The 55008-nt window shown below is 31.6% G+C and overlaps 3 protein-coding genes across 3 annotated transcripts; all 3 read right to left on the bottom strand.

The window, feature by feature from the left end:
- Positions 1–3193: 3193 nt before the first annotated feature.
- On the bottom strand, positions 3194–8822 carry LOC132749138 (ETS-related transcription factor Elf-3-like). The gene is made up of 4 exons (XM_060738833.1): positions 8552–8822; positions 7523–7982; positions 5057–5170; positions 3194–4702 (listed from the first exon to the last, which is right to left on the bottom strand). Exons 1-4 carry the CDS (start codon positions 8552–8554, stop codon positions 4245–4247), a joined length of 1035 nt encoding a protein of 344 aa, XP_060594816.1. The 5' UTR covers positions 8555–8822; the 3' UTR covers positions 3194–4244.
- A 9480-nt stretch (positions 8823–18302) lies between these two features.
- On the bottom strand, positions 18303–37016 carry LOC132749140 (uncharacterized). Its single transcript, XM_060738836.1, has 5 exons — positions 37000–37016; positions 21904–22005; positions 21002–21208; positions 19731–19955; positions 18303–18386 (listed from the first exon to the last, which is right to left on the bottom strand). Exons 2-4 carry the CDS (start codon positions 21962–21964, stop codon positions 19735–19737), a joined length of 489 nt encoding a protein of 162 aa, XP_060594819.1. The 5' UTR covers positions 21965–22005; positions 37000–37016; the 3' UTR covers positions 18303–18386; positions 19731–19734.
- LOC132749139 (uncharacterized) lies at positions 31674–35975 on the bottom strand. Its single transcript, XM_060738835.1, has 4 exons — positions 35740–35975; positions 33680–33886; positions 32827–33051; positions 31674–31759 (listed from the first exon to the last, which is right to left on the bottom strand). The coding sequence occupies exons 1-3, from the start codon at positions 35798–35800 to the stop codon at positions 32834–32836; spliced, it is 486 nt and encodes a 161-aa protein (XP_060594818.1). The 5' UTR covers positions 35801–35975; the 3' UTR covers positions 31674–31759; positions 32827–32833.
- Positions 37017–55008: the final 17992 nt, after the last annotated feature.

A 55008-nucleotide genomic window follows, 5' to 3' on the forward strand; every position in this document is an offset into this window, starting at 1 on the left:
GTCCATGAACAGGCTTAATCAAACCGAGCCTGTGACATTTTCAATTTTGCCGCTTTGGACTTTCTTTAAGGATTCTTATTTCGTCTATTTCTACATATAATATAAGACATTTAAGAAACATTGTACGATCACCTACTTCAGTGTAGTACCTTTGTTACGTGATTCACAAAGTATTTGGCTTTGACATGTTTACGTTTTTTGTTATTTCTCCTGAATCTGAACGAATAAATTTGCATCACCTTCTCCTTTACAGAACATTTGTTTCTATTACTGTTCAGACTGTTTTGTATAGTATTGATATTTCAATAAAGCGGAAAAAGAAGTTAAACTTTCGCTGGAGAAAGGGAGATAAATATGAAGTATTTCAACAGTTTATATGAATCACGAGTTATATCCTTTTGTTTCTTTGCTTAAGACACAAGTGTGTCCACTGGGTGTACCTCGATTACAGAACTGATTTAGTGACGCTAACACCAAAGCTGCAGTCTTCGTGTTGAAAATCATCACTAATGACACTTGTTTCTTTATCTCGTTATTTACATTGTATTCCATAAATTTTTATGAATATGTAACGAGAAATTTGCAATTGAATTCTTCTTTTTTAAGAACTACCATTAAACAGATTAACATCGCATTTTAAGACATTTTTACAGTTTAAGTATAATTTGGTTCTTTGATAGGATTTTCTAATTTTTTATCATGAAGGGTGAAATTTAATGGTGAATTCAAAAATTAGAATACATGTTGACGTGATGATTTTTTTAAAATAAAATGTAAGTTCCTATGGTAACTGTATATCTCAAAACTGTCAAAATAGCCACACTTTCTATTAAAAAATAACTTTAAATCTTTTGATGCTGTATGAAACAAACAATAATCTTAACATTTTGTCTTTTCACAGTTTCTTCACTCGATAAAAACTGAGAAAAATAAACATGAATACTGTAATAAAAAGGTATTGAAAAAGTTTTTTCATAGAATTTTCTATATATTTTTTATAAAGAACAATTCTATGGTGAATTCAAAATTAAAAAAGATACGTTTACGTGTTAGGTTTTTGTAAATGGGTTGTTTCCAAGGCTATGTGGAAATGACAACGCTTTCTTTAGAAATAGCAGTGTTGTACCAAATGCATTGTGATATATTCAATACAAACAAAAAGAACAAAATGCATTGATATATTCAATACAAACAAAGTCAAATATTAATCCGACATAAATACTATTGAACATATTTTTAAATAGTTCTCCCATCGAGAAAGAACGAGGACAAAAAAAAAGGAAGTACAGCATTTCACAAATAAATGTAGATTGGAACTTTTTGCTAATATATTGAGATGTTTTTTTATATTCAAAAGTCTTTAAAATATATCATAAAAAACTTCTTTGTCTGTTTGTCTACCATAACAATCATGTGGCGGCGCACTTTCTTCGCTGCCACTAGTGGGTGGGGTAACGCTGGCGGAATTGTCATCAATGTTTTTATAATTATGCTGAGATTAATCTTATGTCAGATGTAGAAGATATGGTCAAACAACTCTGATTCATCAGACCCGTTCTCCGTTTTACTTTGACAAAACATTTATTCTGTATTTTTACTCATTATTTGGTTTGTACCTGAAATTTGAAGCAATTATCCGAGTACCATTAAACTACCTCCTTTCCTTCTTTGGAAGCGCATTACGATTCGCACAACTTACTAACGAAAACGTCTTTGATCGTAAAATATAAATTTGCTATTTTAAAGTATCTGTAGACTAGTCAATAAACAGATCTCATTAGTATTGTTCTGAAATAACAATTTATTTACGTTTCAATGATACGCAAATGTCAGATCAAAATGTTTTCTAAAGGTGCTAGTCGTCTAGTTTTCTAGTATCTAAACTATTATAATGTTTTTTTTTCCATATGGTGCAGCCAACGTTTTTTTTTTGTGAAATATATACGTATATTGTAATCTTCCCATGACAAGCGTAGAACTTGAGCACAGAGAGCTTGGTAAATATAGTTTGTATATCAAAAATAGAATGACTTCCGAATGTCTTTTCATTTTGAGATTTTTTTTATGATCATTTGTTACTCAGATACTATTTATATTTTACTAAATTGCATTGTCGATCTTATCTTGTATTTAGTTAGATATTAATGTGTCACTTGCTTTTAATGTTGCTATCGCGTAATCTTATGTTCAAAATTCAAAAGTTTACCAATTCATTTTTTTTCGTTGCATTCTGCTTAAGCCGGTGCTAGGGGACCTGGACGTAACTTGCACTTTCTAGCCCAGTCAATGAACAGGATCAATCAAACTGGACCTGCAACATTTTCAACTTTGTCGTTTTGGGCGTTATTTAGTGATTTCGTTTCATCGATTTTAGCGAGAGGGAGTTCTTACGTTTGTTGATTTTCGTGTCTGCGTGTATTTTCTTTGTGTTTGTTGTTTTTTAAGAAACATTTAAATGTCATGATGTATGGTTGTGACAGCTTTTCTTTTTCTTAATATCGATTCATTATCTGCCTATCCCTCTACATAAATTCATGTATCTTCATTAAGCAATAGTATAAAACTTTGATTCAGCCTCACAAATCTGGAAATTTGTACATATCTAAATGCATCCTCAGTAAATGTCTCATAAGTGCAGCATGCAAATTATTATACAGCTTTGCTGTATCTGTCTCTTGTAACAATAGTTTTATTACAGTGATAAACTTTTCAAATACACAAGAAAATAACAATCTAATATTTTACTTCGTAAAGTACAAATCGCAGCTGTGGATGAGCATTGCATGTCAGCTTTAATTAACACAAAACCTCAGACGTATATAAGATATTTATAAAGATGAATTTAGGATGAACGTTACGTAAATTTGTCTGAGGTTTATGCAACAGAAATTATTAAAATACACTGTAATAATTATATAATGACCAAATATTTTTCTGACAAGACAGCGGGATATCTTATAATGACACTGCCATGTTCGTGGAAATAATACCAATGCTTTACCAGGACCAATGCTGTTCGCTTACCAACTCTATTACAAGTGGAGAAACTGATAGCGAACAACATGGATCCTGATCAGACTGCGCGGATGCGCAGGCTGGTCTATCCATGCTGGTCGAAAACCCATTATATTGGTTTTGTCGTGATGTGGCTCATATCTCACAAAACCAAAGAGTAAACTTATCTATAATTAAATAAACAATAAAACAAAGCGGGCATATTTAGTTTACTCCCGTGCACAGACGCTTTTTAATTTCCTAACATGTGATTGGACAAAAACAATATTGAAACATAACTTTCTGATGCTTTCGTGGATTGAATTATTTCTCACCAAAAACTCCGCCATGAAAGAAAGGTTGATATTTATCTTTTCTAAAGTAGACTTGTTTGGAGGATATTTATTACAATTTGTATAATATACAGCATCAAATATTTTATGTCTACTTTATAGCATTTATTATATATTGTTATTTTTTTCCCTTCAATTTCCGAAAAAAATATATATTCAAAATAATGATTATGCACACAAAGTTTAACTTTAGAACCAAATTCTGTTTTACCGTCTTAGGGATTCTTATTTCCCCCATTTCATTGGTAGACATAAAATGCTACATTGAATGTTCCGTGATAAACACAGTTGACACATATGCCAATGTTTACTCCATCATCATATATGAAATACAAATTTTGTTTTCTTGTGCCTGTTCTAGGCGCGGTTTGGTGGTTTTTTGTATTGAATATTGTCTTCCGTCAATAAGCTTAAGCAAACTGAGCCCGCAGCATTTAAAATTTTGCCGTGTTAGGATGATCTTCAACGTTTTAAATTCAATTACTTTACGTGGTAAAACATTTTATCATAAGTTGGTGATTAGTTAATAGCATATACATGTATGATCGTGCTTGTCCAATTGTACCAGAAGAATACATCTTTGAACGCCCATTCCATGTTTGGTATTATCACGATACAGTCACCGTAAGAGTAAAGATAATAAGTTTTATTTCCTGAAAGTACAATCACTACAAACAATCAAACATAGATAATTGAAATGATAATTATATTGATCGACATTCATGTAAGAGAGATGTCATTTTCTGATTGTCATTAGTTATATCAATATCATAATTGACGTCAAATTACGTCAAATTGTCGAGTTAATGTTCCGGTATTCAAATCTTGCTAAATCGTAGGATAATATCCTTCGTTTAACTGAGAAAGAAGAGAATTCCTATAATTATCAACATTTAATTACATTTGCATTGCGTAAAACTGATTTTCTTTCTGACATTTGTATTGAACGTGTGATGAATTCCCTTGTGGTTGGATAGCTTTATCGTCTGCTTTATCGAAAGATGCCGTGCCCGTTTTTAATAAGAAGTCGGTGTTGATTCTGCAAGTATATCCTGGGGTTGACTCAAGATTTTGGTGTAAAGCTTGCGCAAGTCCTGTAAAATCGAATTTGTATGCATACCTTTTACCATGTACCTTCGTCATAATGTTTTTATCATAGTAATATCTTAAAGCTCTACTAAGCTTGTCATAATTCATGTTCGGTTTGCTCTTTCGCTGCCCCCATTTCCTTGCTACCTCATCAGGATCTAAGAGTTTGAACTCGCCGTCTCGACCTTCCCATATTATAGCTGAACAGTTTGATGCGTCGGACAACAACTCTAGTAGAAATTGCCATAGCTGTATCTGACCAGAGCCTAGAACATACAATTATAAACTGATCAATTTGTTTTGATATGCAGGCATTGCAATTTCATGTGATGTTTATAACTTACATGTGTAAAATAATGTTGATTATTTAAATGTGTGCTTTAAGTGTAAAAAGGAAAAATCTACGAAACAATTAGACTACTTGATTTAAATGATTTTACTTTCTTGTGGCAAAAAATGTCTCTTTACTGTTTCTTTTATGGTTTTTTCTTTACTATTGGTTTCTTAAATATTATCCTTTAATCCAAATCAAATATATATTAGCCCCCAAAACATATTTCTTTGCGATAATATGTCAGAATGATCTGGAAACAAGCATACTGAAACATTTCCTTAGTTACCTTGATTAGATTTTGCCATCTCTAAATGGTCGCCTATCATTCTGTAAGGCCACATTGGATGCATGTATGGGAAGCCAACCGTTGGTTCTATACGTGTTTTCCTTTCGACAGGATCTGAAAAAATAAAAATTTAATTGTTTGTTTACTTGCATACAAATACACTTTAATCATTTTACATAAAATATAACGTTGTATTTTCTATGGAAGTGTATATCTATTTTCATAACACTGCATGTTTGTAACGTTGCTTTTCAGTGGATATGCATGACGTTTATATATACAAGATCTATATATGAAGTTATTTTTTTCTGTCTTATCAAGAAAATTTGATACATTATTAATTCATTGAAAAAAATCTTGACAGGTTGAATTGCCGCAAATAAAAGGTCATTTGCACTATATATGCTAAAACGTCTTTCATATAGTACCTTCAACCTGCCAAAATCTTTGTAAATAACAAAAGACAATATTTTTACTTATTTACTCCTTTAGAATATTACTTTATACCCATATTCTTAAAGTGACATTCTTCTGCTCATTTTAATGGTCAAGTTGGGTTGAAATGACTTTATATTTGAAAAGAGTGACCGTTTTAGTGGTGATTTGAAAATGTTAAGGTGAAATATAAATCGGCCTCAAAAATAAAAAGACTGTCCATTCTTTTTATAAACTGAACGTTACTGGTATGTCCATATGAACATGTACAGAAATTACCTTCCGTCACTTGAGTTATTAATTTTATAATGAATATTAAAGAAGTATATAGCAAAATATAAACTTATTTTGACTGTTCACTCACAAAATACCATTGGGTGGACATAATGTCACTTTAAGTTATGGTTTAAGGAATAAAACATAATTATTCAATTTGAAAATGAAGGAACATTATTAGTGGTGTAAAGTCGTAAAAAGTTGTAATATAGTTAATTGTCGTGTAATTTATAAATAATTTCCAGATACACATGGAAGTGGTAGATTTTTTGGACAGAAGTATGTAAAAGAATGTGGAGAAATATATACTTGTATTGTCCATTTTAAAGTGAAATGGTTCATAGTGTAATATTTGTTAAACCTTACATAGTTGTAATGATAAAATTGAATATAATACTTTGAAACAAACCATGGACGAGTTTATATGGATGTTGTTGGAAAGTGTGAGATCAGATATTACATATCTTGTATAGCAGATAATCAATTGTTCTTGAACAAAATATTATTACTCATTATATAATATGTATACACTTAATATGCTATATATGAATATCAAAATGATACATTTGTACCGTTTTTTTAAGTATTTACAATACTTATGAAAAGTATGTCTATTGTATACCAATTCAACTCTAAATCCATTTAATAGGTATTGCAAATCAAAATCTATAATTATATTTGCTTAAAAGCTTAATAATAAAAATGTACGGTATACTAGTAGCAATAAGTTGGGGTCTTTTGATTATAATCTCTATAATTTTGATATATGAAAAGTTATAAATGATGTGTTTGTTATGCGTTCCGCCTACATCTTGTTAAAATAAACAAATATGTTGTTTTTACTACAATAACACGAATAATTGAAATATTGAACTAATTGAAATGTTTAACAAAACAAGTTGTTTTTTCCGAACCATCAACGTGTTTTTGAATAGTTTTTGGACTTTATTTAATTTACCGAATTTAAATTATTGTAACAAATATATTTACAAATGTAATTGTAATAACGTCATATATGATGTATTGAAATAAAGGGAATGTAAAATATTTAATTTGTGACGTCAAATGACTTGTAACTAATGAAGAGAAAAATTGTAACATGTTTCCTAATTATTCAAAACTTAAAAAAGTACAACGAATGCACATGTAAAACGAGAAGAAATAGAATCCATATTGAAAGCACAGAACGGCAAAAGTGAAAATATTGCAGGATTAATTGAGCCTATTCATGGATTGTACTGGAAAATGCAAACTACTGCCGATGCCCCATGGCACCGGCTTAAGAAAATTTATCATGTAAACATATAAAACTTATATCGAACAGCTTTCGCTGCATGATTTATCATATCAATTAAAATGCTAATCATAGCGGTATTTTGTTATAAATGTTTATATTGATTCTCCTGAAGTTTTTAAGAATATTCTATTTAAGAAGTGATTTAGATTTCAACGCCAAATTTATATGAATTAATTATCATGAAAACCATTATTAAATGGTAGATTTTGAGTTTAAAATGCAGGTTCTGCAATACATACGAAAACAGTTTTTTTTCATTTATTTTTACAAAATTTAATATAATTCTTATCATAAATCATTCTTTTTAACAATATTTCTTTTTTAGAAAAAAGTTCAAAATACAAATGCAGTTGTGTTTTCAGTCTTTATCAATTTTGTTAACAATATTATGTATGATATTAGAAGAACACTATAGAATGTTATATATTTATAAAGGGTGATAAAAGTATGTATTTTACCTATATGTCTTCCAGTATAACTTTCAAATCTTTCAGTTCGCGTATCGTCTGCTCTTTGAATTACATGTGACTCCGTAAAGATGTCTTGATGGTTTCCGGTATCTCGAGCGTAACTATTCAGTAATCCACAATATGGCATTTTATAACAATAGCAGTCTTCAAGAGTGCCCTTCTTTTGTAACCGTTTTCCCCTTCCCTTCGTCATTAGTTCTTGATCATATTGATCAGATTTATCCCGACTGCCACTTCCAAAATGTTCGGCAAATTTGTTCCTTGCATCTGAACTATCAAATTGGTAACCCGTGAATTGCTCGTTCTGAACAGTATGGGTGTTTCCGATATCGTATACATGTTTGATGCTTTGGTCTGGCCATGGTGGAACTGCCGGCTGCTGATGGTCAAAATAAGGTCTAAAGCCGGTATGTCGGGGTCCCTGGACACTGTAGAAGTTAGGCAGTGACTGAAAAAGATCATATATAATTATGTATCATTATATTTTAAACACAAATCTGGTATTTGTATGTTATGTCTACGAACTTTAAAGTTATGCTTAATTCTAAATCAGCTTTGGCATTCATGGCCGTCAAAAATGTTTTTGTTTTTCTTTTTTCATAAAAGAAGATAAAACATTTTGTTGTTGACAATGTTCATCCTATAAATACATATATACACACATATATTTAATCATGTTTTATGTTTTACTTTGTCCATTTTATTTCACTTATTGTTATGAGCAAAACATTAACAATTTATGTCTACAAGTAAAAACAATTTTCTCCAGTTTATAACATACACTAATCAACAGTTCATGGTAAAGCATAATTAAATAAACTATTTCCCAGAATTAAATAGAAAAATTCAATGTAAAATAAACCAACGAAAATCAAATTTAAATTAACTAGTCATCATAAAATATCTATCCTGTTCAAAACCTTTGCAACATTTAACTATAATTCACAGGAAAGAAAAAACAATGTATCGTGATTCATTTATACAGTGAATTTGTAATTTCCTTTCGGAAACATTTACCATGATATCAGTTCTAATTCCCGTCTCCTGATAACTACATCATCCGGTTTCCGGAACACCTTTGGCCAGAAAAAAGTGCAGCCATCTCTTATAGGCAGGAATCGAGCGATAAAAAAATAAATTGATTTGTAAATATTGCCGATTTTATTGAGCTATTATGGCTATTTTATGTGTGCCTCAATTAATACTCAATGCATAATTGATGAAGCTGAGGCACTAAGTTTTCTTCGTTGACAGTCGAAATGTCTGTAACACGAGAAGTCCGTGCTACTTGTAGAAATGTCTATAACTTGAGGGGGTGATAGTCGATATGTTCTCCATCATAATCCGTATTGTCATCTCTATAAAGAAACGGCAACGGTATTGTTTCCTTTTACCCATAATGACTCTGTTTACGAAGTACGTCAATGAGACCAATTTACGTTGAAGAATTATTTTTATTAATTTTTGGAACGTCTGGATAGAGAACAAAAGTGAACAAAAGCTGTTGCATCAATTTTAAAGGTTTCAAAAAGCCCTTTCGCTAAATATATGCATGTTCATAGGTTTAAAGGTCAGGCTTCCATTTTCATGTTTATTCCTCCTATACTTCGGAATATGTACAGATTTAAATAATATATGTACAGCATAAATAATATATGTACAAACATAAATAATATATGTACAATCATAAATAATATATATGTACAAACATAAATAATATATGTACAATCATAAATTATATATGTTCAAACATAAATAATATTTTTACAAACATAAATAATATATGTACAATCATAAATAATATATATGTACACACATAAATAATATATGTACAATTATAAATAATATGTATGTACAAACATAAATAATATATGTACAAACATAAATAATATATGTACTAACATAAATAATATATGTACAAACATAAATGATATAAGTACAAACACAAATAATAGATGTACAAACACAAATAATAGATGTACAAACATAAATGATATATGTACAAACAAGTAAATGAGAGGTCTTTTGTTTGGGAGAGTTTTTTGTCAGAAACTCATCTTAACACCTTTAAGAAGTTTTTAGGGAGTAAAATCTATGTTTAACTGTGAAACTGTCATTTGTATGGGGGAGGATTTCACAAACAATATTTAATAGTTGATGTTCATTAATTAATGTTATAAAGGGACAAGCTCTATGCAACAGTCTGAAAGGGTTGATATATGCTAATATTTGACAACTCTAGTTAAATACTTTATCAAATTTAACACAATTAAGAGGTGTTTCTTTAATTGCTAGACTATCTTATGAAATATGCAGAGATATTGTTGAAAATGCAATCATTAATTGTGCTATCAATTATTCATTTAGTACAGATTTCATTTCCTGAACTCTTTAATAAAATGTCTTCTATCTTGGAATCGTTAATTGGCAGCAAGTTTTTTCTCAAGAAAACCACCTGCTCATATCACTTTAATTATATCACTGAATGTCTAGTGAATAAAACACAAAACCGATCAAAGTTATACAAAGAGATGTTCATCAGACTGTTGGTCAATTAACGTTTTTCATGATATGACACAAATGCACCTTCCTCAAATAGATATCTGTTTTAATAAACAACATGTTATTAAATTTATATTATGAGATTTATATGCGATACAAATAAAACCTTTGTGGTTAAGTCTCAAGCAGGGAGGCGTTCACTAGGTATTACAAACTATTTATCAATAATATCTCAATATGTGATTTTCAAGGTTAGAAAAATTACAAATAGCTGCCGATTTCTCTTTGCCACGCCAAGCATTTGGTAAACTTAATTAAAATGAATTGAAGGAAAATATTAAAACAATAAAACACCTTAAATTGTTATATTATAAGAACGGTTTCAATTTTAAAGTGTATGATTTTTTCTTTATTTATTTATCTATTTATTTATAATTGTAAAAATAAATGTAAAAAAAACATTTCCCATAGAAAATTTGAATTTTGGTATTTTGCCATGGCTTGATCGCTGTTTGTAGTGTATAATTTTGAGTTTTATTAAGCATATCAAATCTGCTTTTGAAAAAAAAGACAGACAGTACATATTTTCAAATATGATATTTTCAAAACGGAAGTGTGTGCGTGTGCGTTTTTTTAGCAGCAGCAGCAGCAGTAGTTATTATTATTTTTTTTTTTAAATTATTATTATAATTTTTATTATTATTATTTATGTAAACTTAATGTTATGGTTGTATTTCTCACGTATTATAAATCGTTGCCATATTTTGATATATTTTAGATTTGATTTGTTAAAAACTTACAAACATTAAATGTAAAATGTCCTTTATGACATCATTTTCTGTTAATACAGACTAATTTGTGAATTTTATTAATACATTGATCTATTTATTTATATATTTATTTTCTTGTCATTCTTTCATACGGAATTTAATGCAATTATAGAACAAATTATTACAATATTTCAATTTACATGTATGTAACATCTCAATTCATCACGGGGCTTATTAACCTTGTCTTATAAATGTAATAAATTTATATTTAATGTAAGAATTCTGAGAAATTACAAATGCAATTTTAAAATCTTAATCCGAATGGATTGTTCTAAAACTTAGTCACAGCCAATGGAATTTTAAAATTATTAATTTGTACTGGATTGTCCTAAACACTTGCTATTTATTCCTCAAAAGTTCTTTACTTCAAAACTCGTACAATCTGATCCATCAACACTAGATTCGGGAACTTGAAAAATCTTGGAAGTCTTTTTGCAATGATGTGTCAGAAACAGAGATTTAGCATTTTCTATAATCCATTTCATTGATATGTTTGTTCTGTATAAACTGTTATTCTAAACTTCATTTTTATTAACAAGTTTGTTTTTTTCGATTGATTTCGTCACGATTAATCATGGCTAAGAGCATATCATGTATGCAATTCAGTCATTTGATTCAAGTTCGATAAATTACAGAATATTTCAAATCATCTTAATGAAATAAAACACTTCCTAAAGAAAATCACAAAAAAAGTTAATCGATTCTGGTTGTTTCATTTTAAAAAATGGTTCATCAACGGTGATCGCTCTTCATGTTGGATTTCATTAAATGACAATCACGAATAATTCTGGATCAATTTGCTATTGAATGGCAAGTTATTAAATTATATTTCTTTTATTTTCTTTCTAATTTTCAAGAACAGTGAAACCTGGAGGTTGAATAATACATATATTTAACTGGCTCAATGAGTATAGCGATTGCTATTTTTTGTTTCTTATTATTTTGTTGTGTTATTGTTTTTTAAAATATATTTTTTCGCTTTTATAGTAATATCTTTTTTTTCACTGGATGAATATGCATACTAGAACTTTCTGGACATTTTGTGATTGAATCTTTCTGTAAGAATTTATGTAAATCATGTCATTTTTGAAACGGATTTTTCTTGATATTTTTCTGAACTGCTGATTTCATTACAAAAAAAACCCTGAAAATTCAGACATTTCCGTCAAAATTATTTATCATGGCATATAATTTTCTCCTGGAAAAGTGTCATCCATTTAGGGTAGAATATTATTTACAAACAAGTATCAGATTTTCGGTAATTCTAAATGAAGTAAACACGTTACAAACAATTTAGGAACAAATATAATTATATCTAATTAACGAGAATCTTTATTTGGATGCTTTTACACGGCTTCTGAATCTGTATTTAAAATAAGTGCATCTGTACTTAAGATAACAACCAATTCGGAGTAAGGCTTCATTGCGTTAATTGAACGCCGCCTTTCCTTGTTGATCTTGTTGATCATATTTTCTCAAACTCCCTGGTGTAACTTTGAAGAGACAGAGCGGATTAGCATATGTTTATAAATAGTTTTATCCTGTCAAAATTTTCAAAGAGAAGCACATCAATGTTAATACCTCATGCCAAAGGATGTTTGAAGGAGGTGGCCTGTATGCTTTATGAAAATTAAATAACTAGAACTATCACTAAATGTGATTAATACCCCCACAAGTCTACTTCGGAAATGAGGATGTTACTAGTAACAGAATACCTTGTAATAGAATTGAAACATAGAGTTATGGTTGTGGGCAATTAAAGATAATTGTGGTTCATGAATGTTGCATTTCCTTTCAATGTGGTTGGCCATTGATGAAGTTTAATTCAATTACTCTGTAATAAGTCCAGAAAGACAAAGAAAAAGAACAAAGGACAATAACTCTATAAATACTGAAGATAGAGTTATAGTTCTTGTGCACTGCACTTCCTCTTATTGTGCTTGACCATTGTATGAAGTTGTTTTGAATTCCAACCAGTACGTTTTAAGTTATGCTCCGGACAAGGAAAAGTATCAAAGGGCAGTAACTCTGTATTTTGTCAAAATGGAGTTATGGCTCTTGTGCACTGCACTTCCTTTTAATGTCCTTGACAACTGTATGAAGTTGTACTGAATTCCAAACAGTAGTTTTCAAGTTATGCTCTTGACAAGGAAAAGTAACAAAGGGCAATAACTCTGTAATTAGTCAAGATGGAGTTATGGTTCTTGTGCACTGCACTTCCCCTTATTGTGCTTGACCATTGTATGAAGTTGTTTTGAATTCCAACCAGTAGTTTTAAAGTCATGCTCTGGACAAGGAAAAGAAACAAAGGGCAGTAACTCTGTATTAAGTCAAAATGGAGTTATGGTTCTTGTGCACTGCACTTCCTCTCAATGTGCTGGACCATTGTATGAAGTTATAATGAATTGCAACAATTAGTCTTCAAGTTATGGTCCGGACAAAAGAAAGCAATGGAAAAGTAATAAAGGGCAATAACTCTGTAATAACTTTAGATAGAGTTATGGTTCTTATGCACTGCACTTCCTCTCAATGTGCTTGACCTTTGTATGTAGTTATATTGAATTCCAACCATTAGTCTTCAAGTTATGGTCCGGACAAAAAAAAGGCAATGGAAAAGCAACAAAGGGCAATAACTCTGTAATTACTTTAGATAGAGTTATGGTTCTTGTGCACTGCACTTCCCCTTATTGTGTTTGACAATTGTTTGAAGTTGTTTTGAATTCCAACCAGTAGTTTTCAAGTTATGCCACGGACATGGAAAAGTAACAAAGGGCAATAACTCTGTAATTTGTCAAGATAGAGTTATGTTTCTTACGCACTGCACTTCCTTTCAATGTGCTTGACCATTGTATGTAGTTATATTGAATTCCAACCATTAGTTTTCAAGTTATGCTCCGGACAAGGAAAATGCAACGGACAAAACAAAAGCAATGGAAAAGCAACAAAGGGCAATAACTCTGTAATTACTTTAGATAGAGTTATGGTTCTTGTGCACTGCACTTCCCCTTATTGTGTTTGACAATTGTATGAAGTTGTTTTGAATTCCAACCAGTAGTTTTCAAGTTATGCCCCGGACAAGGAAAAGTAACAAAGGGCAATAACTCTGTAATTAGTCAAGATAGAGTTATGGTTCTTGTGCACTGCACTTCCTCTCAATGTGCTTGACCATTGTATGTAGTTATATTGAATTCCAACCATTAGTTTTCAAGTTAGCTCCGGACAAGGAAAATGCAACGGACGTCTGGACCAACCGACCGACCGACCAACCGACCGACCGACCGACCGACCACCGGGTGACTCCTATATACCCCCCCCCCCCAAACTTCGTTTTTGGGGGTATAACAAACTGAAATTTTAACGTATTGAATACTGGAATGTTAATAGACATGCTTCTCAATGTATTTTCCGCGACAGTATACTTAATCTAAAATAATGTACCATCGTACACAGAAGTTACACAAAAATACACAATCATTCTAATATCATATAGCAATTTTTGTCATAAAAAACACTATTTTGTATTATATTTCTGTAAAATAACTTCAAATTCATTATGTATTTGCTCTGTTTTCGATTTGATAATAGCTCGATATAACCTTGGAGGACTGCTTATTCTATTTCTAACAACTAGCTAAATGGTCCATTATCATAGCATATTTTTATAACAGGAATTATATTTAATGTATTAGCAATGAAGAAGACTTTCAATGAACCAGGAATATTCATGATTTAAAAGAGAAAACAAAATTAGAACGGAAACAACTGTGTTTTCTTATAGTAAAAAACCATCATAATCTCAGTTTTTATGTTTCATTGCCATTTCAATCTTCATACTGTAAAATTTAATGTTTATTTGAAAATTATTTATTATTTAAATGTCCAATTTCTTTTTAAATAAGTTCCCTTACTAATTTTAATGCATTTTCTATCTGACGAAAGACAATTTGATTAGTAATGCATTTCCTTTCTTTTGTCCCTTATTCCTGTTATATAGATTTTTGTCCAATGTCTTGTTTCTCAACATGTTGATAAATTGTTTTGTTTTTTTAATTTCAAATTTTCTTAATTAAACCCTGTTAGGATTTTGATGCGTGAGCTTCTTGAATAGGTTCAGACAATTTTTGTGTTTGTTTTGTTTGTTGTTTTTTTTTTTTTTTTTTTTTTTTTTTTTTTTTTTTTTTTTTTTTTTTTTTGAGAGAGAGAGAAAAAATATTTTAAGTAAGACGTTCAGAATAAAATGACAAACATTCAACTAAATACATTTTGTATTCTATTCCGTATTGTCACATACGAGTAATAAAGTGTGGTCAATCTTCAAAAGGGATCTACATACTTTTAAGTGTTGGTTTGCATTCGTTTGTGACAAACTGAACATCTATTGCTGCAAATTCAGATGATGAAGTTATAGAAAGAGCATCGAAACACGTTGAAACATGTTGAAACTGTCATTTGTATGGGGGGGGGGAGTTGAGAAACAATATTTAATATTTGATCTTCATTAATTAATGTTATAAAAGGACAAGCTCTATGCAACAGTATTAAAGGCGTGATATATGCTAATATTTGACAACTCTTCTGTAAAGTTTGTAAAGTTAAATACTTTATCAAATTTAACACAATTTAGACTGGTTTCTTTATTTGCTAGACTATCTTATGAAATATGCAGAGTAATTGTTCAAAATGCAATCATTAATTGTGCCATCAATTATTCATTAGTACAGATTTCATTTCCTGAACTCTTTAATAAAATGTCTTCTATCTTGGAATTGTTAATTGGCAGCAAGTTGTTTCTCAAGAAAACCACCTGCGCTTACTTTAATATATGACTGAAAGTCTAGTGAATAAAACACAAAACCGATCAAAGTTATACAAATAGATGTTTATCAGACTGTTGGTTGATAAACGTTTTTCATGATATGATACAAACTTCATGTCATAATGCACCTTCCTCAGCGTAAATCAATAAATATTTGTTTTAATAAACAACATGTTATTAATTAATATTTATATGAGATTTATATGAGATACAAATAAAACTTTCGTGGTTTAATCGCAAGCAGGGAGGCGTTCACTAGATATTACAAACTATTTATTAATAATACCTCATGTGATTTTTAAGGTTAGAAATAGTATACGAGTAAATAGCTGCCGCTTTATTTAAGCCACGCCAGCGTTTGGCAAATTTAATGTTAAACGCACTGGAAAAAATTAAATAAAACGCTTTCAAGTGTTATATTATTAAAATGGTTTAAAATTAATTTATTTATTTTTTCATTTATGTATGTATTTATGTATTTATGTATTTATGTATTTATGTATGTATGTATGTATGTATGTATGTATGTATGTATGTATTTATTTATTTATTTATTTATTTATTCATTCATTCATTCATTCATTCATTCTTCATTCATTCATTCATTCATTCATTCATTCATTTATTTATTTATTATGAAAATGTATGTACATTTTGCATTTGCCATGGAGAATTGAATTTTCGGTATTTTGCCATAGCTTGATCGTTTGTTTGTAGTAAATTTCAGTTTAGTTAAACATACCAAAATAAAAGACAGACAGTATTTCAAAATATGATATTTCCAAAAAGAATGTAAAGCATAAATGCAATAGCCTTTTGTGTGTTTGGTGCGTGATAGTAATATAATGTTGTTGTTGTTGTTGTTGTTGTTGTATTAGTAAACTTAATGTTTTGGTTATATTTCCGTGCATTATGTTGTCGCATTTTGATATTTAGTTTTGATTTGTTAAAAACTTACAGACATTAAGGTATTAGCATCCTAATGCATTACCTCCGCTTTGAAGAGTATTCAAATAGGCTAGAACTACTGTTAACTACATTGAAAATGAGGGCCATGGGTTCAATCCCCAGAGGGGTCAACTTTGTTTTTCTTTCTTTTTTTCTTTTAACATTATTTTTGTATCTCTCATGTCCCATTTGGGAAGAAAAAAGTGTTTAATTTTGATTTTTTAATTTATATAGTTATTTATTGGTTAAATTATGCTAAATATAGTAATAAATATGGTACCTGATATTTTCAAAGTTTAATATAATCAAAACTAGACGGTAAAAGTATTTCATATTTTATAAGATCAACCAATATACTTTTTTAAAATACACATATTTCTTTAATTATATGTCTGCCAAATAACTTCAAATCCATTTTGTATTTGCCCTGTTTTCGATTTGATAATAATAGCTCGATATAACCTTGGAAGACTGCTAATTCAACTAGCTAAATGGTCTATTATTATCGCAATTTTTTTACAGCTGGAATTATATTTAATGTATTAGCAATGAAGACAGACTAATAATGTGCTAAAATTTGTTCTTGCTGTCTGTTTTTTGCGAATTTCAATGAACAAGGAATATTCGTGATTTAAAGGAGAAAATATAATTAGAACGGAAAGAACTGTGTTCTCTTATAGTAGAGAAAGCATCATTCTCTCAGTTTTATATTTTATGTAACCTTGTCATTGCAAGTTTTATATTGTAAATGTTTAATATTTGAAGATGACAATTGTATGTTATTGTTTAAATGTCCCGATTACTTTTTATAATCTGTTTATTGACTAATTTTATAATGCATTTTCTATCTAGGGAAAGACAATGTGATTAGTAATTCATTTCCTTTGTTTTGTCCCTGGATCCTATCATGAAGAATTCTGTCCAATGTCCAGGCTCTTCTGTGTTTTCTAATTTCAAATGTACTTTATTACACCTATTATACACGTAAGATTTTATTTCCCAGCAGCTGTTGTTGAGCTTCATAGTGATGTTATTCTATTGATAACCCGCGACAATATAAAATACCTTTTACATAGCTTTTATGTCTGTATATTGATCAAAGCCGCGACAATATAAAATAAATGTTACAAAGCTTTCATGTTTGTATATTGATAAAAGTCGCAACAATCAAGATAGTTTTTTTACTTTTGATTCATTTCATTCAATCAACTCTCATCGAATAAAACAGTTTACATTGTTTAAGAGGCTTTGAAATGTAGGCATTTATCGCCATGCTAGCCTGCACATATGTGCAAATTAGGAAATTTTTAAATTGCATGTTGCAATTTCAAAACTAAATGAAATAGAATGAAACTTTATAACAACCAACTGAATGAGTATTTGCTGCCTATGTAATTAACTTCAGTAAGTAAGCTAACTTATCACCTTCTTTTCTTCTGCACACAGTTCCTTTTAAAATTTCTAAATCCTTATTAAGGTGATTTGTACATTATTGAGACATTCAAGTTTCGTTGTCATATTCAACGTACCAAATAACATAAAAAAGTGACGATGGTAACCCAGGTTGTGATACAGTGTGACTGCAGCCTAATGTTATCATGTTTGTTTTTAAAACTTGATGTACAGTTCTATAAACAAATCATTTTTTAAAAGACAATAAAATCGACAAAACTTTATGTAATTCCGTGCTTTATTCAAAACAGATTTTATTACAAAACACCGACTGAATTTTTTCATGTTAAAGCTGCAACATCATCTGAAATTGTAATGGTTTCATATAAGTGTATAGATTTGTTTTACATTTTATTTGGCGTTTTCCTGTCTTAGTAACTTACTTGGCTACGCTCAAGAATATACTGAAGTTATATGCTCGGAGCAAATGCAAAATAAATCGTAAGGACTCCGATCATCTCGTCACCGTGTAAATTCAGTAACAAAATAATGTGCAAATAACGCCAAATAACACCAATGTAACGCCGAAAATAAGCTAATCTATAGTCACGTAAGTGAGTAGCGTGGAAGTTAAACGGACAAAATATTTGAAATATTTCATCAATAAAAAAATTCAAAGAAATACGCTGTTCTGATATTATACTTTAAAATTCCAGGAATATGTTTACTGTCAAAGATCATTCGTGAAAATGACGATCTGACTGCCATTTAAGGGGCGACTTTTGCCGAAATAAGTAAATACAATAACGTATTAAAAAACCCTTTATTTTTTAATATTCAGTTTACCTTAGACATTTGCCAAACCAGTGCATCACGAATTCGGCGTCACTACGTTAGAATGATCTCAGTAACATTTTAGCCGCGAAATTAAGTGTTATATTACACAAAATCTCAGGCACACTAAATATCAAAAACCAGAATAAAATATAAACGTTATTGTATTTAAAGATACTAGCAAAAACATAAAGTCGCATTCAGTACGCTAGCCCGGCCATTCTCTTGAATGATCTTATAAAAATAAATACTTTTATAGAAATGTTTTTAATGAGGTTTGTGATATAATGTCTCAGCAATCATATTGTACAGTAAAACAAACATTGGTCAATTTACTTTCCATGGTACTTGTTTCGTCTACAGAATTGTACAGTTCTGCGTTACTTTTGCACATTTCTACATAACTGGATAATAATTAATACACGTTGTTCATGTAAGTACATGATTGACTCATATAGATTGTACTTATTCTTTTTATTTACTCAAAGTTTTATATGTAAGTATTTGCTGGATCTAATGCCATTATTCAAAACTTAAATAAATCAAATGTCTTCACTGAAGCAAATGATTACGACAGTTCCGAAATAACTTAGATAATATTACTAAGTTATATGAAATAATTAAGGTGAAATTGCTTAATAATTATATGATCTAAAATTTGAATTAATGTATTAAATGTCTTTTACTGGTTCAAATATTAATTAATTTAGAGTTGATATAAATCAATAAGGTAATATGACTAAATTACGTGAAATGGCTTTGTTTATAAGGCGAAATTACTTTGTTAAGAGAAATAACTTTGTAATGTGAAATTATTTAGTAAGGTAAATTTACTACGTCAAGTGAAATGACTGAGTTTCGTGAAATTACTTACTTAGTTATGTGGAATTAGGTGAAAAGACTTGAATTTCACAAAGATTCAATTTCAGCAGATTTCCCTCTGGTGCCGTTTGGACAATCTTCACATAAGATGCCTTTGTACCAGGAGGTAGATCAATGATTTGAATGTCTAACAAGTCTTGAAAATCGCCAACTTTTGTTCTAAATACATCAGATTCTTCAAGGCCAATGAATACTCTGATATTGTTTCCTTGTCTTTCTGAAAAGTAAGAAGAATATTGTGTCCGTTATTAACTTCATATCACCTCTTTATACACCTAAACTTAAAGTGACATTATGCCCATATGCCAAGGGTATACAGTGAGTGAACAGGTGAAAGTCGAAATAGGTTTTTATATTGCCATTATTCCTTTGAATTTAATAATTTACTTCATATAAACAATAAATAACCCCCGGATAGAAACGGAATTTCTGAAAATATCAATTAGACCTAACCTGAAACGTTTAGTTTATAAAAAGAGTGGGTCAGTCTTTTCATATTCTAGGCAAATTTTAAATTTATCCAAAACATTTTCCAAAATAAACTGTTAGTCAAACACCATTCTAACTGTCAATGTTATGAAATAAAAAGTCAATTCAGCTCTACTTGACTATGAAAATATGAGCATAATGTCACTTTAATATTACACATTTGTAAGAATGTTAAGTTCAAAACTGACAATAAGGAAATCATTGGCACGATTTCAATTAATTTACTCAAAATGAATAAAAGAAAGAAAGCATGAAAAAGTTGGTAACTCTCTTTCCATCAATTAAATCAATTCTAGTTTTGTCATGTTACTTTGTTGACGGGAAAAGATAACGAGGGACTTTCATGATGATAGATATATCACCTTGTTTTACTGACAATTATGAAACATAACTTGGGGAATGACGACAATGTTTACAGCATAGAATAGTGATATCAAGGGACTATACATATGTATTTAAAAAACGTTGAGAAAACACATTGTGATAAATAAAATACTATTATACAAAAACATCAGTCATGTGCGTCTCCCGAAGACACTTTTACTCGGATATAATTTCCATTAACGGTCTTTATCCTTGACATTTCATGGAATCGGTCACACTCACTTAACTACCCAATATTGGGATAAGTATATTTGATAGCACAATGTCTAATGTGGGAAATATGCCTGAAGGTCACGTGGCACTAGTGAGCGATTGAGTAAAAATGAATGTAAAATACATCTTGATGCTAGTACATGTATATTGCAATTAAGTAAGTGTGTGAATGTTTACCTGCAGCGTCAAGGTTGCTATATATTTTTATTTTGACAATTTCATAAGTATCTTCCAAATCCACCCTCCAAAAGTTTTTGGCTGATCTTTTGGTTTGAAAGCATGATCCAGCCTCCGTGTTGCCGTCATTACCATACGTACATGCATAATCACCAACTTGATCAGACATTGTACATGGTTTTTTAAATGCCACATTGGTCCTTGTCTCTAGAAAACAGTTAAAATTCATTTATTTGTGCAATTTCGTTATAATAAGTAAAGCTCAGATAAAAATGTAACAAATCAACGAGCTTGCTCATTTTTTTCCCCGACAGAAAGCAGTAACTAATACTGAACTCCAGGTAATGTAATAAATACTTTACACTTAAAAATAAAATTGAAATAAGGAAGACTCGCTTAAAGAAGTGCTAACCCTTACCAGCTGGATTAGCAATGCTTCGAGTTGTAAACAATCCATTTGAGATTTATGGGATTTCAATTTCTACGTAATAGAAGGAACATCGAAACACGAGGCTATATGATTTGTACGAAGGACGATAGTCCTCAAGTCAAGTGTTTTGATGTTTTTTTATGCCAATAAGTAAATCCCAGAAGAAAAATGAGCCAATAAACGAGCATGTTCTATGTTTTACCCGTCAGACTGTGCAGTAACTGTAGTGCAGGTAACTAATACCTGCACTCCAATTGACGCATTATGCAGGTATGGGTATTCGATTTTACATTGACAGATTTCAATAGAAATGTCTCAAAACTATGAAACAATAACATAGAGCTCCAACAGTATAAAGCCTGGTAAGACTGCACAGACGTTGCCTTTGTCTTGTTGATCTTTATTCGCGTTTAAGTTGCAAAGGCTTATCAATTTCGCTTCCAGCAAATTATTAATAATTAGGAATGCTTACCGCCTGCGTGCACAGTGCAAATACCAGCAATGGATAACAGAACTGCGACAGCTACAAACATTTCCGCTTTTGTTGTTTTTTGTATTTATAAGGGATGTTTTGCTGCAGAAAAGAAAGGAATGACAACATCAATATATATAAACCGCGACATTTTATGTCATGGCACAAACAGAGAATAAATTAGAGAGGAAAATAATCTTAAAGAACGACATCAATGTCACAATAAAAAATGTTACAGGCTCTGTTTGATCAATCATGTTCATGTATTATAGTGGTAAGAACATGTGGTGTCTTTCAACATAGAATCGTTTTAAGCGGAACCAACATTCAAACATGAAATGAATTCAAACATGGAATTTTGTAATTAAAAAAAGGCATTCGTAGATTCATGCTACGGTTATCATGTAAACCATTAATGTTATACTTTCGTACACTGGCGTAGTGGCGTATCGTTCCTAAGTAAAAGAAAGAATGGGACATGAACCGTAGTCGAAACTACAGGAATGAAATTTTAGAAAGTGATCAGAGGATAAGAAGCTAGCGTATACCAATAAAGTTGCCAAAAGAGAAATATAAAAAGAATGCAACATATCCTGAGTGAGGGTGATTATACATTATTCAAATAGAATTACAAACAACCAATGGAAGGAACTAGAAATTCTCAAACGCGACATGAAAGTTGTACTGAATGACTTTAAAGGATGAGAAATTGAGTATTTACAACATCTACATGGCAAATACAACGATATGACAATAAGATAGAAAACAATGACACTCTAAAGAACGCTTAAAAAGGCAAAACTGAAATTTTGATTGAGTCTGTTCAGGGACTGTGTTGAAAACAATTACATGTACGTATCCAAACAATTGTCGTCAAAACAATATGGTGTAACAATTTAGTTGTCAGTATCGTGCAGTTAGGTGATATAACAACATTTTGTAGATGACATTGTTTTTGAATTAAAATCCGGAATGCATAGATACCTGACTTGTCTTTTTCTAATTATCAGATTAGTGGATACAAAGAATTTCACCACAACATATTTGTTAACAGAAGAGCACATGTCAATGCTTTTGGTGAAATCTATTGTTATTTAAATAAAAGGTCAGAGTAGGGATCTATTAATAAGGATATCCTCGAGAACAATGAGAAAAAACCCAATCAATTCAAAATCGCAGCCTTAGCTTAATTGTGTCGGTTTATGACAGATGCTGGAACGTGTAACTTCTCTCGCGGCCCCTAGCATCGCCTTAAGTTGTATTCAATCCCCAACACGTAATGTATGACAATCAATGATCCCGAAGGTCCAGAAAATATAGAAATACTGAGATGAAGCACTTCATCAGGATACAATTAAAAGTATTTTAAGAACAGAACACCAACCTCGCTAGAGGCTCTACGTCAACTTACTGTAGTTATATTTTCAAATTTCAATCTGAAATAAATTATGTAAGAAAAGAATTCGCAATAAAAAATTTTCATATTGTAATAAAGAACAATACAATAATAAATTATTAAACAAACTTACGTTTAGGTGTGGGTAACCCGGTCCAAAGAATAGCATATCCCCGTTTTCGCATGGTTTATATAGTTTAAATGCAAGTAAAAACGCATATTTCTTATTAATCAGGCCAACAAAGGCATAATCTGTTTCTCTGTGTTGACAGCATTGATTGCTACAAGGAATGCGCACATGTTAATACGAGAGGCCCTGAATTTTTCTACGACATGTTTAGTGACAATGCATATAAATTTAGAAATGAATGAAAATATATGTTTTTAGAACAATTTAGAACCAGAAAGAGGTGATGATTCAATGTTAGTTACATGTTACATTGGTTTGTGAATTCATATCCTCATACTGTTAGTAAAATAGTCGCATCGGAACTCTCGGGCACATGGCTACCAGTTTTTAATCTCACAATTCTGCAAATGATAACAAAGAAAAATATTTAGAGTTAAATTGAAAATCGATTTAGCACGATTCTTAGCCTGATTTTAGTTTAAATAATTTTTGAGTCATTTTGCGCAATGAAAATAATTATTGAGGGAATGACCTGAAAAATGTGCGCACAAGCTATTTGTCTAGGCCCTCAACAATTGGTATACTAATCTCCAGGAAAATATTTCCAGTCTCGGCATGACAAAAACCCTCAGTGCAATCCTCTTATATACGAGGGACAGTCGTCTATACTGGATATATAGAAATATTTTGAAGAGTCTATGAACTCAACAGAAAACGAGACAGGACCTCATTAGATTGAGACCACCAACGAATGCAGATACGATACAAACATTATGCAATTGTTTCTGATTTTGAGTTGTAAAGATAAAGTAAGACAAAGCGTTGCTGCACAATCATAACAGCGATTTCTTGGAAACTTCCATAATGAAACTAACAAAACAAGCATATCTACACCGAACTGTGTTTTATAATAAGTTATTATTCAGTAGGTTTATGGCATGAGTGTCGTTACACTCATTGTGGCCTTGAACAAATTTCTGTCTGTCCTTCAGTTTGCAGAAGTGAATAATTTCATTTCACAAAACTCGTTCTTTTATATGAAAATAAAGAAAGGGGAGTAGTGTTCACGAAACGAAGCTCCCTCAAAATCCAAATGCTACGACGCAAAAAAGAGCACCAAAAGTGCAAGTGCAGAAAACCTGACAAAAGGAGGGGCATTTCAATTTTGCCATTACAGTTCGCTATTATACACGTTGTTAAAAAGAGTTGTTTATATAAATACTATAGGGAACTAGAAATAGTGTTGTTTAAACCAAATCCCGATTCTTCAATATTTGTTTATTTTTTGAACATTTTTTACTTTAATCAATAGATGTAAAGGCAGTTGAACACTCATTTTTTATACCTTGCATATATTGTGTGGTTTTCTTTGATGATTTATGTACCACTTCATGTAAACATTGATTTGATTTGTTCTATTATTTGTTGCATCTTCAATTTTTAGCAGTAAGCAAAACAACATTTTTTTTATATTGATCATATCACTGCCGATGCAGATTCTTTTTCTTTCTTTCTTTCTTTCTTTCTTTCTTTCTTTCTTTCTTTCTTTCTTTCTGTCTTTCTTTTATTTTATACAAGATTCTCATTTATTGTAATTGAAGTAATAAGAATAATACCAGTAGTATATTTTTCATTTCACAACAAAACACGCGGATCGATTATTGTGTCTTCCACTCTAGTTTACGCGCACGCATTCTATATTATCTGTACTTAACCTCGGTTGTTTAATGTAGGGTCATATATTTCGATGCAACATTCATATATCAGACTATATACAGACTGTGTACAATGATAAAATTACACTTTTGTTTTATTTTCATTGCCAGTCTTTGTCGGCCACCAGGCAAACTTTTAAATAAGAATGTACGTATAGCAGTGTGTTATCTATCCGGTTATACAGAGTTGATGAATTATCTCTATTCATTTATTTACATCACGTTAATTAAAGCAGTTGCTTTGTAAAGTATTGTTTTGAACATTAGATCTCTAAATCTTTGCAATATAAGTAAACAGCTTGAGTCTACATGACAAAACATAAATGTTCACTAGACGATCTATTTTCCCTTCTGCCAATAGCCTTGAATATATGTCTAGCTTTTTACCAAGAATAAACAAGTTGTAATTTTCGCATATCGATGAACAGTAGAGTTAGATATTAAAAAATCTGTAAATGCTTAATGAATCTATTATTATTTTAGTGTATATTTAGATAAAACATTAGTTACTAAATTTGCTAGTAAGAATGTGACGCTAACATAATATAACTATTATTATGTATGTTACTGTCAAAGAAGTATACGGACTTAAATAAATATATAAAGATTATAATCAAATTACAGTATTCAGTAATTTTAACTGAGTTCGATTGAGGATTCTATTTTGTCCAAGAAATAATTACATGTACTTCCCTCCAGAAATCAACAAAAGTGTTTTGCACAAATTTCCGTATCGGATGGATTTGGTCTGAAAATTTAAGAAAATACAAATAATGTTGAATGGATCGTTATACACTATTGACAAAAAGACATAGTAGCTACACGTATCAAAATGCAAATTTGGTACATTTTCAAATCACAACGACAATGTAACTTAATGTCATTTGTTAAGTTGTATTTTCACTTATGAAGGAATACCTTTCTACATTAGTACAAGCATAAGTGGACCTTCTTTGTCTATACGTGTAGGTTCCTAACACATAAAATTATTCCCTAGCGGAATTCAGAAAAACTAACAGTTAAAGTGGGTGATTTCAAGTCATTGACCTTAATCATTTGTTAAGTGTGACCCATTTGAACGGGATCTTTACAGTTTATATAGTTTTACAAAGTAGATATTGCTACCTTATACGAATTAATATAATATATATAATCAGTTTTATAATCACACAAAATACTGGTGAAAAGCATTCACCAAATATCGCGAAACACAAGAGAAATAATTCAAAAGCTGTTACAATGTAGTAGTTTTCTAACAAAAGATATCCTAGGCATTATACAAATAGAAATATAGAACTAGACTGAAATCTAAACAGAATTTTATCTCAAAATTCCAATACCATATATTTTACTCTTTTTATCACTTTATCACCACCCAAAGCGCCAGGATCTGATATTAGTCTTTAATATCAGATTTTCTTTTTGTGTGTGTGGTGGTGGGGGTACTTTTTGAGGGGAGGGGGTTAAGATTTAAACAAGGTATCACTTTGTGTTTTACCCGCTGATTAACATGGTTATTTCTTGATCATTAAAAATAAATATACTTGTCCAATAAGATTCTAAAAGAAGAGACAGATTTTGTTTTGTAATAAATGTTATAAATGATACAGACATTGTTTTCCTGTTCATTATTTTTCCTGTATTAGAAAACAATGTCCCGCCACATATTCATAGAATTGCAATGAACATGCACTGTCTTAGGAAGGCACCTGCTGTTCAGGACTAGTATTGATTGATAAATTAATATTCAGATAAGAGCGCAATCGGAACACAGCGACGAATATTCATAATCCGAAGATAGACGGAAAGGGCCGACCAATCGGAACAGCGTCGGCCGAAAAGTTGCGATTGATATCAGCGTGGTCGTTTAAGAAATTAAAATAATAAAGAGAAAAAAATAGAACTCTTAATGGGTACATGTGAACTTTTATAGTGGTACTTTTTCGTTTCATTGGGCAACTTTCAATTTCATCAGAAAAAATTGTGATGTAATTTTATGTACAGTGTTTAACTACAACGTATAATAATACTGCACGTTGCAATGGACAATTTTGACGTTTATATTATTAGATTCTTGACAGGTTATATGGCCGTATATAAACGGTAATTTGAAACTATATATTGCAAACAACCGTTTATATACGGTCATATAATCTGTAAGAAACATTTAATACGAATTTATTATACAGCAAGCGTCATTTTTAGAGAAAAGTGGGATTTCTTCATAAATTGACAGCAGCCGTGTATATAAATCTATATAAACTTGACGTGACACACGTGCAGTATTATATAATATTAGTTATATAGATTTTTGACAGGTTATATGTCCCTATATAAACGGTTGTCTGGAAATGTAACTCGAGCCGCTTTTTATATGTGGTGTCCCAATTTGATTATAGGCAGTTCCTAAATAACGCTACGCATGTAAGAAATAAGTAGATCTAAACATTAGTCAGATTGCGTGGTGTCCTTATGGTTTCCAGAAATGTACTCACTGACCAAATACCTGAACCGTTTCTTGCTTCCGTCGCTTTTTCCCCCAATTAGCACGGTTACAGTGATTTAGCATATTATATGAAAGTCAAAACTACTACTTTCCATTTTCAAGGCCATATCTGCAGGTGATAACCATCTAATATAATTCTATAAAAACTCTTGATTGTCCTTTCTAATAATAGAAACATTTATTCGTTTCTAAGGCATTAAGTGCCTTTAAATGACTGGTTATTACATCAATTATATAACGCTTACATAGATGTCAGGTCATATTAGCTTACAATGATGTACTAGACCACATAACCTCTCAAGACAATCTAATCAAACATGTTAATGGGGAATATTAAGATGAAATAGCTAGCTAGACAATTACCTGAACAATTTACAAGGTATAAGATATTAGGTGCTACTGTTACCTCCGACTTCTTTCTATGACAGTTTCCATTGGTAACAATGTATAGTTGAGAGATAGACATATAAATTCTTTTATTTTTACTGTATTTCTCAAATGGTATAAAAATTAGACTTTTATTCCTAACTTGTTTTGGTATTTAGTTATGTTCTCAGACGTTAAGTCAGTTAGATAAAATAACAACACTGAGAATACAGCAAAGTCGAGCAAAGCAAAACATCTTAACAAACTTAAACTAAGATATATTGAAATCAATATTTGGATATACATGTAAAGAGAAATCAATCAAAGTTTGAGACAGGTGCTTTTCTCTGAAAGTAAGTCAGTAATTGCTAATTGACAATTGTGTGATGAGACATTTTATGTAAACGTGCGTAGAAATATTTGATGGAAAAGTCAGTGTATGTCGCGTACATGATTAATTGCGGAAAAAACTGCGCTCCGTCTGTAAAGAGGTACTATTATACAAGAAAGTAGTTCCTGTAGAAATTGTTCCTGGTATACCTGATTGTTGAAATACTGTTCTTTAATATGGTGGTTTTGCAAATTTTGCAAATAAAATGGGTGTATTTTTTTAAATATACGACATCGACATACGTTATTATCTGATATAATGATGGCGTTATACTATAATATTTGCGTTATACTATAGACGTAAGAACGAAAAATGACCATTTTTAACTGCAAACCATTATTATTTTAGTTATGTCATAATGAAATAAATATTGTATTCGTGTAGATTCAATACTAAATTTATTGAACTCGTTGAATAAAACAATATTATACATAGTATGATTTTATTCAACTCGTTCAATAAATTTAGAATTAAATTATCACTCATTCAACATCCCTATTCATTTCATGTCGGTCATATTATTCCAATCCAGTTTGTATTTTTGCTCTGTTTTCGATTTGATAATAATAGCTCGATATAACCTTTGAAGTTCTTCCATCTAGCTGAATGATCCATTATCGTAGCAGTTTTTATAACAGGAATTTTATTTAATTGATTAGAAATGAAGGCAGACTTATGCTAAAATTTGTTCTTGCTGTCTGTTGTTTTTTGTGAAATTCAATGAACCAAGAATATTCGTGATTTTATGGAGAAAACATAATTTAAACAGAAAAAAACTGTGTTCACTTGAAGTAGAAAAAAAAACATTAATTTTTATGTTTCATTGTCATGCAATTTTGAATTTTTATACTGTAAATGTTTATTTCAAAATGACGATTTTATTTTATAATTTTAATGTCGAATTTCTTTTTAATATAAGTTCCCTTACTAATTTTAATGCAATTACATTTTGTACTATCTGACGAAAGACAATTTGATCAGTAATGCATTTCTTTTCTTTTGTCCCTTATTCCTGTCATGGAGAAATCTGTCCAATGTCTAGTTTCTCAACATGATGATCAATTGTGTTGTTTTTTAAATTTCAAATATTCTATATTTCACCTAGTTATACTATTAGGATTTTGATGCATGCGCTTCTTGAAGATGTTCAGACAGTTTTTTTGTTTGTTTGTTTTTTTTTTTTTTTTGTTTTTTTTTTTTTTTTTGGGGGGGGGTGATATTTTGAGAAAAAATATTTTAAGCGAGACGTTCAGAGGTAAATGATGTAGTACAAAATGAAATGTTTAAAAGGAAACATATTCAACTGAATACATTTTGTACTCTATTTCGTATTGTCACATATTAAATTATGGTCATCCTTCAAAAGGGATCTTCATACTTTTATGTGTTGGTTTGCATTCGTTTGTGACATTCCAAACATCTTTTGCTCCAAATTCATATAATTAAGTTATAGAAAGAGCATGGAAACAAGAGGCTATATAATTTGTACGAGGGGGGCATAGCCCCCGGGTATATATCAGATTGTCGGGTGTTTGATGTTCTTCCTCTTTTGTTTGATAGGCAAAAATAAAATCACGTACCCTGTTGTCACAATAATAATGAAACACTGGACAAAAACCAATGAACGAGCATATGAATTTGATGAATTTGACTTATCTTTATCGCTACCTCCTTCTCTGTCGACACAGAAAGTAAACCCAAGAAAACATGAGCCAATCAATGGGCACGCCGTAGAGTGAGAGTAACTTATATCTGCACTCCAGTTAACGCACTGTGAATGTATATGTATACCATTCAACTCAACTCTGACAAATTTTCAGCAGAAAGGTTCCCTAAGTATGATATAACTACATTTGTACACGCGTAATTTTACTTCCCTTGTGTTTCATAGTGATGCTCTTTTATTGATAAAAGTCGCGACAAGATGAAATATTTTTGATGTAGCTTTTATGTTTGTTTATCAATATAAGTCGCAACAGTAAAGACAGTGTTTACTTTTGATTTATTTGATTCCTTCAGCCCTCATCGAATAAAAGTGTTAGCATTGTTTTAGAGGCCTTGAAATATGGGCATTTATCTCTAGGCTAGCCAGCACATGCGTGTAAATTTAATGTAGTAAATCTTTAGATTGTATTTTGAAATTTTAGACCTACAGTTTATGATATATAAAGAAACTTAGCAGCTACTCACAGTATGATTATTTGCTGCACTGGGAGATTTGTGTCTTTGATTTACATCAATATGATAGCAAATTTACGTTATCCTTTTTCTATACATAGTTCTTATTTAATTATTATCTCCCCTGCTTTTCACTGAGATTAGCACATTATGGAAGGCATTTAAATTTTGTTCTCATATTCAAGGTATCATATGAAATAAAAAAGGTAACGATGGTAACCATGTAGGTTGTGATAAAGTCTGGTTCCCTGTCTACATTTACTAAGGAATGTATAAGGTAACACACCACAGTAATGTAAGCCCCAGCTTCGAATGGCCAGGGAGGATTTCTTGGATATAGTGATTTGAACATTCTGGATTTAAATGACTGGTTGTCTTTAAAATGCATTTTCAGCATGAAATTTGTTTTTGTGACATCTAATATGATCACTGGCACATTCGAAAACATGGCCAAAAATCACATGCTGTTGATTATGTATGTCAAGGCCGCCATTTTTTGTAAACATGGCTTTTAAACAGCATGCACGGTAAAAAGAAGTCATTTTACAGGGGGGGTACAAACTTTTAGCAGTAGCAAAAAATCTACAAGGTTGAGGACTTGTTTCTTTGTGATATTTTGCATGTATAGGGAGTTGCTAAAGCAGAGACGGTGTTCCTTTAGCCTGTATATTTGCAGATATTTTTGGCCAGAGGGACGAAATGTGTTGTTTTGGGTCTCGGGCCACTAAAGATTTTGGGCTTCAACGGAATGAATTGCAACTTTTTTGACTGCCTGCCTATTGCAGATGGGATAATTTCTTTGTAGATTTGCAATCTTATGTCATTTATGTTCTCAACAAAATGTGTTTTCTTTTTCCAGGTTGTGTAGTTTGGTATCAGAATTATTAGACGTATTGCTTGTAGGACATTGACGGCAGGAACTTGAAATTAACTGTGGAGTGCTACCTAACGTAGTATAAGGGGGAAGGAACTCCAAACTAGTTGTGATACGGAGTGATTACAGCCTAACGTTATCGTTTTTTTAAAACTTGATATAATGTATGGTGTTTTGAACAAAGCATTTTAAAAAAACATAATAAACTCGACAATACTTTATGTGATTCTGTACTTTATTCAAAACAGTTGAATATGTCAAAAACACGTCTGAATTCTTTCGTTAAAACTGCAGCTTCATCTGAAATTTAAATGTTGTTATATTAGTTTACAGATTCGATTTACAATTTGATATTTTAAAATGGAAGTTAAACGGACCAAATATTTTAGATATTTCATCGTAAAACATTTTGAAGAAATACGGCTGCTCTGATATCATACTTCAACTAGCAGTTAAAAAGTCCAAGAATATGTTTACTTTTAAAGATCATTGGTGAAATTGGCAATCTGACTACTGTTTAGGGAGCAACTTTTGTCGAAATAAATAAATACAATAACTTTATTCATATTCAGTTTACCATAGACATTTGAAAACCAACTAGTGTCTTTTAGTACTAGAAGGGAGAAGCTAAGTTATACTTCAGCTGTATTAAATGAAGTAACCAGGGTTGCTTCAGTGCATCTCGAATTCGGCATTACCTCGTTAGAATGATCTCCGTAACATTTAGCTGCTAAAGTAAGTGTCATATTACACGAAACTCTCAGGTTCAGTCAATACCAAAAACCAGAATGTAATATAAGCGTTAATGTGTTTAAAAATACTGATAAAACATAAAAGGCATTTACTACAATAGCCTGACCATTTTCACGAATAAAAATAAAAACTTTAAATTTTATAAAATGTCTTTGATGAGGTTTGAGATATAAAATCTCAGCAACCGTATTGTTCAGTAAAACAAACATTGGTTCATTTACTTCCCATAGTACTTGTTTCGTCTACAGAATTGTTCACTTTTGCTTTACTTTTGCACATTTCTGCATAACTAGATAATAATACACGTTGTTCGTGTAAGTACATGATTGACTCATATTCTTTTTACGAATTCTTTTTATTTACTCAAACTTTTAGATGTTAATATTTTCTGGATCAAATGCCATTATTCAAAACGTTAATAAATTTAATGTCTTCACTGAAACAAATGATTATGACAGTTCCGGAATAACTTGGGTAATATTACTTAATTATGTGAAATAACCTTGTTTATAAGGTGAAATTTCTTTGTAAAGAGAAATTACTTTGCAATTTGAAATAACTTGGGTGAATTTACTACGTCAAGTAAAATGACTGAGTTTCGTGAAATTACTTACTTAGTTATTAGGAATTAGGTGAAAAGACTTGAATTTCACAAAGATTCAATTTCAGCAGATTTCCCTCTGGTGCCGTTTGGACAATCGTGACATAATTTGCCTTTGTACCAGGAGGTAGATCAATGATTTGAATGTCTAACAAGTCTTGAAAATCGCCAACTTTTGTTCTAAATACATCAGATTCTTCAAGGCCAATGAATACTCTGATATATTTTCCTGATCTTTCTGAAAAGTTAAATGAATATTTCATCCATTACATTAATGTTAAGTTCGATACTGACAATAAGGAAATCATTGGTATGATTTCAATTGCTCAAAATGTATAAAAGAAAGCATGATGAAATAGACGGTAACTGTCTTTATATTTAATAATACTATTTTTTTTCACGTTATTTTGTTGTTGAACAAAGATAATGAGGGACTTTCATAATGATAGATCTATCAGCATGTTTTATTGACAATTATGAAACATAACTTGAGGAATATAGACCATGCTTACAGCATAGCATAGTGATAGCAAGTGACTATAAATATGTATTTAAAAAACGTTGAGAAAACACAGTGATAAATAAAATATTATTATCAGTCACGTGCGTCTCCCGAAGACGCTTTTACTCGGATATATTCTCCATTAACGGTCTTTATCCTTGACATTTCATGGAATCGGTCACACTCACTTAACTGCCCAATATTAGGTTAAGTATATTTGATACAACAATGTCTAATGTGGGAAATATGCGTGACCGTCACGTGTCAGTAAGGAGCGATTGGATACAAATGAATGTAAAAATACACCTTGATGCTAGTACATGTATATTGCGATAATTACTCGGCGTAAGTGGTAAAAGTTTACCTGTAGCGTCAAGGTTGCTATATATTTTAATTTTGGCAATTTCATAAGTATCACCCAAATCCACCCTCCAAAAGTTTTTGTCTGATCTTTTGGTTTGAAAGCATGATCCAGCCTCCGTGTTGCCGTCATTGCCGTACGTACATGGATTATCACCAGCTTGTTCCGACATTTTACATGGTTTTTTAAATGCCACGTTGGTCCTTATCTCTATAATAATTAGTTAAAATTATTTATATTTACAATTTCGTTATAATAAGAAAAGCTCAGGAAAAATTGTAACAAATCAACGAGCATGCTCTTTTTTATCCCCGACAGAAAGCAGTAGCTAATACTGAATTCAAGTTAATGTTCTGTGCATTTATGGGTTTACGATTTAGTTCAACTCTGACAGGGTCTCCAAACTTGGATATAAAATATGATGAACAAGATAAAAAATGAAAGGCGATGTTCAATGAACACAATAACAGAAATAAATGTATGTATGTGCTGAAAGTACAATTATTATATAAATTTTACCCTTAAAAAGGTCTTGTTTATTATAGTGTCACCCCTACTGAAAGGAGCAACCATTTCTGACTTATGAGACACCTATTGCTTGCATACCATGTACCTCCAAACTCCTACCACTATGCCAGGAGCCAGGCGGATAGAAATCGGTAACCAGTCATTTTAACTACCTCGCGGCTCACGAAGCGGCTATTTTAGAATGAATTGCACGAGAAACATTAATTCTGCAATAAACGCTCCCTGTTGGGCTCGAACCTTTGACCTCCCGATCCGAAGGCGGACGCCTTAACCACTAGGCCAACGGTACCCGTATAAAAATATTTATACACACATTCCATGTATTGCGTACGTATTGTAATTTGCAATGCTTTGAGTTGTAAACAAACCATTTGAGATTTATGGGATTTTAATTTCTACGTAATAGAAGGAGCATCGGAACACGGGACTATATGATTTGTACGAAGGAACGTAGCCCTCGAGTTAAATCAGATTGTATTGATGCTGTTTTTTTCTCTTTTGTATCAGAGCCAAAAATAAAAACATTTTCCCTGTTGTCACAATATGAAAATAGAGAAATACAGAATCCCTAAAGAAAGCCCAACGCGACAAAATTGAAAATGTTGCAGACTTGGTTTGATTGAGCATGTTGATGGACGGTACTGGAAAGTACAACTAACCGTCCACGCCCCCCTAGCACCGGCTTAAGCAGAATTCTACATTTAAACACGAAAAATGGTGAAAGTTTGAATTTAGAGACATCCACAGATGTGTTCATACTGCGATTATCATGGAACCTTCAATGTGACACAGTAGTGCCATTCCATGAAAAGCGGCTTATGGTCCCCAACTAGAAAACAATTGGCGGAATTAAAAAAATGGAATTTTGAAAGGGGATCTGAGGTTATGAAGCGTGCGTATCACAGACAAGACGTCAAAAGACAAATTTAAAAAGCAGGCAACATATCCTAAGGAAGATTATACAGTGATCTTGTAGGAAAAATGGAACCACCCAAGTTGAAAAAGGCCAAATAGAAGAAAGTAAAAGTACCACATAACATGTATACACAACAATAATGTCGTGCTGAACGATCTTCAAGGATGGAAAATATAACATCATTGATTTAATGTACGGGGAGTACTTTTTACAGCCGCCACACGGCACAAATAACACGGATGTGACAATAAAATAAAGAAACCCAAGAAAGAAGTAACCAATGTGCAAACATCTGAATATGAATTTTCTATCGTTATTCCTTTCCCTGGCGTCACAATAAGTAAGCCAATCAATGAGCATGCTCTATTCTAATATCCCACAGACAGTGCAGTAACTGGGGTGCGCGTAACAAATACCTGCAATCCATTTAACGCATTGTGCATGTATGGGTATACGATTTTACTTTGACATATTTCAAGGTAAATGTCTCAAAGCTATGAAACAATAACAAAATAGATCTACAGCAGTATAAAGTATGCACATTCATGGCTTTATACCGGTGGAGAAGGCTTTATCAAATTCGCTCCCAGCAAGTTAATAGGTAATAACAAATGCTTACCGCCTGCATATACAGTGCAAGTACCAACAATGGATAACAAAACTGAGACAGCTACAAACATTTCTGCTTTTGTTGTTTCTAGTTGTTTTGTACTTATAAAGGATGTTTTGCTGCAAAAAAAAGAAATGACAACATCATAATATATAAACCGTGTGCGACATTTTACAGCCGTTACACGGCACAAACAAAGCTGATATGACGATAAAATAGTGGAAAAAATATCCCCTAAAGAATGGCATCAATGCCACCATAGAAAATGTTGCAGGGTCAGTTTGATAAATCATGTTCATGGATGATAGTGGTAAGTACATGTGATGACTGTCCACATAGATTAGTTTTAAGCGGGATCAACATTCAAACATGAAATGATGCAATTTTGTAATTTAAAAAAAACATTCGCAGATGTATGCATGCTACGGTTATCATGAAAACCTCCAATGTGACACGTTCGTATTCGCATTCCATAAAACTGGCGTATCGCCCCTAAGTAAAAGAGAGAATGGGCCCTGAACGTAGTGGAAACTACAGACATGAAATTTCAAAAAGTGATCAGAGGATAAGAAGCTAGCGTATCCCACAAAAGTTGTCAAAAGACAAATATAAAAAGAATGCAACATATCCTGAGACAGGGTGATTATACATTATTCAAATAGAATTACAAACAACCAATGGAAGGAACTAGAAACACTCAAACGCGACATGAAAGTTGTGCTGAACGACTTTTAAGAATGAGAAATTGCATTTAATAACCTCAGAATGGCACAAATAACGATGATATGACAATAAAATAGAAAAAAAATGACACTCTAAAGAACGCTTAAAAAGACAAAACTGAAATTCAGGGACTGTGTTGAAAGCAATAACGTATCTAAACAATTGTCGACAAAACATTATGGTGTTACAGCTTGTCAGTATCGTGAAGTGAAGTGATATAACTACATTGCTGACATTGTTTTTAAATAAAAATCCGGAACACACAGATACCGGCCTGTCTTACGTTATGTATGAGAATCAATGATCCCGAAGGTCCAGAAAATATAGAAAGACTGAGATGAAGCACTTCATCAGGGTACAATTAAAAGTATTTAAAGTACAAATCATTAACATCTTCAGAGGCTCCTTCTCAACTAATTGTAATAATATGGATATCACTTATATTTTCAAACTGAAATACAGCCATCCATGTAATAAATAATTTGCAATTTACAAATTTTCATAGTTAAATAACAAATGTAAAAGTAAATTGTTAAACAGACTTACCTTTAGGTGTGGGTAACCTGGTCCAAGCAATAACATATCCCCGTTTTCTCGTGGTTTATATAGTTTAAATGCATGTAAAAACGCATATTTTTTATGGATAAGAGTTCTGCTTCTCTGTGTTGTCAACATCGATTGCCTCAATGAATGAATGCACATATCAAAATGAGAGGCCCTGAATTATTTTCCGACATGTTTAGTGACAATGCATATAAATTTGGAATGGTATGCAAATATAAGGTTTATAACAATTAAGAACAAGAAAGAGGTGATGTTAGATACATGTTACATTAGTTTGAGACTCCATGTCCTAAAAATGTTATAAAGTATAATAGACGCATCGGAACACTTTGGCACAATACTACCATTTTTTTACTTTTTCTATCTCACAATTCTGGAAATATATTTAAACTGAACATCGATTCTTGAATTCTTAGCCTGAATTGAGTTTAAAGCATTTTTGCCTCATTCTGCACAATATTTTTTTTCTGGAGAAACGAGCTGAGTGAAAGGCCTGAAAATTTGTACACAAGTTATTGGTCTATGCCCTCAACAATTGGTATACAAATCTCGGAAATTATTTCCAGTCAACTCCTTCAGCGCAGTCCCTTTAAATACGACGGACAGTCGTCTATACTGGATATTGAGAAATCTTTTTTCGATTTTTTAGTCTATGAATCAAACAGAAAACGAGACAGGGCCTCATATATTTTTCTCATAGAATGAGAACACCAAAGAATACAGATACGAAACAAACATAATGCAATTGTTTATGGTTTTGAGTTGTTAACATAAAATGTTAACATAAAGTAAGACAAAGCGTTGCTTTACAATCATAACAGCGATTACTTGGAAACTTCCATAATAAAACAAGCATATCTTCAACGAACTGCGATTTATAAAAAGATATCATTCAGCAGGTTTGTGACGTGTGTGTCGTTACACTCATTTTAACCTTGAATAGATGTATGTCTGTCATTCAGCCTGCAGAAGTAAATAATGTCAAAACTTTCGTTCTTTAATATGAAAATAAGGAAGACTGATTAGTGTTCACAAAACGAAGCTCCCTCAAAATCCAAATGTTTTGACAACCAAAAGTGGAGGAGCAGAAAATCTAAGTGAAGGAGAGGCAATTCAGTTTTGTTTTGTTATAACAGTTCGCTATTATACACATTTAAGAGAAAATAGGATACATAAGTATTATAGGGAGCTGGAAATCGCGTTGTTTTAACCAAAACCTGATTATTGAATATTAGTTTATTATTTTGTTTGACCTTATTTACTTAAATCAATAGATGCTTTGGCTGCTGTACACTCATTTGTTATACCTTACATATAGTGTGTGGTCGTCTTCTGATAATTTATCTTCATCCCAATTATTCAATGTCAGTTTGTTGTTTTTGTTGTGTTTATTAAGTTAAGTCAATATAGATGTATTAACCTTATGGCAACCTTACACTCCATTTTATAGAAGTACCTATCATATTTGTTTTTCCTATATAGTTAATTTACACTCACGAAAACATGGATTTGATAAGTTCTAGTATTGCATTCATCTTTAATTTTTAGCAGTAAGCGAAGCAATTTTTCTTATATTGATCATTTCACTGCCGGTGCAGATTTTCTTTCGTTCTTACATTTCCTTTTCTTTCTTTTCTTGAATACAAGTTTTTGCTACAAAAATTGAAGTAATAGAAATAAAACCAGTAGAATATATGTTTCATTTCAGAAAAAAAAACGTGCGATTATTGTATCTTCCTCTCCAGTTTATGCATATACATTCTGTATCGTCCTTAACCCCGGTTGTTTAATATAGCGTCATATATTTTGATACAACATTCTGAAAACATATATGTATTGTTATTCCAGTTATATTTACTAGACTATATATAGACTTTATACAATGATAAAATCATACTTTTGTTTTATTTTCATTGTCAGTCATTGTCGTCGGCCGCCAGACGAACCTTTAAATAAGAACGTATGTATAAGCAGCGTGTTATCTATCTGGTTATATAGAGTTGATGAATTATGCTAGCATTATCTGTATCACGTTAAAGCAGACGCTTTGTACAGAATTGTTTTGAACATTAGATTTTTAATTTTTTGTTATACTAAAAACAACTTGAGTCTACATGGCGAAACAGAGATTTTCACTAGACTACCTTATAAATCTATTTTTCCCTACAGCAAAATCCTTAATAAATCGGGGGGGGGGGGGGCTTATTGATAAGGCTTTTAAGACTCTAACATAATATACTACGATTAGGTATGTCTTCTGTCAAAGAAGTATAAGGCCGTAAATAAATACATAAGGATTATAAAATTACATTTCAGTTTTTAGTTATTTTTGAGGACTATATTTTGTTCCAGAATCAATTACATGTACTTACACCCAAGAAACCAACAATAACAGAGTGACATGCATAAATTTCAGAATCGAATGGATTCGGTCTGAAAATTTGAAAAAAATGGATCTTTATACACAATTGCAAAAAGACCACGTATAAAGCAACGTAAAGCTAGATATATCAAAATCAAATTGGTACAGCTTTCAATTACAACGACCATGTAACTTTTGGTCATTTGATAAGTTGTTATTTTTACTTATGGAGGAATACCTTCCTACTTTAGTACAGGCATATGTGGGCCTTCTTTTGCTATACTTGTAGGTTCCTAACATAAAATTATTCCTAGCGGGACTCATAAGAAAGAAACAGTTAAGGTGAGGATTTCAAGTCATTGGTTTAACCATTCGTTAATTGTGTCCCATTTAAACAGAATCTTTACAGTTTATATAATTTGACAAAAAAAATATTGCTACCTTATATTAATTAATATATCAGTTTTATAATCACGCAAAATACTGGTGAAAAGCATTCACCAAATGTCGCGAAACACAAGAGAAATAAATCAAAAGCTGTTAACATGTCGTAGTTTCCAACAATAGATAACTGCAAAATGCATAGATATTATATACATTATACAAGTAGAAATATTGAAACTAGACTGAAATTTAAACATAATGTTTTAATCTAAAAATTCTGATACCATATATTTTGTTTTTTGTTTATGCAGTCACTTTACAACCACCCAAGGTGCCAGGATCTGTTATTAGTTTTTTAATTAAGTTTGTCTTTTTGTGTATGTATTTGGGTTACTTTTTTGGGTGGAGGATGTTAAGATGTAAATATACGAATGTATCGCTTTGAGTTCTACCCGCTGATTCAGTTTCACATGTATTCACTATGTATTTTTTATTAGCAAATATAATTATACTTTTCCAATAAGATTTTAAAAGGAAAAATAGATTTTGTTTTGTAATAAATGTTTAAATGATACAGACATTGTTTTCCTGTTCGTTATTTTTCCTGTTCAAGAAAACAATGTCGTGCTACACATTCATAGAATTGCAATAAACATGCACTGTCTTAAGAAAGCACCTGCTAGGATTTGTATTGATTAATTAACTTCACGGCGCAATCGAAACACCTCAACGATTATTCGTAATCCGAAGATAGACGGAAAGGGCCGACAAGTTGCGATGATATCAGCGTTGGTCGTAAACTTAAGAATTAAAATAATAAAGAGAAGAAAAATTAGAACGTGTACATGTCAATTTGTACTGTTTTCAATTTCATTGTATACGAACGTGTGATTAAGCATTTTGTATGAAAGTCAAAATACTACTTAGTTTACGTTTCCCTACAAACAAAAAATTTCACATTCAGTTCTACTTTATTAAAGTACTGATTACCTTACTTGCTCTAAAACCATTATCTTTTATTTATAAAACTCGTGTTTGTCCTTTCTAAAGATGGAAACACTTATTCGTTCCTGGCTTAAATGGCTTTTTAATATAATACTACTCTTTCCTCGCTTTCTGGTCATATTAGCTTACAATTATGTATACTTGACCATAAAACCGGTCAAAAAACTAAAAACATGTAACATGTAATAGAACACGTTAATGGGAGATATCAAGATAAAATAGCTGGCTAGAAAATTGCCTGAACACTTTACAAGTTAAAATATTTACGAAAGACCATCGGGGACATTTCAACTTCATGAATTCCCGATTTCGTCTTCAAGAATTCCCAATTTCATTTTCACGAATTCGTAAAGTTGAAGTCATGAATTTATTAAGTTGAGGGGTGCGATTCAGTTTTGTTATTACATTTCGCTATTATACACGTTAATGAGAGACAGGGTTTATAAATACTAGAGGGAACAGAAAATGGCTTTGTTTTAACCAAAACCCGATTCTTCAATATGTGTTTAATATTTTGTTTGACATAATTCACTTTAATCAATATATGTTATGGCAGCTGCACACTCGTTCGTTATACCTTACATATATTGTGTGGTCGTATTTTGATCACTAAATGACAACATGGATTGGACTTGTTCTAATACTGGTTGCATTTTTTGAATTTCTAGCAGTAAGCAAAACAGAATTTTTCTTTTATTGATCATTTCACTTCCGATGCAGATTCTTTTTTTTTCTCTTTCTTTTCTTGTATACAAGTTTCTAATTTGTTATATTTGTGGTATATGTAATAAAATAGAGAAATACAGAATCCCTAAAGAAAGCCCAACACGGCAAAATTGTAAAATGTAAAACCATAAATCTTTTTTCATTTCGCAACAAAACACGCAGATCGATGAATGTGTCTTCCACTTCAGTTGATGCATCATCTTTATTTAACCTCGGATGTTAAATATAGCGTCAAATATTTTAAAGTACATAATTGTACTGTTATTTCCGCTATATTTACCAGACTGTATACAGACAGATTGAAAAAAATCATCCTTTTGTTTTATTACATTGCCAGAACTTTTAAATTAGGAGTGTGTTATCTATCTGGTTATATAGTTTTGATGCCATTGTGCTAATAATGCTAGCATTATATGTTTATCACGTTAAATCAGAAACATTGTATAGTATGGATTTTAACATTAGATTTCTAATTCTTTGCAATACGTGTATAAGTAACAGCTTGTGACAACATGGCAAAACAGTAATTTTCACTAGACGGTATTGTAAATCTAGTTTTCCCTTCTGCCAATAGCCTCGAATATATGTCTAGCTTTTTACCAAGCCAAGGAGAAAGTTATTTTCACAATCCGATGAAAAGTAGAGAAATCAGTCAATGGGTAACAAATCTAGGTAGGGGTCTGGATAAGGCTTTGGTAATTTAATCATACATTTCTATGAAAAAATGTATTATTACTTTTAATGTATATTTAGATAAAAGATTAAGTTACTAAATTTTCTAGAAAGAATGTGACGCTAACATAATATACTATATGATTATGTATGTTACTGTCAAATAAGTATACGACCGTGGAAAGATTACGAGAGAAATAATTCAAAAGCTGTAACAATGTCCTAGTTTTCCAACAAAAGATAACTGCAAAATGCATAGATATTATATACATTATACAAGTAGAAATATGGAAACTAGACTGAAATTTAAACATAATGTTTTTATCTAAAAAATCTGATACCATATATTTTGTATTTTGTTTATGCAGTTACTTTACGACCACCCAAGGTGCCAGGATCTGTTATTAGTTGTTTTTGTGTCTTTATTTGGGTTACTTTTTGGGTGGAGAGGGTTAAGATGTAAATATACGAATGAATCGCTTTGTGTTCTACCCGCTGATTTGCATGGCTATTTATTTTTCGTCTAGCGGCTCGGGTTATATTTCCAAACAACCGTTTATATAGGGCCATATAACCTGTCAACAATCTTTTTAACTAATAATACTGCAATTCTAAAATGGTACTGTAACAAAAACTAGATTTTTTATTCCTAACTGATATGGTGGTATTTAGCTATGTTCTCAAACATTTAGTCAGTTAGATAAAAAAAAAAATACACTGAGAATACAGCAAAGTCGAGCAAAGCAAAACATCTTAACAAACTTAGACTAAACACTGCCAAAAAATAAAAACAAATAATATTTCATGCTACTTTCATTTCTTTATAAAACAATCCAATTAGTGAGACAATAACAGTTTTAATAGCACTCGATGTAGTAATTTGTAAATGAAGAGAAATCAATCAAAGTTTGAGACAGGTGTTTTTGTCTGAAAGTAAGCCAGTAATTGCCAAGTAACAATTGTGTGATGAGACATTTTATGTAAACGTGCGTAGAAATATTTGATGGGAAAATCAGTGTCTGTCGCGTACATAATTTATTGCGGAATAAAACTGCGCTCCGTCTGTAAAGAGGCACTATTATACAAGAAAATATAGTTCCGGGAGATAGAAATTGATACTTTGCATGATATCGGATTGTTGAAATACTGTCCTTTAATTGAAGATATTGTAAAAAACTGGATTTGTCCAAATTTGGCCAATTAAATGTGTAGTTTTTTTTGGTTTTTGTTGTGTTTTTTTTTAATATGCCACCCACATACGTTATTAACTGAAATCATAACATTATTTTGTATCAATTTCATACTTTTTATACATGTAGTGAAGACTGAAAATGATTACTCTTCGGGTCGATAAAAAATTAATCAATGCCGATCTAATATGAATTTAACAAAGCGTTTATAACACATGCAATGTTCCCACATATTATATTAAACTAAAATTGGAAAATCAATTAAAAGAGCATTACTCCTTTTAAAAAAAGAACAAGATTTAGTTCATAGAACTACTGTACATGGACGTTTATAAATTTAAGTAGTATTTTTTCTTGCTTCTCTGGATCTGAAAAGAATTTACACCGGTGGTAGAAACCCGTTGATGGATAATTATAATTATATGTAAAATTGATAAACATGTACATTACTAAGAGTCCTCTCTAATACTAGCTAGTATGTTTAAATTTATTGATCTGTTAAATACAAATACATGTAATTTCAATAAATTACGAATATATTGTAATAAATCATTTAGTATCAGAAAGGAAAATATGAATAATGTATATGACTGATAATACCAAATGTTAAATTTGTCTGTTTGTACATGTTTTCACACTCTGTACACTCTGTACGTAATGTATGATGTATAAGTAAGTAAGTAAGTAATTTATTTATTATAGTGACATGTGTAAACATATTTAACAAATTCAAATAATACAACATATTACATACACCCGGCCCAATGGGCCTATAAGTCACCTTCAATAAACATGAGATATTTACATAAAGTCATAAGTAAATATATTAACAAATTCATTTGTAAAAAATCGTAGCTATAACTATAAATTATAAGATTATCTGTAAATGCTTTCACGTCTGTACAAGTATGATTTGACAATGTATTTAGCAAGAGTTCTAGATTTGTTATTTGTGTTCAAGTCAGTATTGAATAATAAAATATGGTCTGTTCTGTTTTAATACAAGTTTACGTGGGTCAACCCCGTTATTAACGGAAGCTTTAAAAATAATACCCTGTTATTTATATAGCGGCGCGCCCTCAAATGACGTACTTATATTTTTTTTAATTTATAACAAACTTTCAAATATTATTATACTTCTCAATCACAAACTTTGAATGGTTTATTAAAAAAATATGTCACAAATTATCCATTTAACATTTTCATTCCCAGATTATTACTTTATTTTATTTAATAATTTGGGGGGGGGGGTGTGGCGGTAGCATGCTGTAAGGGCGATTTGTGGGTAGTACATCACTAATTAAATAATGCGGATTTTTAAACATATTTTTAATTTTTCATCAGCATATTTTTTAAATATGCATCTAAAAACTATGGCGTACTGCTATATATCCATTATTTTGTGTTTCTCATTTAAGTCTACTTTTTACACAGACAAACTGTTGTATTAACAATTTGATGAACCCATTGACAGGATTGTACAGACAGTGTTGACTGTTAATGTTACTAGTAAACTTAATAAAACAGGTTGTTCACTAAGGGTCTTTCAACAGAAAAGTCCTGGTTTAAAGGTCCACTATGCTGCAGATTAGCTTATTTTCCCACGATTTTTTGTTTTCGTTGTCCTGTTATATGTTTCTAGTTTTCAAACAGTAATACCTGAATTATCTTTTGCTTCTTCTTATCAGTACAGGGATAATGATTTAGTGTTATATATGCAAATAAAAAAACTACACCGTTTACATTTTGGTACTTAAATGACAAATAATTTCACATTTGGCGCAACTATCTTCGGGTGATAAGCATGTACAATGCTCTAAAAAAACATTTTCAAAGAAGAAAATTGTTTACTCGGCATAATTTGGCAGGGGTGTCACACACGATAGATGAGTGATACTGGAAAATGATTAACTATTTAGGGACACTTCAGTTATTTGAAAATCTACATTTATTCATAAGTATATAATATAAAAAGGTCTTGGTTATAATAGTGTCACCCGTACTGAAAGGGCCAGCCATTTCCGACTTATTAGACACCTTTTGCTAGCATACCATGTACCTTCGAACTCCTACCACTATGCCAGGCGGATATAAATCGGTAATCATTCATTTTAACTATCTCGCGGCTCACGAAGCGACCATTTCGGAACGATTGCCACGAGAAACATTCATCCTTCAATTAACGCTTCCCGTGGGACTCGAACCTTCGACCTCCCGATCCGAAGGCGGACGAATTAACCACTAGGCCAACTGTACCGGTATAAGTATATTTATACACACATTTCATGTCCATTGCGTACCTATTGAAAGAAACTTGTTTCTATTTTTTTGCAGTTATCTTTATTTGAGAGCGAATGTTAGTCCATTGCTATTGCCGACTCTCTCCTAAAATGATGACCGAGTTGATCACTATCGGTTATCTCGAATCACGTCTATGCACAGCTTCATGTCCGAATCCCGGTAGTAGCGCTGGACTTTGGTGACCGCTCTTGCCGGGGGTAATGCATGGTAAAGTTAGAGAACTTATTCCACCAGTAAAGTTAAATCTATAGTTACAGTATTAACGTGACTTAATTTTCATCCATTTAATGATTTTTGAGAAATTCTCAAATGGTACACAACCTTTCTAACCATGCCGTTTGATATAAACGCCACGTTGTCTCGACCCATTATTTAACCAAGACAAACATTTAAAATATAAGATCCCAGTATCATTATACTGTTAGTATTTTAAAATACAGTTTTATATTAAGTTTTGTTTACTCTTTTAAAATAAGTAAACTTTTGTGGCGCGGTTAAAGAAAGAGAGATCCAGCGATCAATTCTAAATTTTAAGTGTTACAGGCTATAATTGCATTTTGTACAATATTTACCTAAGATATATCTATTGTCCGCCCGTGAAACACTTACAATTCCCCTCTCTTCTAAACTGCCATAAACACGTGGCAATTAAGACACTGGCGAAATTTGTCTTTCATAAAATAATTGCTCTGGCGTTTTAAACTATTGATTTATTGACTGTTAACAAAATTTCATTTTTCAGTCCATTCTTAATAACTTTTAACGACAGTTGTATTAAAATAAACAAGTAAGTACGAAATTCCCATCCATCTTTTATTATTATTTTTGGATTATTTTGTTATATTTGCCTTAAAATTCAAACTAAAATTATTTAAGATTTTTTCATCTAAATGTTTGTTGCAAATATTACTGTTCGGGAGTAGATGGAGAGGTATGTATTGATTTGCAGATTTTTTTAAATACAAATCTGCAATTGTCTTTCGCCGTTGTTTTTGCTTTTATTTCGTTGTTGTTGAACATGGTTTTACATTACCATACTTTATTGTGATCCATATATTTTTCTTTTATTTATTTCAGATATTTTGTCAAATATCGATGTATAATCTTTATGAAGATCTCATATTAATGTCAACTATACAATTGAAGGTGATAATATGTTTTAACTGTCAATGGATAAATAAGAAATAAAGGGTACAATGAACTACCAGCTCAAATCTTTGGAGAGTTTAAAACGTAAGGACTTCAGTGGTGTAAAAGAAATGATACCCGAAGCTGATGAAGACACGGAAAAATCGATAACTGATGATGAAACAGATGGAGAATCAAACAAAGAAGACGACGACGATAATGATGAAGAAGATGATGAAAATATATCTGGTATCAAAGACATAGAAATAGAAGAAGATGTGGAAGATCCTGATACTATAACTGAATTAAGTTACCGTGAATATAACATTGAAACTATTAAAGATAAAAGTGGAACTTTTGAAATACGAGGACTTGCGGCCGCTAGAGCTCCTGGTAATATGTTTGTATGTGATCAAGGAAATAAATGTATAAAGTATATAGACGGAGAATTTAATGTTATTAATAGATACCCAGTAATCCAGGAGCCGTGGGACGTCGCTGTGATAGATGGTACCCAGTTTGTTGTAACTTTTCCGTTTGTGAGAATGATTCAATATTTCAAAATTAAAAACACAACACGAATAATTCCCTGGTTCCCTGTAAAGGCCCAGAATGAGTACTACGGAGTTTGCGCCGACATGGATAATATTATATTGACTTGTAAATACAACGGGGAAACAAACTCAAGTGTTCCAAGTGTACACGTGCTGGACAGACAAGGCACAGTGGTACGCGTGATCGAAAAGAATGGACGAGGCGAACATCTATTTATAGATCCTAACAACATCGCTTTAAACGCTTCAACCCAAGTAATCTATGTTTCAGATCAGGGAAGTAAAGAAATCGTCTGCCTAAGTGTATCTGGAACGATTTTCACGCGATTTTCGGCGGTAAACTTTGATCCAATGGGAATAACCGTTGACGAATCTAATGGCAATGTATTTGTGAGTAACAAAGTATCTGTGATACAGTTTAACCGTAATTTAAAGAGAATGAAGACAATAAAATGTAGAGAAACAACAATGGAAAACGTGATTGCTCTTACTCAGTGCTCAAAGTCGGATAGACTTATTGTTAACAAAGATACATCTCCCTATCTTACAGTGTTCACGGTATGACGCGGGATAAAGCTATTGGTCAGTATTAGATAGGTTTTGCGTGTAAGATGGAAATATATTTCATAGAGGGACCAAAAGATGTAAAATTGACGTCACAGTGTTCTCATTAAACAATAATTTTGTAAGCGTTTACGAAAGAATGTTACACTTTTAAAATAATAATTATGTGTTATTATCCATGTGTTTCTCTTAATCAAGCACTCTTTACTCACGACGGCGTGTATTTTTGACAATATTTGCACTTATTCAAGTTAAATCCGCATTCAGATGTAGTCCGGCTAACTGTGAAAATAGCATTTTATAATTTCAACGTGAAATCGTTATTATGAGGATTAAGTATAACAAGAGCTGTTGGTAGGACGGCAGACTCGCCTATTATTAGTGCTTGATAGTAAAAGAGCCACGATAATGTAAAATTTTCTAAGTTAACAAAAGTGACATCTTTTGTCTTTAAATCCATGTACAGTTATAGGCCTTGAAGAGAGTCTTATTATGCTCTCACAGAAGTGTATAAAATTTCAAATTGTTTCAAAGCCATATGTCAATGAAATATGAAAATATCTGAAGTGGTACGCAAACTGACATAAATTCTAAGTCGAAAAAGGGGCATTATTCTGGCCAAATGCTTGGTATAGTTGCCTTCTCCTGCCTACAAGTTGAGGCATGATGGTAAACAAGTGTGCAAATTTCCTATATCATGTCCTCAAATAACATATTGGGCGCTTGACCTTGAAAAGTAATCATTTCAAGATATGTTCATGATAAGTCAGTAAATTTTATACGAATAAAACTGTACACTATAAAGCAGTTAGTGACTTACCAATTATTCATTAGAAATCGTTTTGAGGAGTTTGTTTCATTTTACGCCTTTTCCCAACAGTATTTCAGTCATATAAGCGGGTAGTTCCCTAACCATTGTTCCCGGATAGTTATACCAGTACTAGACTACCTTCCTCCACGCTAAACTACCAACCGGCGAGCGACGTCGTCATTTATGAAATGCTTCGTTTGAGCTGCTCTTATTAGCAGTTAATGACATGTTGTGATAATAAGTTTTATTCTATATTCAAGTTCTTGTGTATTCTGTAAGGAACCCATGTAGGCTATGTATTGCATTTTTTTCATTAGCTCTCATGTACAGACTGGTACAGACTTAATCAAACACAGCCTGCAATTTTAATGCAATTTTGGTGCGATTAATACTTCAGAGGGATCACTCTTTTTCCAGATTTTTATACTTCACAGCAGCAGGTGTCAAGTGCCGTCTGGCAGACTATGACTGGCAGCTGTAAAAAGTTTCCCCGTACTTCCATTCAGTGTTGCTTTTCTGGTCCTTTGTGACCACTTTTTAAGTGTTGAAAATAGAGTACTGCTCAAGCCGGTGCTATGTGGTGTAAAGGATCTTGATCTTTTTCATTTTCCCTCAGATTCAAACAGAATCTGCAATTTTTATGCCATTTTGTTCTGATATATCATTCATATAATGCTTCCGAGGGAACCCCCCCCCCCCCCGGATTTTGATAGAGTACCATCTAACGTAGACCCAGTTTGATGATATTCCATCCATAATTTGAGCCGCGTCATGACAAAACCAACATAGTAGGTTTGCGACCAGCATGGATCCGAACCAGCCTGCGGCTCCGCGTAGTCTGATCAGGATCCATGCTGTTCGCCATCAGTTTTTCTACTTGTAATAGGGTTTGTAAGCGAACAGCATGGATCCTGATCAGACTGCAGACTTCTGGGCATTAATCCAACGCTGTGTATTACTTTTATTCAGGATGTAAATATCTTATTTTTTATGGGCGTTGGGGGCCGGAGGTAGGTTGCACCAAAACTCTTAAAGTCGTCTCGGTTATTTTGGGACACAGAGGTCATCCAGCGACTTTCTAAGTTTATTAGTGAAAGAAGACCTCAGGTAGAATCATCGACATTCATACTAGCTGGATAGCTTCGTTCCATGAAATAATCTGAAGACCCTGAACCTCACCTGTTAGGCGTTAGTGGTTTGAAGTAAACCACATTAACAACTCTTGGCCATGAACTTACCACGTTTATAGTAAGGCAGTGATACTATAACAACATATTTCAATGTTGGAATAACTGTGAAATGACTTCAGAGATTCATAAATATAAAGTAATTACAACAAAAAGTTCACTATTATTCTTTAATAACTCTTCATAAGTCCTATCGTTTTACAAATATTTGATGTCCATACAAAAAACATGTTTACACAAGAAAAAAAACTGAGAAGCACATGTACTGCTAACTTTTATACAAACAAAGTCAGTACATAACCTCAAATAGCACATTATACATGTCCTCAAATTTAATCAACTATTAAATACAAAAAAGAGAAAAATGCACAGTTCTCTTCTGTAGCTACTCCATTTCATTCATATATACATTGTACTGGTGATCTCCCTTTGATATTTCAGATTATATGGTAGTGTTCAAGTTACTTCCCTTTGATACCTCAACAAACATTGTATTATGTACTGTATTGACAGCCTCCCTTGAATTTTCATATTTGCCTTTTTATGTAAAAATACCCTTAAAAATTATACCTCATAATTTGAACACCACACCTTTCACTACTTTCCTATACTCTACTTTGTACTTCACACAATCCATTCTAGAACTTAAATTTTCGGTGTCACACACTGAAAACAGATATATTCTGTCTTATTATTTTCAAACTTTCCTAAAACAAATGCCCTAGAGAAGATGTACGGTTCTACCCTTTCTGCTAATGAAATGTAGAAACTCGTTATCTATAGTACAATGGAACATGGCTAAAGTTCAGATTTATTTGCCCATAATTTTAATAAAATCGTTTCACAATATTTTTATGTATGAAGGGAGATGTATTTAAACTACAATGATTAGGTATAAAAAAACAAACAAAAACAATCAACTATCTTTATCAACTTCAGAGTAAACATAAATCAAATTGTTCAATTAGACACTAACCCTTAACCTGCTGGATTTCTTAAATGGACTTGTCCAGCTTCCTTTTGTTGGAACTGTCCACTACAAATTTTGGGGATACCAAGATGAAAATTAAGTTAATCAGCCAACAGTATAGAGTTTGGTTAGACTGCACGGATGCGCGGACTGGCTGGGCTCTATACAGGTGGCACAGGGTGATCACTCACAGCTCCAGCAGGTTCCGGGTTCATGGTGACTGGGTAATATTCTTAGAAAATCAAACATATTATAATCTTAACAGTCAGTCAATTATACCAATCAAAAAACCGTAACTGTTCATCACTTCAGACTGCATTTCTAATGAACAAAAAGATGGTAACTCACTGTAAAATACTCTGTTTTTATATAATGTAAAAAAATAAGGAAAAATAACCCAATCCTTTGAGGACATAACACCATGTTACTTGCCAACAAAAATTATGCCTTTGGTATAACTCCTTTCCAACTCTCCACAAATATTCAACATTTCAGAAAAAAATGTTCACTATTGAATGTAGATAGTCATTTAGCCAAGACTAGATGGTAATAAATAAAACTGACAACAAAATCATCATCACTAGCATAGCCCATCTTTGTCATCCATGGTAATACAAAACATTTAAGTAGTTATCAAACTGCCGTTAATAAAGTTTTGAAATAACATGTGATTTAAACCATTAATGTATAGTTCCAAATTCAAGAAATTCATGGATATTTATCCTAATTAAACATTATTAAGGGTGTGCATACAACACTTCCTTGACTGTTACCACCTTTAATATCACTACTATTTATATAGTTGTGACTATGTTAGGGCTCGAAACATAAACATGATCAGCCATGCTGCCAGACATCTTTATTCTGATCTAATGCAGGGACAAGAACGATATATCTATATATAGGTGATAAGCATAAATGACCACATAGGACATGTATAGTGTATAGTTTTATCCAGTCTTAAAAACCTCACTTCTGTTGTTTTAACCTATAATTACATTATACCAGGAACGGTTTTTTATCCACCTTTCTATCTGGACTACACCATTCATTTGAGTGAAAACTCTAAAGTATGGTCCTGACTGAATAGTGGGCAATACAGATCATGATCAGGGAGGATGAATGTATCAGCTGATCTTGGTATACAATGGTCACATGGTCATACTGGTGATTACTCATTTGCTACCAGCAGGCTAAAAGGTCAATGGTACTACAGATGCAACTCCTATAAAGTTAGCCAATGAAGTTTTGACAGAAATGCTTGTAAACCTTGGATGAGACATTATGGTACATTGTAAAATGAACACATATATAAAACATACATTATAGTTACCTGAACCTATCATTTTATGGTCCATACTGAATATACAAAAAGAATATTTCTTTGTTTTGGATGAAATATCAATTATATCTGACAAAGATGCAAAGTTTTCAAAATTTTCCCTACAGGCACGTAGGATGACTTTAAGAATAGTGAAATGCAAGGGAAAATAAGATATAATCTTTTATTTGTTACAAAACAAATAAATTTTCTTTTTATTTTTTGCACTAAAACCTATAAATATTAAGTTTGTACACACAGTGAGTGATATACACTGAGCGATATTGATTATATTTAACTGAGGAAAACCCGATATTTCACTGATGACTATAATGATAAATGTCATTAACATGTCGGTGATATTGCTACACGTATCGTGTCATTATCGTGATAGAATCATTATTTTACTCCAGAGCAAAATTTACATAAAACAGAAAATCTACATATTCAATGAAGTAAAAAAAAAAAAATTCTTAATTTCACATTAATAAAATGTACTATAGCCATAAATTAATGATAGTGAATTTGCTACCTTAAATTCATAGTGTTGATTTTTTCAAAAGAAAAATAATTGTATAAATCGGCTATAAAAAAAATTGGCAACACAATTCTTAATTAAATGATAGTGTAACTTTTCAATATAAAGAAATTGATTCAAACTGATAAATTGAAATACAATCATCATATTGCAGAATAAGACCACACGGTTACACAGAATAACTATTGTCTTACCAAGGCATGCCATCAGAGTCCCCCACCCCCACCCTTACACTCCTAATCATCCCCAAAAAGTCACTATTTATAAATGATTCATAAATATATCAAAACAGGAACTGATTAAGTTTAGACGTATTAACTTATTATCTACTATTCCCTTACTGAACTAAAGTTAACAGTAAAAAAAATTTAAATTCACAAGTACACTTCACGTGGGTTATCATATATATACACTATGAGATTTTCTAATTTTTCGGGCGATCAAATCGAAAATACACAATATTAATGAGATTAAATATACAAAGAGAAACATATATAAACACTTTCTTGTTATCACATACAATGTTTACATTGTGAAAATACTGTACAGGGAGACTGTTGTAAGACAAAAATAAATCACAGAATTAGGCAAATTGTATGAACCTACGTTAGTTTCCTGACAATTATTCTATCTTTTTACTAGTCTTGTTAAGATGCTGACACAGAACTTTCCGTATTTCCGTCGGCCATTGAGAAACTATTGTGTAATCTCAGTATGCTGTAAGTGAATGGTTTTTCCTTGGGTTTCTACTTTGTCACTTTCGTTGTTGATGTTTTTTCTGAAAGCAATTAGCGTGGAAATATTTGGCACTGTTTTAATTAATTTGTATCGTTACCATGTGTGGACACATCATACCTGACTAAATTAGAATCAAATTGTGTTGAATTAATCAAAGTCTGGACTTACAATTTGTATTCTCTGTTGAAGGAAACATGTTATGTCACTTCAAATAAAGAAATTTCCATTTAAACTTTTAAGATAGGTAACTGTGAACAATTCACGGAGAATTAATAAAATTAATCATGTACTATCATTTGGCAGCATCGGCAAGGTATAAATCTGGTTCAACAATCAATATTTTTGTTGTTGTAAAACTACGATATTTTCAGATGTTATACCACGCTATTTATCTTAAAATGGACTTGTCAATCTTTCAATTAGTACAAAATCATTGATCGATTTTATAAAATTTCAAAATATATACGGACTGAATAGTGAACAATAGACAGCATTGATGCGATACCCGATCTTAGTTAGGTATGTCACATTTTAACGAGTATGGTCGGTTTTAAGCTAAAAACCAGTTAGAAAATTTAATAATCAGTAACCAAGGTTAGTGTAAGACTAAACAGCCGAGAAAGTTTTAAATTGATTCCAAATCCTATCTTAATTTTCATAACAAGATACAACATTTTGTTTGTATTATAACTGTAACAATGTTATTTTTCCGATGACATACAATCTGATATTAAATGTTATGGTCCTACCAACCTTTACACCCCTAACTGGTCCCCTTGGTAGATCCAGTTGTCACCAGTGGACTACGGGTTAATTAATGAAAACCTAACAATTCTGAAATTGTATTCATGTTAACTGAAACTCTTGTATCCCTGTGGCAATATAATTAAATTTCATAGAAGGGGCGGGGAAATCTTTCTTTTATACAAACAAAGTTATCACTAACTTAAAATGGAACTCGGATGACACTTTAACGGTCCACTAAACTGCCAGAGACATTAACTCAATGTTTTAATATATCCTCAATAAAGGAATTTCAGAGCTTTATTATATTTTGTTCGGTCATTTGTCAGCATGCAATAAATTTATCAAATGAAAATTGAAAACCAAGTTCTTATCTTATATAATTTTCTTTATTTAAGGTTTTGAATTTTGGTATCAACTCTTGATGTCAATGTCTAACAGTCTTATTCACGACCAAAATAGACTTGGAAATGCAATGAGTCATTCAGACCTCTACAGTTTTTGTTCAGACCTCAGCAAACTTATATACCCTATATTATCATGAAACCAGAAGGTAAAACAGGTAATGGGGTGTTAGTAAAAGCTACAGGTTTGATTTTTAACACAGAATTATAACTAAATACCATTTATAACAACAAAAGCATGTAGTAAGCTACACAACAGGGCAGACAGACAGAGAAATCTTTGTTATTAGATTACAAAACTTGAAATTTCAGACCAGTCTACCAATCTAGCCATATGATTGGATAATTGTGTTTGCAAAATTTGAATATGACCAATGGTTGAGCTCCATTTC

The sequence above is a fragment of the Ruditapes philippinarum genome, unplaced genomic scaffold, assembly GCF_026571515.1.
Source record: "Ruditapes philippinarum isolate M1 unplaced genomic scaffold, ASM2657151v2 ctg4134_1_1_1_1, whole genome shotgun sequence".
NCBI classification, from domain to species: Eukaryota; Metazoa; Mollusca; class Bivalvia; order Venerida; family Veneridae; genus Ruditapes; species Ruditapes philippinarum.

Coding starts and splice junctions, on each gene's coding strand:
- LOC132749138 (XM_060738833.1), bottom strand. Junction 5,171..7,522: donor TTATACTGGAAGACATATAG/GTAAAATACATA, acceptor TTATTTTTTCAG/ATCCTGTCGAAAGGAAAACA. Junction 4,703..5,056: donor GATGGCAAAATCTAATCAAG/GTAACTAAGGAA, acceptor TGTATGTTCTAG/GCTCTGGTCAGATACAGCTA.
- LOC132749140 (XM_060738836.1), bottom strand. CDS start 21,964: ATGTTTGTAGCTGTCGCAGTTCTGTTATCCATTGCTGGTATTTGCACT. Junction 21,209..21,903: donor TTGCACTGTGCACGCAGGCG/GTAAGCATTCCT, acceptor ACTGTTTTCTAG/AGACAAGGACCAATGTGGCA. Junction 19,956..21,001: donor TAGCAACCTTGACGCTGCAG/GTAAACATTCAC, acceptor CTTACTTTTCAG/AAAGACAAGGAAACAATATC.
- LOC132749139 (XM_060738835.1), bottom strand. CDS start 35,800: ATGTTTGTAGCTGTCTCAGTTTTGTTATCCATTGTTGGTACTTGCACT. Junction 33,887..35,739: donor TTGCACTGTATATGCAGGCG/GTAAGCATTTGT, acceptor TAATTATTATAG/AGATAAGGACCAACGTGGCA. Junction 33,052..33,679: donor TAGCAACCTTGACGCTACAG/GTAAACTTTTAC, acceptor TTAACTTTTCAG/AAAGATCAGGAAAATATATC.